The sequence below is a fragment of the Lotus japonicus genome, chromosome 6 (genome assembly GCF_012489685.1).
Source record: "Lotus japonicus ecotype B-129 chromosome 6, LjGifu_v1.2".
Classification (NCBI taxonomy): Eukaryota; Viridiplantae; Streptophyta; class Magnoliopsida; order Fabales; family Fabaceae; genus Lotus; species Lotus japonicus.
The window spans coordinates 36,906,685-36,978,773 of NC_080046.1; the positions used below are offsets into that span (position 1 = coordinate 36,906,685).

The following is a 72,089-nucleotide window of genomic DNA, read 5'->3' on the forward strand; positions in this document are numbered from 1 at the left end:
GCGAGCTCTTCCGAGAGGAGGCCGAAATCACCATGGAGATTGGTGGTTGGGAATGGGAACTGGAGCTCCGAGCAGACGACACAGAGGAGCGTCAGGAAGAGTGCAAGAATGAAATGGCGCAACTGATTCGTCAGAGGCAGCCAATAGATAGGCAACTAGCGGTAATGCTAGAGCGTTACCATGACATGAGGATAAATCCTCCATTCTAGATGTACTCATCCTTGTTTTTAATGAAATAAAAAAATTTATGTTTATATTGTGTGTACGTGTGATGTTAGAATGTGATAACTATCAGAGAATGAAAAATGATAATAGAAAGCAATAAATACAGATAATAAAGATAACACAAAAATAAGCAAGAAAAACTAACAAGATATTTAAAAAAAATAAAAATTTGCCAAATGAAGAGAAATAAAAAGGAATCAGAAGCAGGAAAATAGGAAAAGGAAATCTAGAAGCTTCTTAAGAATGTCAGCGAACATTGTTTCAACACTCTTGTTGAACACAGCTTGTTGATCAAGTTGCCTCTGAACGTTATCGAGCCTTTGCACTATGGCACTTAAGTCAGGTAGAGCAGAAGCAGGCGGATCATCTGGAATTGAGGAAGTATTAGAAGCAGATACAACAACTAAAGCAGAGCTTTCATTCAGATCAGAAGGTGCTTGCGGATCCTCAGCAGATGGGGAAGCAGAAGCAAGAGCAATGGCCTTCAGGGCAGCAACTTCAGCTTCTAACTTGGCAGCTTGATTCAGAGCTTCTAGGCGAGCAGCCACTTTCTGAGCAGCTTCAATTCTGGCAGCTTCAAATCTTGCACCAGTGGCTCTGGCCATATCATCAGCCTTAGCAACAAGCTTTTCCAATTCAGCTTCTTTGGCAGCAGCTTCAGCTCTTTTAGCCTTGGCTTCCTCTGAATGTTCTTCCTGAAGCTTGATATTCTAAATTGTTTCTTTTATCTTGATGAACCTCTAAGACTCTTGATGAACTCTTCTGCGTTCAGTCAGGGATTCGTGCTTTGCCCTTGCAGCCTCAACTTGATCAAACCGCTCTAGATCAGCAAAGGCATGCATATCCTCAATGCATCCTTGCATCCAGCTGCAGAGTCTCTCCCACATATTGTTAACCACATTTGGCTTTTCACTCGTGTCAGCATAAGCATAGAGATTTTTCAGCCTTGTTGATGCCTGATCATTAAAACTGTTGATGTATTCTAGAAGGTTGGTGGGCTCTGGATATGTATAGTGAATGATAGGAAGGTTGGGCTGAGGAGTGGGTTGAGAAGCTACGGCTTGGTTAGAGCTTGTGGCCTCATGAGCAGAGGTTTCTACTTCAGGAGTTGGGGGCAGAGTCTGAGTCACTTGATCAGAAGTAATCTGATCTGGAGTCAAAATGGTTTGTGCTTCTTGATTGGCAAACACAAAGTCTTTTGAAATAACTGGTGAGTAGTTAAACAAAGAGACTTGTGAGGAATCAAGTGAGGAAAAAGGAGGAAACACCATATTCAGAGGTGTGGGATTGTAGAGAGAGGATGGTGGAATTTGGTTGAAAATTTCTTCTGGAGGTACAGAAGTCCTCTTCTCTAAGAGTTGTTGAAATCCCCGTTCAGAGGAGGAGGTGTTGATGAGGTTGGATGGTTGTGGTTATTCTGGATTGTTTGGGAATGGCAAAAGTATGATTGGAGGAGTTGGAGCAGAAGATGCTTGAAGAATTTGAGTTAAAAGATCTGGTTTGGAAGGTGGAGGAATGCTTTGTTCAAGAGTGGTGGCCACTGCTATTGCAGATGTGGAGATGGCAGAGGTTGAGGGAAGAGAAGTTGTGAGAGATTGGTATTTGGGAATAATCGGCTCAGATGAAGAAGGAATTGTTTGGGATGAAGGGAGAGAAGGAATAACATTAATAGTAATAATAGGAGCAGAAGAACGAACAACTTGTGGCTTACTTGTCTCCTTAGCAGAGGATCTGGTGATCCTTTGAACTCTGCTCTGAGTTGGTTGAGGCTTAACAGCCTTTAATTACGTTTTCACCTTCTGGACCTTCTTTTTCTTGTGTTTCTTCTCAGAGTCTGAGTCTGAATCTGACTCCTGAGGCCTTTTCTTAGATGGTTTGGACATATCTGGAGGGCAATCTGGAAGAGAGTTGAAAAAATCGTCAAAGTCTACTTCAACTCCTTCTTCTTTCAGAAGGTTTGACATACTCCTGAATTGCATCTGGAGAGTCCAGCTTTGTCCAAAGAGGAAAGTCATTAGTTGCAAACCTCTTCTGGATTATTTCTTCTTGAGGCTCCTCTGGTGGAGGAATGACAATCTCTTCAATTATGGTCATCCTCTTCAAATTCTTAGCATTGAAGGCGTCTCCGGAAGCTGTGGTCAGATCTTCTGTACAACCCGTAGCAATCAGATCTTCAATCAGCCTACTCTCCACAAAAATGTCAGAGAGGATTTTTCCAAATGGAATGTAGTCTTGACTCCGACAGTGGTTCTTGATTTCTTGATGCACTCCTTGAGGTATGTAAATATGAAGAACGGTAGACACAACTTTGTTTTCCTCTTGATTGAGAAAATCATCAACTTATGTGTGTTGATGTAGTCAGAAGAACTGGACAGAGTCCTAGGGTTGATGGAAGAGAGGATGATTTTGTGCCAAACGCTCAGTTTAGGATGAAGATCAACGGACTTGTAGTCCACTTTATTTGGCTCCCAGTTAGTGAAGAGTTCCTTGTTGATCATTGGCTTCATCTCTGGAATTCCATTGCTTACATTCTGGAACCGCTTGCCATCAGCGAACTTCATGCCAAGAAGTTGAGAAATTGATCTCTCTGTAATGACAATCCTCCTTCCCAGAATGTGTGAAACAACATAGTAGTTGTCACACTCGGCATGTTTCCAGAATTCTTTGACGAGCTTGGGGTAGATAGGCCCACTTAGCCTTTCAAAGTAGTTGCCCCAACCTTGTGCTTCTATCTCCGATCGGATGTCAATGCCATTTCTAGCCATATTCACAATGTTAACCCTAGGTTCTTTGAGAACTTTGAGTTCTTTGACTGAGAAAGTGCAGTGAACAGCAGCAGTTCTATGGGTAATCGAAAGAGCTCTTGCTTGATCTGTCGGATCAGTTTCCCTTTGATGTCGAGGTTCTTCATTTCTGGGTGCGGATTGCCCAGTGGGAAGACCCACAACCATAGTGGGAAAGTTTGATGAACTTTCAGTAGCAGCCTTCTCTGCTTGCTCTTTAGCCATGTGTTCAGTAAAGAAATCGAGGACAGCTTGCTCTTTAGGATCGGAAGAGTTGAGTTGAGACATGATGAGGGCTTGGGTTAAGAAGGATTAAAAAGATAAAAGAGAGAACAAAGAAAATGGAGGTTTGGTGACGGTTTGAAAACACGATAGATGTGTGAAGTGATGGAAACGTGTGTGAGAACGTGGATAGATAGTGAATTTTGAAATTAACCGGTGAGTGGTTGAGAATACGAAAGAGAAAGTGAAAATTAACGGTTAAAATTAATGTGATTAAATATGTAATAAGTACTATTAAGGCTTAATTGCAACTTTTGTCCCTGACGTTTACCAATTCCACGATTTTAGTCCCCCACCTAATTTAATTACACGGATGGTCCCTGACTTTGCTGGTTGTCTGCAACGTTGGTTCTGCCGTTTATTTGTTAACGGAGGAGGCTTAAGTGGATGTCCAATTGGAGAGAGAAAGAAGGACTGGAGAGAGAGGGAAGCATGTGAGTTGCACGTGAGACCTGCAACGGTCATCTTCTACCCTATTCCTCCTTAAAAAAACATAGCATCGTGAGGAAGATATTTCGAAGCTTGAGATTGAGCGAAAAGGGAAGAGATAAAGAACGAACGAGTCCCTGGAGGCGAGGAAGAAGGTTGAATCAATTGCTGCTCTCTTTCTCTCTCCTATTCGACTTCCACATCAGTCAAGTGACCATCCATGTAAACCTCCTCCATTAACAAATAAACGGTAGGACCAACGTTGCAGACGGCCAGCAAAGTCAGGGACCATCCGTGTAATTAAATTAGGTGGGGGACTAAAATTGTGGAATTGGTAAACGTCAGGGATCAAAGTTGTAATTAAGCCTACTATTAATAAGTGGTGGAGAATCAAGTAGATATGCATCATTACAACTGAAATTTCCTATAGGCACAAGAAACAAGATATCAGAGTAAATCTGACACGTGTTTGATGACTTATCATAGAAGTAATACCAATGGGTACTAGCCTATGATTAAGTAACCTTCTGAACTAGACAACTTCTGATAGAGAAGCATCATAGTCAGAGGTTCTGGTCCATCTTCATATAAGACAAACGTCCATATTCAGATTTTTCAGAATAAATTTAAATCTATCCTCTGCTAAGGGCTTTGTGAATATATCTGCCCATTGATGGTCAGTATCCATAAACTTCAGAAGAAGTACGCCCTTCTGAACATAATCTCTAATAAAGTGATATTAGAGAACATTCCTCTCATGTGGAAAAGAAACGAGACAAAACAGTCTACTCCTTCGCTAAGCTATTTTGGTGTTTAAAGCAACTCATGAACGATCCTCATTAAAACCTTCCTAGGAAAAACCCAGTGGGAAAAACCCTAGGGGAGGAAAAAGAGTACTCAAACATGAGCCGACACCAAAAAGATATCTAAGCAGCTCAATAATCTTCCCACTATCATACATTGATCACGTGCAACAACAAAAGAACTAAAGCTTCTAATTGCCAACTCCTACAACTGTGAAATACAAAGACAGCGCCTAGTAGAGTATATATTCCAAATCTGATTTTATCAACCAGTAACATGGCCTTCAAAGATGAGTATTGCAGCTCCCTTCTTGTAGCGCGGGTTCCTTCAACATCTTCAGACCTGCAAAAATGGTTAAACACCAATAACACTGTCAAAATAGTACAAGGGCCTCGGGTTATTTGATCCACGCTTGGCAAGAGCGTCCGCCTCTGAATTAGCTTAACGAAAAATATGCCTTATCTCCAAGCAATTAACTAGAGGAATAAGGATATCAATCTGATTTAGGATTCCTCTCAGTTTCCAGGGCCTATTTCTTCTGCAATTCACCCATCCTACTGCTAAGGATGAGTCACTTTCAATGATGATGTTGTGAATGAGATGTTGTTGACAAAGAGACAAAGCCTCATGAATTGCTACAACTTCAGCTTCGAAAGCAAATCCATGTCCTATATTATTTTAGAAGAATCCCTTGATCTCATTCCTCGCATTTCTCAGTATCCCTCCAATGCCTCGTGTTCCTGGGTTTCCTTTTGCTGCCCTGTCAACATTAACCTTCATAGTTCCATCAGCAGGAAGAGACCAAGACGCATTTCTCATCTTCTTTTTCCGTGGTTGTAATCTGATGTGTGTGAAGTCTCTAGCAAAATGCTCCAGACAATATAAATTTCTCTTATTTAGTGCTTTGATCCACCATCCAATTCTTAGTAAATGCATCTCCCAGAGATATTATCAAGATTGGGATTCTGAGCATCTACAAACCCAGGGGGTTGATGAACATACACTTCTTCAGAAATATAACTGTTGAGGAATGCACTCTTGACATCCATTTGATGAAGAATAATGTTGTGATTCATAGAGAATGAAATCAGCAATCTTATAGCTTCTAACCTTGCTACTGGAGCAAAGGTTTCAGTGTAGTCAATGCCTTCTTGTTGACTATAGCCTTGTGAAGCAAGCCTGGCTTTGTTTCTGACTACTTCTCCCTTCTCGTTGAGTTTGTTTCTGAAAACTCACTTGGTTCCAATGATGTGTGTGTCCTTTGGTGACTTGACAAGATTCCAAACATCATTCTTGGTGAATTGATTCAGTTCTTCTTTCATAGCCAGAACCCAACCTTCATCTTGAAGAGCTTGATCAATTGATGTTGGCTCAATCAAAGAGACTAAGCCCTTTAAACTTAAGAGAGACTCTTCAGAGGGCTTGAAAGCGGATCTGGTTCTGACTGGTTCATCTTTATCCCCCATAATCAATTCTTCAGGATGAGAAGCTATTACTCTGCTCTTCTTCTCACGTGAAGGTTCAGAAGTTGTGGCAGCTTCTTCTGATGCATTTACTTCTGAATTTGTATCCTCTGAATCTTTGTCTTCTTCTGAAATGGTTATGCTCATATCTGCAAACTTTTCAGCTAGCTTTGACTTGTCAGAGTCAAGCTTATCATCAAATCTAACATGTATAGATTCTTCAATAGTTTTAGATTCAATGTTGTAAACTCTAAAACCTTTAGAACGTTCAGAGTATCCTAGCAAATAACATTTCACTGACTTGGAATCAAACTTATGCAATCTATCTTTAGTATTTAACATATAGCACACACAACCGAAAGGATGAAATTAGGAAATGTTGGGCTTTATATTCTTCCACAATTCATAAGGAGTCTTATTCAGAATTGGTCTTATGGAGATCCTGTTCTGAATGTAACACGTAGTGTTTACTGCCTCGGCCCAGAAGTGCTTTGCCATATTGGTTTCTTGCATCATGGTTCTTGCCATCTCTTGGAGAGTTATGTTCTTTCTTTCTACATCACCATTCTGCTGAGGAGTTCAGGGACAAGAGAAATCATGTGATATCCTAATGACCCTATGTTAGTAGTGGTTTTAGGGTCATTTCTTTGAGTGTTTTGAGTCTTTTTCTTTGTCTCATGTAGTGTTTCATGCATTCTCATGCATTTTTGTGTTTATTTGAGTTTGAGTTAAGTTTTGGTAATTTTATGGTTTTATGAGGGTTGTTTTTGCATTTTTATAGAGTTTAGGACTTGCATGAGTTTTGCCATGATTTTGTGAGGACTAAGGTGGTTAAAAGCCCTTTGAATTTCTTGATTTTACACCTTGTCTTGGTCCTTTAGTGCTGCAGCAGGTAACTTATGGAAAAGGAAGGCCAAGATGCAAAGGAATTGAAGAAAGCATTCAAAGGGGGGTTACAAAAAGCTGAAAAGCCACCAAGAGCGTGCAGTTGGCACTCCAGCGCCCTCACCTGGCGCTCCAGCGCCAGCACTCCAGAAGCTGGAGCCTTGCATCTGTAAGGCCCAAGTTTTTCAGTTTATACCAAGTGAATAAATTCTTATTCACCAGTAGGTTTGATGCATGGCGAAGGGAAACCTGAACAAGAGTTTAGTAAATGAAATAAATGTATGAAGGAGAAAGTTCAGGAAAAGTCTAAGGATTGTATCGAAGTCGATTTAAGTTATAGCACGATCGTTATACGCTTAAACCTAGGTCAGAAACCCTAGTATATAGCTGATTTTCACTTTTAGGCACGACGGAAGTTAATTCCAAAAATCTTCAGAGAAATGTTAGAACTTCTCTTTTTCCATATATCACAATCGTTTCGAGGCGAAACTCTAGGATCTACGAACGTCCGATTCCAATCATCGGAAGTTTGCCGAAACCGAATCCCTGGTATTTCAAAACCCTAGAATTTCTCGACAATGAAGACTTTATCTATTCAGAGCTTCAAATGGATATTCTACACGCGTACACCCATTTCTCTTGATGATTTCAATCTTTCTTCAGAAGGAAGTTTTCCATTCCGACATTCGATGCAAAAAGCAACTTATCGGGTAAAATAGTTTTACACCGACTTTGCACCGACTTTGCATTAGTTGCCAAAAATACAAGGAGACATCTTCTTAGCTTAGGAATTCCTTTGCCAAAACCTATCTTAGAATTCATGGAGAATGATGCCGGAAAAATCAGATTCGCGAAACTTTCATTTTCCCGCGAATTACCATTTTCTATATATAGCAAGCAAGTGAGAAGAAATCACAAAACTCCACCATTTCTTCCCAAGGAGGCCGCGAGTTTGCATAGGAGAGGAGGAGGAGAGATTTTCTTCATTTCTTGCTTGATCGTTGATTAATCAGTTGCTGCTTCAAGGTTTCGAGGTATAGTCGCTAATCCTTACCTCTGATCGCTTTTTCCATAGCTTTTCTGTAGAGTTTTCTGAGTGGATAGTTTATGGGTTTTTGCAAAACTATCCTGAATCTTTCATTTCTGATTCTAAACCTCTTCTATATGTGCCCAAGATCACTTCTGCCGGATTAGATTTTCCGTTATGTCGCCGGAATTCCGCCGGAATCGATTTTAGCCTAAAATACCCATTTTGGAGTTTTTGGAGTAAAGCTTCAACCTTTAGGCTGAAAACTATCGCCTTAGCTTAGTGCTAGTAGGATTAGTTGTCATAAACGTCGTTGGTGACGTCCCTGCAAAATTTTATTTTTGGGATTTCAGTTTTGAAAATCCTAAGTTAAAAATCATGACCAAAATACCCCTGCGACAGTTTTCGATCCGATAATTTTTCCGAGTTCAGAATACCCTTAGTTACGGCTTATGAAAGCATAGGAACCAAGTTTGATCGAAGAAAAATCGAGCCCCATAATTAGCCAAAGTGGCCGAGCCCTATTAAGGGGGAGGAAGAAATTTCCTTTTTCCGAAAACTTGTCTTTCGCGCTAGATTATCGTACCTTAGAGTATAGATTACTTCGAGTAACCTTAGTAAGTATCGATAGCTTAGTTTCCGATAGATTCTGATAGTATTTCTGTGATTTTGTTTTAAAGGAACTTTTGAGGAATTTCCTGAGGAACAACACTTTGAGTGCGAGGAAGCACTAGTTGATTATTCTGGAGAACCTACAGGTGAGGGCTTCTCACTGAATCTCTAGTTAATGCTTAGGGTCGATATTTCGACATTGTTTACTGTTTATGCACTGAGATTGTGTGTGATTGAAAATGTTTTCTGAGGCTTCGGCTGACAATGTAGATGATTCATCTACTGAATGTTTTTGAAGATTGACTTACATGCTATGTGCTATGTGGGTAATCTAGGATGTGTGGTGCATGCTTTATATGCTAAGTGCTAAGTGTTAATGTTGAGATTTCTTGATATATGACATGTTGTTGATTGTGATGATTTAAATATGCTTTACACTGGAAATCTGAGATTCTGAACGGTGAGAATAGCGGGCAGGTCATGCCGATTTTATTTTGAGAGTTTTGAGAAAGTTTGATAGGACGAACGAGGTTCGGGCCTTGTATAGGGTTTATGGATCGAGACATTCTCTGGAGTCATTTGGGGATTCGAAGATCCCGAGAACTTATAGGAATTGCGATAAGACTAAAAAGGATATTATTTTGAAAAGAAAATTCATAAGACATTAAACAACCTCTAAATCTTTAAGTAAGGGTAATAATCTCGAAAGGAGGCTTTGGATGAAAATCATAGTTTTGGAAAACGAGAAGTGTCGTCAGATCCAAGTGTTGAGTATGTCGTTGTTGTGCTGTTGGAGCAGCGTTTGATGTCGGGCTGTTGGAGCAGCGTTTGTTGTTGTGCTGTGGGAGCAGCTATGTTGTTGGGCTATCCTGGGGATAAGTCCGGGGAATTGATAGTTCCCGAGTATTTGATACTCTTGTGCTGTTGGAGCAGCTATGTGTTGTTATGAAGTGCCAAGCAGAGTACTTCGGTATAGCAGGAAGTAACGATCAGCCATGCAGAGTTGGATCGGTCCTGACTATACCTGGCACAACAGGAGGTAACGATCATCCATGTAGAGTTGTATCGTGCCTGTTGATGTTCGGCATAGCAAGCAGAAATGGTCAGACCATGTAGAGTTTGTACCGTCTTGACTATAGCCAAAGGTGATAAGTGACGCCCGAGCAGAAATGGTTAAACACGAGGCTAGTGTTACGACCGTCTCGAGGTGCCCAGCCTATAAGTGGCAATACCTTTGGTTTGTCCCGTCGCCAAGCAGAGTGACGTTGTGGTTTTGTCCCGTCGCCAAGCAGAGTGACGTTGTGGTTTTGTTCCGTCGCCAAGCAGAGTGACGTTGTGGTTTTGTTCCGTCGCCAAGCAGAGTGACGTTGTCGGTTTGTTCCGTCGCCAAGCAGAGTGACGTTATTCGGGTTTTATGCTGATCTGACTACATGATGAGTGTGTTTGATACTTGTAGTTCTACTTGATGCATGTTAACTGTGATTTACAGTCGTTATATTCTTTGTGGAAGTATGCAACCCTAGGATGTTATCCCTAGTTATAAGCCTAAGTGGCTATTATCTCATTTATATTTATTGGTGCTATTATTTACATAATTCTTTGGAGTTGACCCTCGCGTCTTCTGTGTGTGCTTTGGCGAACAAACGCCCTTTGTCAGATGTCTTTGGCGGGCTGATCCATGATGGTTCATCCTTCGGGAGGAACTAGGGTTGAGATGCAGAAACTGGAGCGTATCGCGGTAGTGAGAGGAGGACGGATGGTGTACTTAGACTAGGTCGTTCTGAATTCAGATTTGGGCGACGACCACGCTAGCATGTAGGTCTTAGTGCTGGTGTGAGCTCCTCGAGATGGGATTAGTGTAGGAGTAGAGTCTTAGCTCTGAACATCATTTGTTTCTTTTGGGACAGGGTAGTTTCCCACCTATAGCTTTCGTGTGGTTCTTTACGAGAATCACAGAGAGTTGGTTGGACTTAGGAGGTCTTGTTTCAGGCCGATGGGCCAGCTTATTCTCAGTTTTGAGGGATAGTGTTGCGGACACTTAACCTTTTCTTTTGGTTTGTACTTTTGCCTACGGGCGCTACTCTTCTATTACCCGTCACTGGAGGTTCACTCGTGACGAGGTTGCTACTTACAGCGGGGGCTGTTATATATTTTGTATATTAGTTTTATTGCGTTTCGCATTTGGGTTTTATCTATTTCAGTCTTGTCTTAGTTATTATCGAAAAAAAAAAATATTCACGTTTTTCCGCATTAAGTTTACTTTTGGTTACTAAAGTGACGCCACCGAAATCGGGGTGTTACATTGTGGTATCAGAGCACGGTCGAGTCTTTCGGGAGTTGTTGGGGAATAGGTCTTCTGTGCTAGGTTGTGTGACTCTGCAAAGAGTGAAAAATTGATTGTCTGCAAGCGATTTTTTCGCTTAAAAAAATTGATTGAAGTTATTGCTTAATCATATTGTATAGTTATGGAAATGCTATCTTATGATGAGTACTAACTGTTTGTCTACCTAAACAGAGAACATGGTGAACATGAATCAACTCGCTGGGGCAATGACTGCTGTGGCCCAGGCAATGACAAATCAAACAGTGGAGAACGCTCAGTGGCGTGCTGACAAGGCTGAACGTGAACGACATAAGCGTGAGAGGGAGTTAGCCCTAGACCAAAACAGGGGACTGAATGATTTTAGAAGGCAGGATCCACCCAAGTTCTCTGGTGGTACTGACCCAGACAAAGCGGATCTCTGGATTCAGGAAATCGAGAAGATATTCGGCGTACTACAAACTGCTGAGGGTGCCAAAGTGGGCATGGCGACTTATCTGCTACTCGGGGATGCCGAGTACTGGTGGAAGGGCACCAGAGGAATTATGGAAGACAATCACGAGGAGATTAGCTGGAACTCATTCCGGATCGCATTCTTGGAAAAGTACTTTCCAACAAGTGCTCGGGGTGAGCGGGAGTCACAATTTCTGACACTCCGTCAGGGAGGTATGTCAGTACCGGAATTTGCTTCGAAGCTGGAATCTTTGGCGAAGCATTTCCAATTCTTTCATGATCACGTGAACGAGCGCTATATGTGCAAGCGTTTTGTCAATGGACTGAGGGCGGATATTGAGGACTCAGTGAGGCCGCTGGGAATCATGCGATTCCAGTCGTTGGTTGAGAAAGCCACGGAGGTGGAGCTGATGAAAAATAGAAGGATGAATAGAGCAGGAATTGGGGGACCGATGAGGTCGAGCTCCCAAGACAACAAGGGAAAAGGAAAGTTACAGATGAAGAAGCCTTATCAGCGTCCTACGGGGGAAGGGTTTACCCCAGGACCGTTCAGGCCTACGATTGCTGCTGCGGGAGGAGCAGGAAGCCAAGCTGGGAGCCGTGAGATGACATGTTTTAAATGCGGGGAGGTTGGGCACTACTCCACGAAATGCCCGAAGGGGAAGCCGAGGTGTTTCAAGTGTGATCTACCAGGACATCTGGCCAACAACTGCAAGACACCCAAGGTTGAGCCATTTGTCAACACCATAAGGGGAAAGCGCCCTGCTGCTAGAGGAAGAGTTTATATCATGGATGGTGAAGGAGCTGAGGAGTTAACCAGAGGAGAGCGCAAGAACGACGGTAACCTTCTAACTATTCTTTCTCATTCTAGTATAATACGCTTCATTACTCTCGTAGAACGTGCAACACACCTAACTTGCCCTTACTGTCGAGCTTTGACTTTATAGTTATTACGCCTAATAATACTTTATTTGACCGTTGCTCGTGTTTAAACTATAGAAGTTACACGAGGTTTAAGATAACACGTTAAGCCTAGAAAGTAGTCTTGTACCGATGCGTTTGACCAGAAGCTTGAAGCTAAAGAATGAATCACAGAGAGATTTCGTATGGATAGTATACGTATGATGTCGAGAGTGTGTAGTTCCGTAGCGACATTATTGAGGATTTAATATCAAGATATTTGTGACTATTGGATGATAGGAACTCATTGACTGTTCCAGTGGGTTTTTCTAAATTTCACCTTCGATGTGTTAGGCTTGATCAACTTAATATTGAGGGGGTGATATTCGGAATCAGATCTGGCTATGGACTTTGATAGAAGGATTGGTAAGATTGACTTGAGTTGATCGAGGATTAGTCGAGCTGGGAGGAAAAAGTTCGCATTAAGTATAAGTTCTCTTGCGAAGGAGATATAGTTTGAAGAAATGGATATTCATTTAGGAAGCATTGAAGAATTAACGGACATTAGAGGTCCAAACTTGGGGAAGGTTCAGGTTTTAAGTCTATGAACTGTTGTCTTAAGTTTCTAGGACTCGAAGTTGGTTAGAATTTGATAGAGAGATGAAGAAGTTTATCGACAAGATGGTAATCAAGTTGCAAGAAGGAAAGTGTTAGTATTAAGATGAATACTTGAAGTTATCAGAGTTGGACAAGCTACTCAGAGTCTAATGGTGAATGGAACTTTGTTATGGATTTCGGTGATGTATGCTAGAGTTAGCAAGTGAATTTTGATAAGTTGAAGGAGAATCCTATGATTAAGATTGACTTGGGGAGTTGGAAATCGTGTGTGAGTAAGGGATGTAGTGGTGATAACAGTTACGATAGTAGTTAAACCTCAGAAGGTTGGAGGATCGGATGACGAAATGACTAGTTAAGTCCCTTGAGGTATAGTTATGATTTGATCTTCTAGAGGATAAATCTCGATTGATGCGAAGCGTTAGGGATTTCAGCAAGTGTAAACTGGTTGGAGTGAGGAAGGTTTTGAGGACAAAGACGACAATAATGGATTGTTGGATATCAAGAGGATGATTAGCTTATGAGGGGTTGATGAATTTATGATTAAGGAGAATGAGTCTTGTCATGCACAAGGTAGTAAGACTCAAGTTGAGCATTAAATCCGGAACATAGAGATGTACCGAGTTCCTAATCAGTATTTTGGACGAACAAGGGCAGAGGAGCAAGTGGTTAAGGTTGTGCGATTGCACGAATGCCAACAAATATTATTTCCAACGGAGAACCGATTCCAGTGGTCGAACTGGACAACAGAGAGTTAGAGGACGATATGTTTTTTTTGAGACGCCGTCGGTCAGCATTGGGACTAGAAGAGTGAAACAATCGAGGGGAAAGCAGAGTGCTTTAGTGCAAGTTATTTGGAACAAAGACACAGAAGGTGCTATATGGGAGTTAGAGGAAAAGACCAAGGGACAATATTCAGAATTTTTTTTTTACTAACCCTTAAGTTTCGAGGACGAAACTTTCTTTTTGGAGGGTAGTAATGTAAGGCCCAAGTTTTTCAGTTTATACCAAGTGAATAAATTCTTATTCACCAGTAGGTTTGATGCATGGCGAAGGGAAACCTGAACAAGAGTTTAGTAAATGAAATAAATGTATGAAGGAGAAAGTTCAGGAAAAGTCTAAGGATTGTATCGAAGTCGATTTAAGTTATAGCACGATCGTTATACGCTTAAACCTAGGTCAGAAACCCTAGTATATAGCTGATTTTCACTTTTAGGCACGACGGAAGTTAATTCCAAAAATCTTCAGAGAAATGTTAGAACTTCTCTTTTTCCATATATCACAATCGTTTCGAGGCGAAACTCTAGGATCTACGAACGTCCGATTCCAATCATCGGAAGTTTGCCGAAACCGAATCCCTGGTATTTCAAAACCCTAGAATTTCTCGACAATGAAGACTTTATCTATTCAGAGCTTCAAATGGATATTCTACACGCGTACACCCATTTCTCTTGATGATTTCAATCTTTCTTCAGAAGGAAGTTTTCCATTCCGACATTCGATGCAAAAAGCAACTTATCGGGTAAAATAGTTTTACACCGACTTTGCACCGACTTTGCATTAGTTGCCAAAAATACAAGGAGACATCTTCTTAGCTTAGGAATTCCTTTGCCAAAACCTATCTTAGAATTCATGGAGAATGATGCCGGAAAAATCAGATTCGCGAAACTTTCATTTTCCCACGAATTACCATTTTCTATATATAGCAAGCAAGTGAGAAGAAATCACAAAACTCCACCATTTCTTCCCAAGGAGGCCGCGAGTTTGCATAGGAGAGGAGGAGGAGAGATTTTCTTCATTTCTTGCTTGATCGTTGATTAATCAGTTGCTGCTTCAAGGTTTCGAGGTATAGTCGCTAATCCTTACCTCTGATCGCTTTTTCCATAGCTTTTCTGTAGAGTTTTCTGAGTGGATAGTTTATGGGTTTTTGCAAAACTATCCTGAATCTTTCATTTCTGATTCTAAACCTCTTCTATATGTGCCCAAGATCACTTCTGCCGGATTAGATTTTCCGTTATGTCGCCGGAATTCCGCCGGAATCGATTTTAGCCTAAAATACCCATTTTGGAGTTTTTGGAGTAAAGCTTCAACCTTTAGGCTGAAAACTATCGCCTTAGCTTAGTGCTAGTAGGATTAGTTGTCATAAACGTCGTTGGTGACGTCCCTGCAAAATTTTATTTTTGGGATTTCAGTTTTGAAAATCCTAAGTTAAAAATCATGACCAAAATACCCCTGCGACAGTTTTCGATCCGATAATTTTTCCGAGTTCAGAATACCCTTAGTTACGGCTTATGAAAGCATAGGAACCAAGTTTGATCGAAGAAAAATCGAGCCCCATAATTAGCCAAAGTGGCCGAGCCCTATTAAGGGGGAGGAAGAAATTTCCTTTTTCCGAAAACTTGTCTTTCGCGCTAGATTATCGTACCTTAGAGTATAGATTACTTCGAGTAACCTTAGTAAGTATCGATAGCTTAGTTTCCGATAGATTCTGATAGTATTTCTGTGATTTTGTTTTAAAGGAACTTTTGAGGAATTTCCTGAGGAACAACACTTTGAGTGCGAGGAAGCACTAGTTGATTATTCTGGAGAACCTACAGGTGAGGGCTTCTCACTGAATCTCTAGTTAATGCTTAGGGTCGATATTTCGACATTGTTTACTGTTTATGCACTGAGATTGTGTGTGATTGAAAATGTTTTCTGAGGCTTCGGCTGACAATGTAGATGATTCATCTACTGAATGTTTTTGAAGATTGACTTACATGCTATGTGCTATGTGGGTAATCTAGGATGTGTGGTGCATGCTTTATATGCTAAGTGCTAAGTGTTAATGTTGAGATTTCTTGATATATGACATGTTGTTGATTGTGATGATTTAAATATGCTTTACACTGGAAATCTGAGATTCTGAACGGTGAGAATAGCGGGCAGGTCATGCCGATTTTATTTTGAGAGTTTTGAGAAAGTTTGATAGGACGAACGAGGTTCGGGCCTTGTATAGGGTTTATGGATCGAGACATTCTCTGGAGTCATTTGGGGATTCGAAGATCCCGAGAACTTATAGGAATTGCGATAAGACTAAAAAGGATATTATTTTGAAAAGAAAATTCATAAGACATTAAACAACCTCTAAATCTTTAAGTAAGGGTAATAATCTCGAAAGGAGGCTTTGGATGAAAATCATAGTTTTGGAAAACGAGAAGTGTCGTCAGATCCAAGTGTTGAGTATGTCGTTGTTGTGCTGTTGGAGCAGCGTTTGATGTCGGGCTGTTGGAGCAGCGTTTGTTGTTGTGCTGTGGGAGCAGCTATGTTGTTGGGCTATCCTGGGGATAAGTCCGGGGAATTGATAGTTCCCGAGTATTTGATACTCTTGTGCTGTTGGAGCAGCTATGTGTTGTTATGAAGTGCCAAGCAGAGTACTTCGGTATAGCAGGAAGTAACGATCAGCCATGCAGAGTTGGATCGGTCCTGACTATACCTGGCACAACAGGAGGTAACGATCATCCATGTAGAGTTGTATCGTGCCTGTTGATGTTCGGCATAGCAAGCAGAAATGGTCAGACCATGTAGAGTTTGTACCGTCTTGACTATAGCCAAAGGTGATAAGTGACGCCCGAGCAGAAATGGTTAAACACGAGGCTAGTGTTACGACCGTCTCGAGGTGCCCAACCTATAAGTGGCAATACCTTTGGTTTGTCCCGTCGCCAAGCAGAGTGACGTTGTGGTTTTGTCCCGTCGCCAAGCAGAGTGACGTTGTGGTTTTGTTCCGTCGCCAAGCAGAGTGACGTTGTGGTTTTGTTCCGTCGCCAAGCAGAGTGACGTTGTCGGTTTGTTCCGTCGCCAAGCAGAGTGACGTTATTCGGGTTTTATGCTGATCTGACTACATGATGAGTGTGTTTGATACTTGTAGTTCTACTTGATGCATGTTAACTGTGATTTACAGTCGTTATATTCTTTGTGGAAGTATGCAACCCTAGGATGTTATCCCTAGTTATAAGCCTAAGTGGCTATTATCTCATTTATATTTATTGGTGCTATTATTTACATAATTCTTTGGAGTTGACCCTCGCGTCTTCTGTGTGTGCTTTGGCGAACAAACGCCCTTTGTCAGATGTCTTTGGCGGGCTGATCCATGATGGTTCATCCTTCGGGAGGAACTAGGGTTGAGATGCAGAAACTGGAGCGTATCGCGGTAGTGAGAGGAGGACGGATGGTGTACTTAGACTAGGTCGTTCTGAATTCAGATTTGGGCGACGACCACGCTAGCATGTAGGTCTTAGTGCTGGTGTGAGCTCCTCGAGATGGGATTAGTGTAGGAGTAGAGTCTTAGCTCTGAACATCATTTGTTTCTTTTGGGACAGGGTAGTTTCCCACCTATAGCATTCGTGTGGTTCTTTACGAGAATCACAGAGAGTTGGTTGGACTTAGGAGGTCTTGTTTCAGGCCGATGGGCCAGCTTATTCTCAGTTTTGAGGGATAGTGTTGCGGACACTTAACCTTTTCTTTTGGTTTGTACTTTTGCCTACGGGCGCTACTCTTCTATTACCCGTCACTGGAGGTTCACTCGTGACGAGGTTGCTACTTACAGCGGGGGCTGTTATATATTTTGTATATTAGTTTTATTGCGTTTCGCATTTGGGTTTTATCTATTTCAGTCTTGTCTTAGTTATTATCGAAAAAAAAAAATATTCACGTTTTTCCGCATTAAGTTTACTTTTGGTTACTAAAGTGACGCCACCGAAATCGGGGTGTTACAGCATCTGCCACATGGGCGCTCAAGCGCCCCAGGGCAGCAGCGCTTGAGCGCCCCAGCTCGACTTTTTTGCCTATAAATAAGGCTTTAGGCCATTTTGTTCAGAACTTCTGATTTTTACTTAGATTTTTACCAAGTATTGAAGCTTAGGAAGTGCTTTTGGGGCTTGTGAGAGGCTTCCACCTTGTATTTTACAGGTTTTCTTTACAATTTTGTATGGATTCACTAGCCATGAGTGGCTAGTACTCTCTTTTGCTTTGGGTTCAATGTGAGTTCATGAATTTCTAGTCTTAATTCCTACCCCTATGCTCTTGTTCTTGAATCTACCTTATATTTCAATTCTTTTATGCATGATAAGCTTGGGTGCACCTTTGATTAAGGCTAAATTGCAATCATATTGGAAGATTGTTGTAATTTGGGGACTTGGATTGAAATTGACCTCTCTTTGCTTGCTTCTAGGAATAAAGTGAGGGATTGGTTTTGTTGGCCTGAAAATTGCATGCTTATAAACCTCATATGAATGACTAGGTACACAAGGAATTGGCTTAGCTTTTAGTATGGGAGAATTGCTCATGTGAGGAATCAATGGGTGAATATCTAGGCTATAACAATAAGGGAATGATTCAAGGTTTCAATTGCATAGGGTAGGTTGTCTAGGAAGGATTGGACGAACATTAACCCAGAGCATTTTCATCAATTGATATTTTCATTCTCTTTACCATTGCTAATTTTGCAAATTCTTGTTACAAACAAACAAATCCAAAATCTGAATTTTATTTGCTTTCAAGTTCACAAGCTTTGAGCTTAAACCACAATTCTCACTCACAGTCCCTGTGGATTCGATATTAAAACCCGGAGATATCTGTGCACTTGCAGATTGAACCAACATATCCCATAGGTGTCAAAGATTTTCTCAAACTCCTCATTCTCAAACTCTCCACCATGATCACTTCGCACATAGACAATCCTACTAGATTTCTGATTCTGCACTTGGGAAACAAAGGTAGCAAACACAGAATGCGACTCATTCTTGCGTCTTAAGAATTTTAGCCATGTCTAGCGGCTGTAATCGTCAACAATGACCATCCCATATTTCTTGCCACCTATAGACTTAGTTTTCACTGGTCCAAATAGGTCAATATGCAGAAGTTCTAACGGCCTTGTGGTGGAAACAACATTCTTTGCCTTGAAAGAACCTTTTGTAAATTTGCCTTTCTGACATGCTTCACAAAGAGCATATGAAGAGTACTTCAGAGTGGGTAAGCCCCTGACAAGGTCAAGCTTACTTAGCTGATAGATCTTTCTCATACGAGCATGCCCTAACCGTCTATGCCATACCCACTGCTCTTCATTAACAGAAAGAAGGCACTTTACTTTCTGAGTTTCCAACTCAGATAGTTTGATCTTATAAATGTTGTTCCGCCTCTTGCTGTTAAACAGAACAGAGCCATCAATCTGACTTACAGCTCCGCAAGACTTTTGATTGAAAATAATGTCATAACCCTTGTCAGCTAATTGACTTATAGACAACAAGTTATGCATTAAACCGTCCACTAATAAAACATTATCAATGCATGGACCCTTACCGATACCTATGGTCCCAGAACCAACAATCTTACCCTTCTCGTTGCCTCTAAAACCAACTTCACCTCCAGGTCTAAGTTTCAGGTCTTGGAACATAAGCTTTTCTCCTGTCATGTGACGCGAGCATCCACTGTCCAGATACCATGATTGGAGTCTCAGTGGATCTATCAAGGATATCTGCAACATATACGATCTTTTCCTTAGGTACCCACTTTCTGGATCCTTTCTTGTTAGTTACCCCAGAAGTTCTGACAACTTTGGGTCTTTCAACAGGATAATGCAAAGGAATTTGAGCATGATATCTTGACATAGAGAATGATCCTTTCTTAATAGGTAAAGCAGTTTTAGAAGGTACAGGTTCAGGTATAATGGTGCCAGAGGGAACAAAATGTTCATAAAGAGATTTGGGTTTAGGCATAGGAGGCTCATTTCTACTAGGTCTAGAATAGCCAATACCATTCATTCTATTTCTGCTAACGTCATAGATCATTGATGCCATTAAACTTCTATCTACGCTTTTAGCTAGGAACCTCTGAAAAGATTTTTCACATTTGATTTCATTTTTATCATCAGAAGTACTGGATAGAATAACTTCTTCCAACTTGGAAATTTCATTTTTGAGGACAGAGTTGGAATTAACTAAAGAGAAATTATTTTCTTTTAACTCAGAAATTGTTTTCACATGTTTAGCAGATATATCAGAAGCATCAAGAAAATCATTTTTCAGCCTTTTATGCTTAGTCATAAGTAAATCATGTTTGTTCATAATTTCAGCTAAGGCAGATTTTAGTTCAGACAATGAGAAAGATGCGAATACCTCACTTTCATCTCCAGAGTCTGACTCAACCTCTAATGTTGGATCTGACTCAGCCTTTGATTCTGCTTCTTTGTCTTTGACAATAGCCATGAGTCCTTCAACGACTTCGCCATCAGAGTCCACTCCTTCTGACTCTGAATCATCAAGAGTTACCATATGACTTTTCTTGGCCTTGACATACTTCTTAGGCTTCTTGTCTTTCTTCAGCTTAGTACAATCACTCTTGTAATGTCCTGGCTCCTTGCATTCAAAGCATGTAACTTCTTTTGATGATGACTTGCGTTGACCAGATGAAGACTCTTGCTTTCCTTTAGCTCTGGATGAACTTTTGTATTTGTTTTGCCTGTGCTTCCAAAGGTGATTGATTCTCTTTGAAAGAAGTGAGAGCTCATCTTCATCAGAGTCCTCAGACGATTCTTCTGACACTTGTTCAACTTGAAGCGCCTTGGTCTTCTCAGACTTCACCTTCAAAGCTATGGACTTTTGCTTCCTCTGAGCAACATGATCAGCACGATCTATCTCATGACTTCTCAGGATACCAATGAGTTCTTCTAAGCTCATCTTTTTGATGTCTTTAGACAACTTCAAGGAAGTCATCAAAGGCATCCACTTCTCAGGAAGACCTCTGAGAATTCTCTTCACATGGTCAGCATTGGTGTAGCCTTTGTCAAGTATTCTGATTCCAGAAATGATCATCTGAAATCTGGAGAACATAACATCAACTGTTTCATCAGGTTCCATCATGAAGGCTTCATACTTTTTGATCAGGGACAATGCCTTTGTCTCCTTGACCTCTTCATTTCCTTCATGAGACATCTTCAAGGAATCGAAGATCGCCTTGGCAGAATCACAGTCTGTGATCTTCTCATATTCTTCATATGGGATAACACTCAGCAAGATAGTTCTTGCTCTGTGATGATCTTTGTACATTTTCTTTTGAGCTTCAGTCATCTTGTCTCTTGGGATCTTCACTCCATCTTCATCAATAGGGCGAGTGTAGCCATCAGTAATGTGATCCCAGAGATCAGCATCGAATCCAAGAAAGAAACTTTCGATTCTATCTTTCCAGTATTCAAACTTTTCTCCATCAAACATAGGTGGTTTAGCACTGCAGTGCTCTCTTTGAGCATCGCTGGTGGTGGCAGCCATTTGAGTTTTTCACACCGGTCCGGATCTTTGAACATTGTTAAGTGTGGTCATCAGAACTGATGACCCTAGTTTAGTAGTGTTTTTAGGGACATTTTGTAGTTTGTTTTGAGTCTTTTTATTGAGTCTCATGTAGTGTTTCATGCATTATCATGCATTTTTATCTTTCTTTGAGTTTTTACTTTGTTTTGGTAATTTTATAGTTTTATAGGGACCTTTCTTGCATTTTAAGTAAGTTTATGACTTGCATATCTTTTCTACTTGAATTGAGGGTCTTTTAAGCTAATAAACTCTTGGAAATCCTAGATATTTTCCTTGCTTTGTGTAACACCCCGATTTCGGTGGCGTCACTTTAGTAACCAAAAAGAAAACAAAATGGAAAAACGTGAATATTTTTTTTTCGATATTTGTTTTAAGTAAATAAAAGACTTGTCGAATTAAAGACGTATCGACGAATAATAAACATGACTAATATACAGATATATATACAACCCCCACAGTAAGTAGCATGCTACGTCACGAGTAATCCTCCAGTGACGGAAAGTAGTGCCTGTCGGCAAATATGTACAGAACAAAATATAAGGTCAGTATTCTGAATACAGTCCTCCAACGAAAGTAGGTCAGCCCAAAAACAGCCCGAAGACCTCCTAGTCCGACCAACTCCCTGTGACTCCCGTAAAGAGAACCACACAAAAAGCTAAAGGTCGGGGACCTACCCTGCCCCAAAATGAGAGAACTGAAGATCAGAGCCACGACGCTACTCCTACCCTAATCCTGACTAGAGGAGCACAACACACCACTCCCAGCTACGCATCACCAAGATCGTCGTCTGAATCTCAATCCAAGACGATCAGGTCTATGACTGCATCGGTCCTCACAGCTGGTCCGGCGGGTACTGTACCCGATCCCAAATCAACAGCAGCCGCGACGGTGGGTGAGCTAGAGTCAGATGAAGTCCCTCCTACAGGAAACTCCTCCGAAGGGTCCTCCTCGTCCTCAGGCGACGGTGGTGGTGGTACTACAACTTCAGGGCCACAGTGCGCGCCCGGTGGTAGGTTGAAGCTGACGGTGTAGCGTCTCAAGACTCCATGCGTCAAGTTTCCCATTCTGTCGACGCGGTCCTCCATTATTCGACCACCCATGAGCCCGGGGTATCCTGGTCCAACATCTCGAACCTAGTCCCCCCCGAAGGGACGACCATCTCGAACCAATCTGCCATCGACATCTGACAAAAAGGGCATACATAGCCCCCCATACACAGGTAGCACGCGCAAGGGTCAACTCAAAGAATTACATAATAGTACATCCAATAGGTAAAGTTTAAGCATTAGCTACATAGGCTTAAATATGAATGACAACATTATAAATTGTATATCCTGTCAACGAAAATAAATAACATTTGCTGGCAATTAACATATCTCAAACAATGTTAACAAATATCAAATACACTCGACAACTAAATCAGCATGAATGGTGCATGTAATGCAAAGCTAAGGAACAAGATGCAATCCGGAGGGATGGGCACCAACGAGTCAGCCCTAACACCAGCCACGGTGGGACCATTTCCGCTCGGGCGTCTCTTATACCAAACAAAATGTAGTCAGATCAGCAGTGAACCCGTAGGTCTGCCATTTTCGTCTGCTACTAAGAATCAGCGCAGTGTTCTTATGTGGAAATCCGGGTCTTATGACCATTTTGGAATCCACCGAGGTCCGGCATCCCACCGTGTATTAACCTCAAAATGAGTGCATGAATGCAAAGTGATTAGCCAAACAACGTCTCCGACCTCACTCGTCACGCCGTCACGTGTTCTAGCTAACTTATTGTCTCTAAAAAGAATACCCTAAGGTAAATGTCGATTCTGTGACAAAAGACAATTAATTATAAAAAGTATCTCATGATGATTTCTGTGAGACCCAAAGTTTTTAAGTTTGGAATAAACCGAATAAAATTCCTTTTCAAGATTAATTTGATGTAACGTGAAGGAAAACCTGAACAAGTGTTTATTGAACGGAATAAATTTGTGAAGGAGGAAGTTCAGGAAAAAGCTAAGGAATGTATCAAAGTCGATAGAGGTTATAGCACGATTAGTATTCGCTTAAACCTAGGTCAAAAACGCTAGAAAATAGCTAATTTAGATTTGAAGACACGATGGAAACTAATTCCAAAAATCTTCAGAGAAATGTTAGAACTTTTCTTATTCGTCTATAAACAAGCGTTTCGATACGAAACCCTGGAATGTACGAGCGTCAAATTCCAATACTCGGAAGTTTGCCGAAACCGAAACCCTGATAGTTCAGAAACCCTAAAATCAACGGACGATGAAGACCTTTTCTATTCGGAGCTTCAAACGAAGATTCCACACGCGTACGCCTATTTCTCTCGATGATTCTAATCTTTCTTCAGAACGAAGTTTTCTCATCCGACATCAACTGCAAAAAGTAGTTTTTCGGGTAAAACCGATTTAAACCGACTTTTGATCGTTTGATTAAATTCCAAGAAACCTGTTTTGAGTTCTGGAATTCTGTCGCCAGAACCAATCTTAGAATTCTCCGAGGATTACGCAGGAAAAATCGGAATCGCGAAATTTTCATTTTTCCAAATTTTCCAAAACCTATAAATAGCGAGAAAATGAAAAAATTTTCAAAAACTTGCCATTTTCTTTCCTTGAACCCGCGAGCATAGGAGAAGGAGGGGGAGAAAGTGATTTTCGCCTATTCTTGCCCGATCGCTGCACCGTTCGTTGCTAATCGAAGACTTCGAGGTATAGATACCATATCTCACTTCTGATCGTCAATTCTGTCGTCTTTCTCTATGTCTTTCTGTGCTCAAAGTTTTGAGCTTTTTGTAAAACTGTCCAAATAAGCTGATTTTAATGTCTAAACTTATTCCCTGCATTCTTCTGAGCGTGTTTAGCGGATTACATTTTGCCGAATGTCGCCGAAATGCCGCCGGAATTCATTTCTGTTGGAAAAACCCATTTCTGAACAAAGTTTCGTTCTTTACGCTGAAAATTCACGACTTAGCTTAGCGCTAGTAGGATTAGTCGTCATAAACGTCGTTGGTGATGTCCCCATCCAATTTGTTTTTCGAAAATCCAGTTTTGAAATTCTGAGCTGAAAATAATGACCAAAATACCCTTGCGACAGTTTTTGATCCGAAAATTTTTCTGAGCTTAGATTCGTCTTAGTTACGGCTAATGATAACCTAGGAACCAAGTTTGATCGAAGAAAAATCGGCCCACCTAATTATGAAAAGTGGCCGAGAGCTCCTCATCAAGGGGGGGGGGGGAATTTCGTTTTTCGAAAACTTGTCTTAACGCGTTAGATTGTCGTACTTCGGAGTTTGTAATATTTTGTGTAACCCTAGTACGTATTGTTTGCTGAGTTTCTGACTCATTGTGATTGATTTCTGTGAATTTGTCCTAAGGTTCGTTTGGGGAACTTTGTGGATTCGAAGAGGAAGTTTGTGAAGGAAAACTTGGAGAACGAGCTGGAGAACCTACAGGTGAGGGCTACTCACTGAATACTAGATAATGAATTAGGTGTCGACGATTTCGACTTGATTTACTGTTTATGCACTTGATTTTGTTTGACTGGGAAAAACGTTTTCTGAGGCTACGGCTGACAATTGATAATCTTTTATTGCTTGATTGTTGTTGAGGTTGATTCACATGCTACGTGCTACCTGGTTATTCTAGGATGTGTGATATTTGCACTATATGCTATGTGCTAAATGGTTATTCCTCAATGTGTTGATATATGTGCCGTGACTGTTGGATTGTACTGTTTTGAATATGCAAATACACATATATCTGTTGTTCGTCAGAGTGAGGATAACGGGCAGTTATGCCAGATTTATCGTGAGATTTTGAGAAAGTTTGACGGGACGAACAGAGATTCAGGCCTTGTTGTTGTTTTGATGGATCGAGACCTTCTCTGGGAATTACTTGGGATTATGGGATCTTTTGAACTTATAAGATTTGAGATAAAACTAAATGGGAACTATTTTACAAGGAAAATTCATAAGACATTAAACAACCTCTGAATCTTTAAATAATGATCACAATCGCAAATAAGAGCTTAGGACTTGAACATTAGTTTTGGAAAAGTGAGAATGTCGCCGAGTCCAAGTTTTGGGGAAGCTAGTGAGTTTCCGAGTATGTTGATACTCTTAGCTCGATGAGCAGTTTTGTTGTTTGACTATCTAAAAGATAAGTCGGGAAAATTGATAAGTTTCCGAGTATGTTGATACTCTTTCGCTCGATGAGCTGATTTGTTGTTGGGCTATCTGAAAGATAAGCCGGGAAACGGGTAGTTTCCAAGTACATTGGTACTTTTTGTTCGCTGAGTAGTTTTTGACCATCGGATGGAGATGAGTCGGATGATTCGAGAAATCATCATGAGTTACTTTTATAATTAATTGTCTTTTGTCGCAGAATCGACATTTACCTTAGGTTATTCTTTTTAGAGACAATAAATTAGCTAGAACACGTGACGACGTGACGAGTGAGGTCGGAGACGTTGTTTGGCTAATCACGTTGCATTCATGTACTCATTTTGAGGTTAATACACGGTGGGATGCCGGACCTCGGTGGATTCTAAAATGGTCATAAGACCCGGATTTCCACATAAGAACACTGCGGTGATTCTTAGTAGCAGACGGAAATGGCAGGCCTGCGGGTTTACTGCTGATCTGACTACACTTTGTTTGGTATAAGAGACGCCCGAGCAGAAATGGTCCCACCGTGGCTGGTGTTAGGGCTGACTCGTTGGTGCCCATCCCTCCGGAATGCATCTTGTTCCTTTGCATTTGCATTTCATGCACCATTCATACTGATTTAGTTGCTGATTGTATTTGTTACCTGTTAACATTGTTTGAGATATGCTAATTGTCAGCAAATGCTATCTATTCTTATTTGACAGGATATGAAATTTATAATGTTGTCATTCATAACTAAGCCTATGTGGCTACTACTTATACTTTGCCTATTGGATGTACTATTATGTAATTCTTTGAGTTGACCCTTGCGCGTGCTACCTGTGTATGGGGGGCTATGTATGCCCTTTTTGTCAGATGTCGATGGCCGAGTGGTTCGAGATGGTCGTCCCTTCGGGGGGGACCAGGTTTGAGTTGTTGGATACTGACACCCCGGGCTCTTGGGTGGTCGACCCCGCCGGTCACCGAGCCATTTACACGGGGCGAATAATGGAGGACCACGTCGACTGAATGGGAAACCTGACTCATGGAGTCTTGAGACGCCACACGGTTAGCTTCAACCTACCACCGGGCGTGCACTGTGGCCCTGGAGTTGTGGTACCGCCACCATCACCTGAGGACGAGGAGGACCCTTTGGAGGAGTTGCCTATAGGAGGGGCTTCATCGGAGTCTAGCTCACCCACCGTCGCGGCTGCTGCTGTTTTGGGATCGGGTACAATACCCGTAGGACCCGCTGTGAGGACCGATAAACAAAGCCAGAGTCAGTGTCGGTCAATACAACACGACTCGGAGTTAGTGTCGGTCAATACAACACAACTCCCTCCACAAAAACCCACAAAAAAAGCCCAGAGTCTGTGCCGGTCAATACAGCACGACTCGAACAACACTCCCAAGAGTACTAGAGTACTCGGTGACTTTCAATCATAACTCTCCAAACCCACAACAAAGTCGACTTTTCCCTGTCTTTCGCAATCATTTTCTCCTTTAGGTTCCCTATAATTATTCATTTAGTAAAAACGTTTCGAATTGGATTAGTCAGGTTATGAGTTTATTTCTCAAAGTCTAAGTCTCCCAAAGTCTCTAGTTTTCGAAATTCTAATCATTCTAAGTTTTCCAAAAACCCTCCAAAAGAAGTTTCCCGGGGAAAGTCTAAGTATTCAAACGAATCCCAACAAATGGCTAAGTCTCAAACCCCACATTTGAACTTGCCTAGGGTTGTTCATCCAACCCGAAATATCAAAGATCACCAGATCAATGAATCTCCACTCCGAAATTGCGTCAGAACGCACAATCCAACATCAGATAACATCACAACCTCACAAGTTATGGAAAAGCATCATAACATCAACTCATCATCATAAACAACATCAGATAAAGCATAAGTCGAATTTATTGATGCCTATCATGCAATCATAGCTAATATAGTAAGTTGCCCTAACCTCGAGCTGATCCAGCTTCGAAATCACAAGCTCCTTCACTCAAGTGCTCTGAACCTTCCAAAGTTCCTTCAACTGAACCTCGGAGAAAACAAAGCAGAATCCACACAAAATCGATTAGTTCGATCGCAATACAACACATAAACGATAGACAAAGCATTAAAGCTTCAGAATACGACCATCGGGTACGAAAAGACAAGTTTTCGAAAACGAAAAACTCCCCCCCTAAAGGAATAGCCCACGGCCCTTAAGGAGGCTCTTTTTCTTCGATAAAATCTGTTTACAAGGTAGTTTTAGGGTAAAACTAAGGCAAAGAAACCGTCAGAACAATTTTCCGACAATCGGGTCGAAATACGGCTATCCAGGGGCATTTTGGTCCAAAATAAAGGCTCAAAACCTCAAAGTTATCAGTTCGGAAAACAAATTTGACAGCATTGATCCTTATGACATCCGTGACAACAAATCCTAAAGGCACGACGTCAGATTACAGCTTTTTGACAATAAAGTTTCGAAATGTGAGACAAAAAGGGTTTTGAATCAGTTTTTCAGATCCTTGACAACTGGATCACAATCAGCGATTACTGACAGAGGTTTTAGGCTCTTGGGAACTTAGGGAACAAACCCCAACCAAGAAATCAGAGAAATCAGACAATTTTACAAAAAGCTCAAAACTGTGAGCACAGAAACGACTTCAGAAACGCAACAGAAACAATAATCAGAGGTAGGAATCATGCTAGTTACTTCAATACCTAGAAGTAGGGACGAACTGCACGAAGATTGGTCAAGTTTTCGCGAAAATCTCTTCTCCTCTCCTCTCCTTGAAACTCACGGCTCTAATGGGTGCAAATGGGGGATATTTTTGATTTTTTGACTATTTATAGGCAGGTGAAATCGCGGGAAAATGAAAATTTCGCGATTCCGATTTTTGCAGCACGTTCACCGAGGAATTCTAAGAGAGATTCTGGCGTCAGAATTCCAGAACTCAAAACAAATACCTAAGATTTGGGAAAAACGATATTTAAAATCCCAAAAGCGGTGTAAGTTAATCTGTCCCGAAAAACTACTTTTTGCTGTGATGCTCAAACGACAAAACTTTGTACTGGAAAAAGATTGGAAATGTCGAAACAAATCCGGCATAACAGACGGAAACTTCGTTAGAAGTCTCGAATAGAAAAAGTCTTCATCCCTCGCTCGAATCTAGGGTTTCAAAGCAAAGAAATCAGCGTCGGCGAGCTTCCGAAAAGTGAATACTATCGTGCGTACAGTCCAGAGTTCCGAAATGAAACGCTGGTCGAAGGAAAAATAAAGAGAATCTTTAAATTTTCCAAGGATTCGAAATCTCACTGAAAACGTTGCTCTAAAGCGAAATTAGCCTATTCTGGACACGCTCGCCATAAGGCAGGTGTACAAACGACTCGCACTAATTCCTACAGCGACTACGCAACATTCCTCAAGCAATTCCTGAACTTTCTTCTTCATTACTCTTTCTCAAACAACAAACTCCTGTCACGCTTACACTGATTCTACGCGTGAGTCGGAAATTAACTTGTTCTGTAAATCCAAGTCTTACAATAGGCATGTGACGCCCTGAGCTGAGAAGGGCGAGGATTGATCGCCTTCTATGTGGAGGGATGTACCACACCCGAACAAGAGGTATTTCGAGACTGTGTAGGGATGGACTATACAATTGATGAAGGCATATATGATTTGATTGTACTACCCATAACAACAAGTTGCAACTTCTTTTCGGGAGCCCAACTCATAAGAACTCCATGGTTAAGTGTGCTAGCCTTGGAGCAATATTATGATGGGTGACCTCCTGGGAAGTTTTCCCGGGAAGCGCGCGAGTGAGGACAAAGCGCGCTGAAAAGACTCGTGTTGTTACCATGAGGCCAGTCGTCAAGTCAGGATGTTACAGAACTCTTCAAGAATCTACCAGAGTGATGTTGCATGCAAGGAAGATTCCCAAGAGATTCTGGGCAGAAGCAATGAGTATTGCGTGCTATGTCCACAACAGAGTAACTATTAGAGAAGGAACCTCATCTACTCAGTATGAAATCTGGAAAGGAAGGAAGCCTACTGTGAAACACTTTCACATCTTTGGGAGTAAATGTTATATTCTGGCTGATCGTGAACCTAGAAGGAAGCTTGATCCCATGAGTGATGAAGGAATCTTTAACGAATACTCAACAAACAGTATGGCTTATAGAGTGTATAACTCTCTACAAAGGTTATGATGGAATCTGTCAATGTGATTATAGATGATGTACCAAGCAAAATGTCTGAGGCAAGTGCAAGTGAAGATGATGATGTCCCAGCTGATTTCCCAACAATTGACCTCGATAATGAGTCTGTAACTAGTGCAGATGAACAAGAAGGGAAAATGTTTCAGTATAATAAAGCCCCATCCATCAGAATTCAAAAGAATCACCCTCCATAAAACATTATTGGTGACCCTAAGGAAAGAGTAACTACCAGATCAAAGAGTTTCATTGCTCATGGCTGTTTTATCTCTAAAATAGAACCGAAGAATGTCAAGGAAGCACTGACTGATGAATACTGGATAAATGCAATGTAGGAAGAGCTTGATCAGTTTAGAAGGAATGAAGTTTGGGATCTCATCTCACGCCCAGAAGGAGTGAACATCACTGGTACTAAATGGATTTTCAAGAATAAGTCAGATGAGAATGGAGTGGTCACCCGAAACAAAGCGAGATTGGTTGCTCAAGGCTACACTCAAATAGAAGGAGTTGATTTTGATGAAACCTTTGCACCAGTGGCTAGATTGGAATCTATAAGGCTTTTACTGGGAGTTGCTTGTCTGTTAAAGTTTAGACTCTATCAAATGGATGTAAAGAGTGCTTTTCTGAATGGGTACTTGAGTGAAGAAGTGTATGTTGAACAACCCAAAGGATTCATAGATCCTCATCATCCAGATTATGTGTACAAGCTAAAGAAGGCTCTGTATGGATTAAAACAGGCTCCAAGAGCTTGGTATGAAAGACTCACTGAATTTCTTGTCAGCAATGGCTATTGCAAAGGAGGTATAGACAAGACCCTGTTTGTAAAGAACGACAAAGGCAAGCTCATGATTGCACAGATTTATGTGGATGATATAGTGTTTGGTGGAATGTCGAACACGATAGTGGAGCATTTTGTTCAACAAATGAAATCTGAATTTGAAATGAGTTTGGTTGGTGAGTTGAATTATTTCTTGGGTCTTCAAGTCAAGCAAATGGAAGACTCTCTGTTCATTTCACAAAGCAAGTATGCTAGGGGTATTGTCAAGAAGTTTGGACTAGAAAAGGCTGGTCACAAAAGAACTCCTGCTGCTACACATATCAAGTTATCTAAGGATGAACAAGGAGAAGATGTTGATCCAAGCTTATATAGGAGTATGATTGGTAGCCTTCTGTATCTTACTGCTAGCAGGCCAGACATCACCTTTGCTGTAGGTGCTTGTGCTAGATATCAAGCTGCTCCAAAGATCAGTCATCTCTTGCAAGTGAAGAGAATAATCAAATACGTTAATGGTACATGTGATTATGGTATTCTCTATACACATGACACGAATTCTACACTTGTTGGTTATTGTGATGTAGATTGGGCAGGAAGTGCTAATGATAGGAAAAGCACATCTGGAGGTTGTTTTCACTTGGGGAATAACTTGATTTCTTGGTTCAGCAAGAAACAAAATTGTGTCTCTTTGTCAACTGCTGAAGCTGAATACATTGCTGCTGGGAGCAGTTGCACACAACTCATGTGGATGAAATAGATGCTGAAGGAGTATGAAGTCGAGCAGGATGTCATGACATTGTATTGTGACAATCTTAGTGCTATCAATATTTCCAAAAATCCTATTCAACATAGCACGACCAAGCACATTGATATCAGACATCACTTCATTAGAGACTTGGTTGAAGATAAAATTGTCACTTTAGAGCATGTGCCTACTGAGAAGCAATTGGCGGACATATTTACCAAACCACTTGATGCTATCACTTTTGAGAAATTAAGAGGAAATCTTGGGATTTGCCTCTTTGCAGAAGCATAGCAATTATCGCATCACTTTGCTCTAACGGCTAGTTTTCTCGTAACTACCATTAACTGCCGTTATGACATCATCATCATCATGATCGCCTCTCATCCACTCAACCGCTATATAATCATCACCAACGACCACTTTTCTTTCCTACAACTGATTGAGTTTTCTACTTCTACAATTCTGATTTGTGTTCTGCATTTTCTCATCCATTCACATACTCTGTCATATTTTACAATGTCTCAAGTCTCAGGAAAGCAAGATTCCGTCAAAGGCAAGATTAAGAAGACGTCTTCAGGAGTCAAGGTTATGAGGTTGAATGCACATGCCTCCGCTCAACCTAAGAAGGGTTCTGCAAGAAAGGATTCAAGAACCCCTGCCAGAAAGCGCTACATGTCAAGTGCGAGACCTCAAAGCACTCATACCTCACCAGTGTTTGAGGATGTTTCTCATGAAATTTCCGCTGCAGATGATGAGCCCAATGTTGAAGCATCTGCATCACAACCTGAATTTCTCGTGCCCAATGCGTCTGATAAGGACAAGTCACCATCAACATCCAAGAACTCAGAACAAGAGAATGAAGGCCACTAGGAGGTTGCTTCTGAGGAGTCCACCAAATCTCCTCCATCTGTTCATACAATTTCAGATGATGGAGACTCAAATGATGTTCCTCTGGAAAGCGTTGCTGCTAGGATGAAGAAGCGAAGAAGGGTTTCTATTGAAGGCACCCCCTCTGGTTCACCAATGAAGGTCAAATCCACTATGGATGCTAAGAGCAAAGGTAAAAACCAGGCTGTGGATTCCTCTCACAAGAAGGTAAAGTAAACTGCTGAGAAGAAGAAAATTCCAAGGATTGATCTAGCATCTGAGTCGGATGTTGAAGCGGATGTCCAGGACATTCAGACTTCTGAGAAGAAGAAATTCTCTGGTAAGCGAATTGATGACCCGGGTTTATATGATGTTTTTAGGGTTTTTACTTGTAGGTTTTGAGTCTTTTTCTTGTGTCTCATGTAGTGTTTCATGCATTCTCATGCATTTTTACTTTTATTTGTGCATTTGCATTAGTTTAGTAATTTTGTAGTTTTATAAGGGTTTTAGTAGCATTTTATTAGAGTTTAGGAGTCTTAGGCAATTTCCACTTGTTTTGGAGCCTTTGTGCAAAACTGACCTTTAACTTTCAAGATATTTTCCAAGCTTGTTCATCAAGGTTTCAGGTTGAATCAGCTGAAGAGGGAAGGTCTAGAGGCTTGGAGAATTGAATGGAGGCTTAAAGAGGAGTAAAGAGGAGTTAAAATGAAGATAAAAAGGCTTTCCAGCGAGTTAAGAGCGCCTAGGCGTGCTCCATTGGCGCCTAGGCGCCAATTGCTTTTTCCAGGGTTCTGGAATTGGCGCCTAGGCATGCTTTCCAGAGGCCATATTTCAGAATGGAATTGGCGCTCAGGCGCTCTGAATTGGCGCCTGAGCGCCCAGAACAGCCCAGACTCGGGAATTTTGCCTATAAATAGCATTTTAGTCATTTTCTTTTGGAATCTTTTCATACTTTGTAAAATTCAGAGGTAGAGGATCATCTAGGAGAGTGAGAGAAGGCTCCCAAGCTTGTAATTCAGGTTCTTAGCCAAGCATGGCTATTGGCTAATCTCTCTTCTTATGCTTTGGTTTTCATGTAAGACTTTTCATGTTTAAGTTATAATCTTAAGTTCTTTCCCACATGTTCTTCTTCTTTCCTTGAATCCCATTTTCTGAATATCAATCTAAGCTTGTATGCATGCTTGCTTTTTGCTTTTCTATAATCAGAACGGAAGTTTGTTATAGATTAGGGAACCGATTTGGGATTACCCCTTCTATGCTTGCTACTAGGAATAGAGGAAGGGTTGGGGTTTGATGGCCTGAATTTGCATGATCTAAAACCTCATATAAATGACTAAGTACACAAGGAATTGGGCTTAGCTTTTAGTGTGGGAGAATTGCTTATGTGAGGAATCAATAAGTGAGTATCTAGGCTATATCATCAAGGAGAGATTCATGAGTTCATGTGCTTAGAATGATGTGCTTAATTTGACTAGTTGAACAAGAACCCAAAGCATTTTATTTTCTGAATTGTCTTTTTATTTTTCTTTTTCCTTAGTACTACTTCAACATATCTCTTATTCAATAAAACCAACCTTCAAACTCAAAGCTTAAACTGAATTTAGTCACTCACAGTCCCTGTGGTTCGATATTTAAAACCGGGTGGATTCGTACACTTGCGGATTTACCAACACGAATTCCTTCTGATATTCCTTCTTTCCCTATTGATAATGTTTCCTTTCATGCTGCTGAGAATGTTCTCAAGTGGAAGTATGTTTGCAACCGTCGGATTGCAAAAGAAAGGGAGATTGGTAAGGATGTCCTTGAATGTAGGATGATTGTTGCACTCATTGACCGGGCTGGATTAAGGAAGACAGTCATGGATATTGGGAAATGCTATGAGAAGCTTGTGAAAGAGTTCCTAGTTAATTTGACAAAAGATGTTGGCATTCCTGGAAGTGCTGAATTCAGGAAAGTCTATGTGCGAGGGAGGTGTGTCACCTTTTCCCCTGCTGTGATCAATCAAGCCCTTGGAAGAAGTGCTGTGGAATTTGTTGAAGAAGAGCTGTCTTTGGACAGGGTTGCCAAGGAACTCACTGCTGGACAAGTGAAGAAGTGGCCTGCTAAGAAGCTTTTATCTACAGGGTTGTTGAGTGTGAAGTATGCTATTCTAAACATGATAGGAGTGGTGAATTGGATTCCTTCTCATCATACCTCTGCTGTCTCTGCAATGTTAGCCAAACTAATCTACAGAATTGGAACTGAGATTCCCTATGATTTTGGCTCTTTGGTGTTTGCTCAAACTTTAAAGCATGCTGAAACTTCACTTCACTCTTGACTGCTATCATTCTGAAGCAGCATCCTGATATTCTCAGAATGGATGATGTGGCTTTTCCTAAGTGTACCCCCATCACATTGGATCATCGTTTGTTCCTGGAGCCACATGTCCTGGACATTGATATGCCATCTCGCAGGACATCAACTCCTGTTTCAATGTCTGTTTCTGGCACTCAAAGTGTGATTGCTGAATTGGAAGATCTCTCTAAGGAGCTGCAAGTTTCTATCAAGGTTGCTACTGAGAGGAAATTGAAAGTGGATGCCTTGATTCTCAAGCTTAAAGCGGAGGCTGCTCTTGAGCAAGTTGCTGAGGAGGAAGGCTCTGAAGACCTTGCAGAAGAGACTTCATCTTCTGACATTTAATACTGGTCTTTTGTTTTTTTTGTTGATTTGGCTCATTTTATTCTTTTCATTTTTTGCCAAATTTATGCTAAAAAGGGGGAGTAGTTACCAGCAGTTTAAATTTGTGAAGTTGTTGCTTTGAAGACTGAGTATTTGTTTTCTGTTTCTGGTTTGTAATAGTTAGAAGCTTTATTTCAAGACAGTGTGACAGTGCGATGTTGGTTAAGTGTTTAATGGTGTACTGTTATGGTTATGGTTTATGTGCTTCAAGCAGTTCTTTGTGTTCTTTGTGTTGTTGGTTGCTTCATTTGAGGGGGAGTTCCTCTTTGTCTGCATATGAAGAAGCATTTTTTTGAGGGGGAGTGTTGTTCAGCAGCTGATTCTGACTGTTTTTACCCTCTCTGGTTATGAAGTTGTTTTTAGGCAAAATTTGACAAAGGGGGAGATTGTTGTTACTTATGTTGTCATGCATTTTGCTAAAAACAATCAGATGTCGAAGCAGATGTCGTGACATCTGCTTCTGTGTAGCCAGGACATCTGTTCACTGGCTGGCGCACGTTGTGGGTCCCTTCTGTATCTGGTTCTGATTTGTTTGTTTGTTACTTGAGGTTCAAGTAACTGATTAAAGGGAGTTTGTTGAGGGTTGTTTATTGTTGAGATAAATCTATGATTGAAGATTTATTTCTATCTTGATATTTGGTTGTTACGCAAATCATATCTTGGAAGATTGCGTTTGGATTTGAGGAAATCAATCTGTTCTTCAGCCTAGCTAGCCCTAGTGTCGCCTCTGCTGAAGTATAAATAGAACAAAGACCTAAAATGTGAAGACTACCGAAGCTAAGATTGAAGATCAAGTGTTTTAGGATTGTGAGTTGTACTTTGTTCTTGTTAGTTGTGAACAGATCTTGCTTCCTGATTCTATAAAGCAAGATTCAGTTTTGTGTTGTGTTTGAGTGTCAAACAAACTTTGAGTTATTGTTGTTACCAATCACTGAGGCAGCGATTGAGGAAAAGTGAGAGGGGTTCTCATACTTAGGCTGTGGTTCTAAGTAGAAGACCACTGGGTAGATTAGGTTAAGAACAATGAACTTGATGTGTTCATGTGTGTCTGTAACACCTAGATCTTGATATAGTGGAATTCCTTTTCTTTGGGCGAAAGCTAACCAGACGTAGGTGAAGTTTCACCGAACTGGGTTAACAACTCTTGTGTCTTGTTACTTTTGTGTTAAGCTTAACTGATTCTGTGTGATTGTTGTTATACTCGATTGTCCTGACATCGCGTACGGCATTGTTCTAAGGGAACTAGAATTTCAGATGTGTTAAATTTATATTTTTAATTTTTGGAGAATTTAAGTGATCAATCATTATAACTATAGATCTTTCATAAGGCTCAAGAAATACATTCACTTCTGTTGAAGTGACCATATACTCTGATTCATATGTTTTAATAGCTTAATAGTTTTGATACATATATTATCACTCTGATCACTTTATTAATTCAAGCTTAAAATCTAGACTACTCTAACGTTTTCATTAAGTCATAGATTCAGAGGGAGCTTAGCTCAGAATCAAGCTCATTACTTGGATTCAGAAGGAGCTAAATAAACTATACACATCAGGATAAGTTTAACTCTGATACCTTAAACTCTGAGTGTATTCAGTTTATTGTTTAAGAATTGTTCATCAAAATACTTGGTTTTGTCATCATCAAAAAGGGGGAGATTGTAAGACCAAGATTTGGTCAAGTGGTACAACTCTATGTTTTGATGATAACAAGTTTATTATTATGTATGAACAATTGTGGTACTCTAACGTTTGTCTTTTTAAGTTGTGACAAACAGGCTCTGACTTAGATTCAAGGACGATATACTATTCAGAAGTTGAAGACCAAGAGTAACCAACACAACGCTTCTGCATTTAACTACTATCTTCTGAACGGTAGAAAACGCTTCAGATGCTCTGAAGATTAAAGCTTTGATGTGGACTCTGAAAGATCCAAGCTCTGAAGTTCTGAAGACCAGAAGCACTTCATGCTCTGAAGGCCAGAAGTTCTGATGAATGGTCCAGAAACAGAAGTTCTGATGATCTGAAGATCCAAGCTTCGCTCTGACTCTGATCACACAAGCTTCACAAGTTCCAACATGAAGCGACGCCCAAGATCAAGAGTCAACTAGGCTAAGGCAATGTCATTGTCATTCGTACAAAAGCAGATGTACTATTCTGACTGCCTTACCTAAGACATTCAGCCACAGCAGGCTCTGGAAATTCCAGAACTGCCCTCCAACGGACATATTCATCCAACAGATACACACTCTAAACCTTGGAGTATTTAAAGGCTGAAGATAGAAGAAATCAGCTAAGAAACTTTGTGCATACACGTGAAATACCTTCAGCGAATACCTTAGCAGTATTTCTTCATTGTTCTTATTGTGTTTACGTCTGCTTGCTTAGAAGCATCTCTTTGTAAACCAAACTCTTTCACAAACTTTCTTTGTAGTTCCTTGAGAGACCAGTGAGGTCAGTATTCTTGAGAAGACTAAGGCAAGGTTGTCTTAGTGCTGCTAGTTCATTGTATTGTTAGTCACTGAGCCAGGTTGCTAGTGCAGTTGTAACAATCATTGAATAGTGAATTGCCTTCATTCTAAGAAGGAAGAAATCACCTTAACGGGTGGACTAGAGTAGCTTGAGTGATTTATCAAGTGAACTAGGATAAAATCATTGTGTGCTTTTCCCTTTCCCTTATCTGTTACACTTTGTGATCCTTAGTCCGAAAAGATTATCCTTAATCTTAGAGGGAAATTTCTGAAAGCTAAAAACCCTATTCAACCCCCCCCCTCTAGTGTTTTTCATACCTTCAATTGTTGGTTCTGTTAGTGTCTTAGCTTAACATGCTCGGTAATTACTTTATCTGTCTCGACTGGTAATCTCCATTGGGTTTGCTCTGGCGTGTATGCAAGCCTCATTCCCGTTAATAGACAATTTTTGTGGAACCATCTTCGTGGGTAGTCGGCTCCAATCTCTAGCCCATGGATCTTAGTAGGTGACTTTAATGATACTTTGGCTGCCACTGAACAGAGGGGTGGTGTTTTCTCTCCTTCTCGAGCGCAGACTTTCCTGGACAATATGAACTCGTGTAACTTGATGGACATTGGTGCAAATGGTATGGCTTTCACTTGGTTCTGCAATTGTCGGGGGTAGCTCCCGGTTCATAAGCGCCTTGACCGTGCCTTAGCTTCTCTCCGGTGGTGGGTTGACTTTCCCGAGGGGGGTGTTGAGGTTCTCCCTAGGCTTCAGTCAGACCACAGTCCTTTATTGTTGCGGTGTGGGAAGAAGATTGAGAGCATGGGGAGAAGACCTTTCAGATTTGAGGCATCTTGGGCCTTGCATCCTTTGTATGGAGATGTTGTTCTACAGGCTTGGCGGAAGGGAGAGCCTAGTGTCCTTGCGGCTCTTCATGAAGTGAGAGTAGATTCTACAGACTTTAATAAAAAGACCTTCGGTAATATTTTCCGGCTAAAGAGACATGTTGAGAACTGCATCGCTTCCACTCAGTTGAGGCCCGAATCAGTGGATTCAGTGGCTTTATTTCATAAACTAGAACACCTCAAGGAGAAATATAATGACATCTTGGCTCAAGAAGAGATGTTGTGGTTCCAGAAGTCTAGGGAAAAATGGGTAAAGTATAGAGATAGGAACACAACTTTCTTTCACGCTCAAGCTATTATCCGCAGGAAGAGGAACCGTATTTTGGGTCTTAATCTTCCGGATGGAACTTCGTGTGATGACACTGAAACTCTCTAAAGGGGTGCCATTGATTATTTCAAATCTTTGTTCGCTGAGACAGTGGAGGTTGATACTTCTTGCTTGCCAACCCCAGGATTGCCCACCATTCCAGTTCACTTTATTCCGGAGCTTGAGCGAGAAGTCACAAAGGAGGAAGTCTATTTGGCTCTTCAGCACACGGGGTCTTTCAAAGCTCCAGGGTCTGATGGTTTTCATGCTTTCTTTTATAAGACCTATTGGGATGTGGGAGGTGATACATTTTATCAGTGTGTTAAAAATGCTTTCTAGACTAAACAGTTTGATCTTGCTCTACAGGAAACTCTCATAGCTCTCATCCCCTAAGTTGATTTCCTGCTCTCTTTCAAGGATTTCAGGCCTATCAGTTTATGCAACGTCATCTATAAGTTGATCACTAAAATTCTTATTAATAGGATACGACTTATTCTGAATGAGATTATTAGTCCTATGCAGAGTAGTTTCATTTCAGGAAGGAGCACTAGTAATAATGCTATAGCCCTCCAGGAGATATTTTACCACCAACAGTAGGCTCGCGGGAAAGGCGGAAACTTGGTATTTAAACTGGTTCCAGAAAAAGCTTATGATCGGGTTGACTGGCGATTCTTGAAGGAAACTCTGGAGGCTTTTGGTTTCCGCCAGTCTTGTGTCAGTTTGATCATGTATTGCATGACTGCTTCTCATTTAGCTCTCTTGTGGAATGGTGAGAGCTTACATCCTTTTGCAGCCAAGCGGGGATTACGGCAAGGTGTCATTCTCTCCTTATCTTTTTGTGCTTTGCATGGAAAGGTTTAGTTCTGCTATTTCTACTGCAGTTCAAGAGGGGAGATGGGAACCCATTTGTATGGTGCGGAATGGGCCTGGTTTGTCCCATCTTTTCTTTGCATATGATGTCCTTTTATTTGTGAAAGCAAAGCATAGTCAAGTGGCTTGCTTAAAGGAGATGCTTGATAATTTTTGTAAAGCCTCGGGCTTGAAAGTTAATAAGGCTAAGTCTAAAGTCTTGGGGTTCGCAGGGATGAGTACACAATAGAAGGCTAGGATTGTTAATATTGCGGGTATTCATTTCACTTCTGATATTGGCAGATATTTGGGCTTCCTTATCTTCCTAAGATGTGTTAATCAGCAGGATTTCAATTTTATTTTTGATAGAATTAATTCTCGCTTGGCGGATTGGAAATGCAAACTTCTGAATAGAGCTGGGAGAGTCGCTCTTGCTCAGTATGTTTGGTCTGCTATGCTAGCTGTGAGACCCAAGTTTTAAGCTCAGAATAAATTAACTAAATTCATATTCACGATTAGGTTTCGATGTAACGTGAAGGAAGAAAAAAAAACTGAACAAGTGTTCATTAGATGGAATAAATTATGAAGGAGATAATTCAGGAAAAGACTAAGGATAATATTCGAATCGACGAAACTTATAGCGTGAGTCTTATTCGCTTACGCCTAGGACAAGAACCTTAGGAAAACAATTAATTTAACCCTTGGAACACTATAGGAATAAATTCCAAAAATCTTCAAGAGGAATATAAGAATTTCTCTTATTCCTTTTCATGACAAGCGTTTCGACACGAAACCCTGGGTTGTACAAACGTCAAATTCTAATTTTCGGAAGTTTGCCGAAACTAAACCCCTGATAGTTCAAGAACCCTCAAATCAACCATTGATGAAGACTTTTTCTATTCAGAGCTTCAAACGAAGATTCCACACGCATACACCCATTTCTCTTGAAGTTTCTAATCTTTCTTCAGAATGAAGTTTTCTCATCCGACACCCACTGCAAAAAGTAGTTTTTCGGGTAAAATAGATTTACACCGACTTTGGATCGTTTGCTTTAATTCCAAGAAACCTCTTTTGAGTTTTGGAATTTAGTCGCCATAACCTATCTTAGAATTCACGGAGGAATGCGCAGGAAAAATCAGAATCGCGAAATTTTCATTTTTCCGCATTTTCCATAAACTATAAATAGCTTGAAAAGGAAAAAAAATCAAAAAAACCCAAAACACCATAGCCACCAAACCCGCGAGCAAGAGGAGAAGGAGGGGAGAAAAGATTTTCCTTGTTTCTTGCCGATCGCTGCACCGTTCGTTGCTAATCGAAGACATCGAGGTATAGATGCTATCTCTCACTTCTGATCGTCAATTCTGTCGCTTTTCTCTATGTCTTTCTGTGCTCAAAGTTTTGAGCTTTTTGTAAAACTGTCCAAATAACTTGATTTCAATGTCTAAACTTCTTCCCTGCATGCCCAAGAACATGTTTAGCGGATTACATTTTGCCGAATATCGCCGAAATGCCGCCGAATTTCAATTCTGCTTGAAAAACCCATTTTGAGCCAAAGTTTCATCCATTAGGCTGAAAACTCTCGACTTAGCTTAGCACTAGTAGGATTAGTTGTTATAAACGTCGTTGGTAACGTCCCCATCCAATTTGTTTTTCGAAATTCCAATTTTGAAATTCTGAGCTAAAAATATTGACCAAAATACCCCTGCGACAGTTTTCGACCCGATAATTTTTCTGAGAGTTTCCCTGGCCTAGATATCGCCTAAGAATACCTAGGAATTAAATTAGATCAAAGAAAAAGTTCGGGAAGCCTTATTTTGATAGTGGCCGAAACTTATATGCCCTGGTACCGTGTCCAAAAATAATTTTTGGGTCTGTATGACCTGAGTTATAGCGTAGCTCTCTCCGTTGTCGAAATTTTGGCTTTGGTTTCGTGTCATTCCGAGTTCTGTAGCTCGAGTTATGCACCTTTTAGCGAATAAAGTGTTTTTGTACAAAACTTGAATCGAGTCAAAACTCATCCATTCGGGGGAAGCCCTTCCATTCGTGCCTAAGTGTTGTACTCTGAAGCTTCTTGAGCTTTGTCGGACATTAGTTAGGATTGTTTCGACTGTATCGACTTGTGTTGATTCAATATTGCTTTGTTTGCTCAAAGGTTCAATTGTGGAAACTTTGGGGTTGACTGAACAAGCTTGTGAGGGAGACCTACACCGCGAGACTGGAACAACTCGAGGTTAGGGCAACTTACTTACTAGCTATTTGTGTTGTAGGCGTCGATAACTTCGACTTGAATATTGCTTGATATTGAATATTGCTTGGATATTGTTTATCGCTTTGAATTGGGAAATGTTTTCTGGAGGCTACGGCCGAGTGAACTTATATGAGATGTGTGTCTCCGTTTTCTGAGAGGCTTCGGCCGTTTACTGGTTTCTGTCTTATGATTCCCGCACCATATTCTTATTGCATCGCTCTTTAGAGCTGAATATTGTTGAATTGATATCGAATTGTGCGTGTTGACGCGATTGCGGAGCGTAGGACATTTGAGTTGATGTTGTTGATCTTTCGGGTTGAGAGGAAACCCTAGGCAGGTCCTGACCTGAGGTCTGAGATCTAGCTGTAAGACCCAAGTTTTTAAGTTTAGGATAAGTGAATAAAATTCTTATTCACGATTAGGTTTGATGTATCGTGAAGGGAAACCTGAACAAGAGTTTATTGAATGGAATAAATTTATGAAGGAGAAAGTTCAGGAAAAGCCTAAGTATTGTATCAAAATCGATAGAAGTTATAGCACGACTAATATTCGCTTAAACCTAGGACAAGAACGCTAGTAAATAGCTAATTTACACTTTAAGACACGATGGAAACTAATTCCAAAAATCTTCAGAGAAATGTTAGAACTTCTCTTATTCGTCTATAAACAAGCGTTTCGATACGAAACCCTGGAATGTACGAACGTCAAATTCCAATACTCGGAAGTTTACCGAAAACAAAACCCTGATAGTTCAAGAAACCTAAAATCAACCGACGATGAAGACTTTTTCTATTCGGAGCTTCAAATGAAGATTCCACACCCGTACACCCATTTCTCTTGATGTTTTCAATCTTTCTTCAAAAGGAAGTTTTCTCTTCCGACATTCACTGCAAAAAGTAGTTTTTCGGGTAAAATAGATTTACACCGACTTTGAATCGTTTACCTTAATTCCAAGAAACCTCTTTTGAGTTTTGGAATTCTGTCGCCAAAACCTATCTTAGAATTCACGGAGAATGAAGCCGGAAAAATCGGAATCGCGAAATTTTCATTTTTCCGCATTTTCCAAAACCTATAAATAGCAAGAAAATGAGAAATTTTCACAAAACTTACCCATTTTCTCTCTTGAACCCGCGAGCTTGGAAGATCCATGCTGTTCACGAGGTCTCACGCCTCAGTGAAGATCCATGCTTTTCAGGAGGTCTCACGCCTCATCCCTTGGATGGCTAAACAAACTGCTCAAAGAGCGAAGGAGTATCAACATACTCAGAACTTACAATTTCCCTAAAACTTGGATTCTACGGCACTTCTCATTTTCCAAATCTAATATTTCAGTCCTAAGCTTGCATCCGAGATTGTTATCATTATTTAAAGGTTTAGAGGTTGTTTAATATCTTATGAATTTTCCTTGTAAAAATAGTTTCCATTTAGTCTTATCGTATTTCCTATGAGTTTCAAAGATCCCATAATCCCAAGTAATTCCCAGAGAATGTCTCGGTCCACTAAAACATAACCAGGCCCGAACTCCGTTCGTCCCGTCAAACTTTCTCAAAATGTCATAAAAATTTGGCATGACTTGCCCGTTATCCTCACTCTCCAGCACCACAGATATATGTGTAATAGCATAGTTAAATTAGCACAATCCAACAACACATAGCTCATGTATCATCACATCCTAAGTTAACCACGTAGCACTTAGCATATAGAGCAGATATCACACATCCTAGATTAACCATTTAGCACATAGCATGTGATTCAAACTCAAAAACAGTCAATAGATGAATAATCATCATTGTCAGCCGAAGCCTCAGAAAACATTTTCCCAGTCAAACACAAACAATTGCATAAACAGTAAATCAAGTCGAATGCGTCGACACCTAAAGCATTAGCTAATAGTTCAGTGAGTAGCCCTCACCTGTAGCTCCTCCAGGGTTCTCCTCAAACGCTCCTTCACAATCCACGCCTTGTTCTTCGGGAATTTCCTCAAAAGAACCTTAAAGCAAAAACCACAGAATTCCATCATAATCAGTCAGAAACACAGCAATCAATACTCACTAAGGTTACACGAAGTAGCATATACTCCGAGGTACGATAATCTAACGAAATCGGACAAGTTTTCGAAAAAGAAATTTTCCTCCTCCCCTAGGGTAGCTCACGGCCACACACAACAATTGTGTGCGCCGACTTTTCTTCGATCAAACTTGGTTCCTAGGTTATTATTAGTCGTAACTAAGGTGAATCTAAACTCGGAAAAATTATCGGATCGAAAACTGTCGCAGGGGTATTTTGGTCAATATTTTTAGCTCAGAATTTCAAAATTGAAATTTCGAAAAACAAATTGGATGGGGACGTCAACAACGACGTTTATGACGACTAATCCTACTAACACTAAGCTAAGTCGATAGTTTTCAGCTTAAAGGATGAATCTTTGCCCAAAAATGGGTATTTCCGATAGAAATGAATTCCGGCGGCATTTCGGCGACATTCGGCAAAATGTGATCCGCTAGAAGTACTCTTGGGCACGTAGGGAAGATGATTAGACACTAAAATCAAGCTATTTGGACAGTTTTACAAAAAGCTCCAAACTTTGAGCACAGAAAGACATAGAAGAAGACGACAGAATTGACGATCAGAAGTGAAGGATAGTATCTATACCTCGTAGTCTTCAAGTAGCAACGAACTGTGCAGCAATCGGGCAAGAAACGGCGAAAATCTTCTTCTCCTCCTCCTTCCTCCAAGCTCGCGGGTTCAAGAGAGAAAATGGGTAAGTTTTGTGAAAATTTCTCATTTTCTTGCTATTTATAGGTTTTGGAAAATGCGGAAAAATGAAAATTTCACGATTCCGATTTTTCCGGCTTCATTCTCCGTGAATTCTAAGATAGGTTTTGGCGACAGAATTCCAAAACTCAAAAGAGGTTTCTTGGAATTAAGGTAAACGATTCAAAGTCGGTGTAAATCTATTTTACCCGAAAAACTACTTTTTGCAGTGAATGTCGGAAGAGAAAACTTCCTTCTGAAGAAAGATTGGAAACATCAAGAGAAATGGGTGTACGCGGGTGGAATCTTCATTTGAAGCTCCGAATAGAAAAAGTCTTCATCGTCGGTTGATTTTAGGTTTCTTGAACTATCAGGTTTTGTTTTCAGCAAACTTCCGAGTATTGGAATTTGACGTTCGTACATTCCAGGGTTTCGTATCGAAACGCTTGTTTATAGACGAATAAGAGAAGTTCGAACATTTCTCTGAAGATTTTTGGAATTAGTTTCCATCGTGTCTTAAAGTGTAAATTAGCTATTTACTAGCGTTCTTGTCCTAGGTTTAAGCGAATATTAGTCGTGCTATAACTTCTATCGATTTTGATACAATACTTAGGCTTTTCCTGAACTTTCTCCTTCATAAATTTATTCCATTCAATAAACTCTTGTTCAGGTTTCCCTTCACGATACATCAAACCTAATCGTGAATAAATATTTTATTCACTTATCCTAAACTTAAAAACTTGGGTCTTACATTACTACCCTCCAAAAAGAAAGTTTCGCCTCGAAACTTAGGGTTGAGTAAATAGTTCTGGATACTGTTCCTTGATCTTTTCCTTCAGCTCCCAAGTCGCATCACCGGTGTCTTTGTTCCATATGACCTTCACTAACTCGATCTCTTTTCCTCTCAACTGTTTTATCCTTGTGTCACCAATGCTAATTGGCGGTGTCTCGAAAGACAGGTCATCCTTCAACTCAATGTCATCCAGCTCGATAACATGTGTCGGATCAGCAATATACTTCCTCAGTTGTGACACATGGAATACATCGTGAATGTTTGATAGAAATGGTGGTAGTGCCATCTGATAAGCTACCGGTCCTACACGACGTGTAATCTGATAAGGTCCAATGAACTTTGGCGTAAGCTTTGTTGACTTGATTGCTCGACCAACTCCTGTAGTCTGGGTAACTCAAAGAAACACATGGTCTCCTTCTTCGAATTCTAGAGTTCTGCGCCTTTGATCTGCATAAGTCTTCTGTCTACTTTGAGAAGTCTTCATTTTCTCTATAATCTGCTTGAACTTCTCGGTTGTCTGTTGCAGAAGTTCTGGTCCTACAAACAGATTCTCTCCATTTTGATACCAACATAAAGGTTGTAACACCCCGATTTCGGTGGCGTCACTTTAGTAACTCAAGGATAAAATAAAGCGGAAAAACAGGTTTTTTTTTTTTTGATTTGTTTAAATAAAAACACTTGTCGAAATAAAGACTCAACCCAATCGCGATTAACAGCGATTAATATACAATACAAGCACAACCCTCGCTGCATGTAAGGCCCAAGTTTTTAAGTTTATGCTAAGTGAATAAATTTCTTATTCACGATTAGGGTTGATGTATTGTGAAAGGAAACCTGAACAAGAGTTTGTCAAATGAAATATATTTATGAAGGAGAAAGTTCAGGAAAAGTTCAAGGATTGCATTATGATCGATAAAAGTTATAGCACGATCGTTACACGCTTTAACCTAGGTCAGAAACCCTAGTATATAGCTAATTTTCACTTTTACGCACGATGGAAGTTAATTCCAAAAAAATCTTCAGAGAAATGTTAGAACTTCTCTTTTTCCATATATCAAAATCGTTTCGAGGCGAAACTCTAGGATCTACGAACGTCCGATTCCAATCATCGGAAGTTTGCCGAAACCGAATCCCTGGTATATCAAAACCCTAGAATTTCTCGACAATGAAGACTTTATCTATTCAGAGCTTCAAATGAATATTCTACACGCGTACACCCATTTCTCTTGATGATTTCAATCTTTCTTCCGAAGGAAGTTTTCTATTCCGACATTCGATGCAAAAAGCAACTTATCGGGTAAAATAGTTTTATACCGACTATGCATTAGTTGCCAAAAATACAAGGAGACCTCTTTATAGTTTGGGAATTCTTTTGCCAAAACATATCTATTAATTCATGGAGAATGAAGTCGGAAAAATCAGATTCGCGAAACTTTCATTTTCCCGCGAATTTCCAACCTTTATATATAGCAAAGAAAGGAAGAAAAACACAAATTCTCCTCCATTTTCTCTCCCAAAACCGCGGCCAAGAACAAGGAAGAAGGAAGAAGAGTTTTTCTTCATCGTTTGCTTGATCGTCGATCAATCAGTTGCTACTTCAAGGCTTCGAGGTATAGTCGCTAATCCTTACCTCTGATCGCTTTTTCCATAGCTTTTCTGTAGAGTTTTCTGAGCGGATAGTTTATGGGTTTTTGCAAAACTATCCTGAATCTTTCATTTCTGATTCTAAACCTCTTCCTTATGCGCCCAAGATCACTTCTGCCGTGTTAGATTTTCCGTTATGTCGCCGGAATTCCGCCGGAATCAATTTGAACCTAAAATACCCATTTTTGGAGTTTTTGGTGTAAAGCTTCAACCTTTAGGCTGAAAACTATCGCCTTAGCTTAGTGCTAGTAGGATTAGTTGTCATAAACGTCGTTGGTGACGTCCCTGCAAAATTTTATTTTTGGGATTTCAGTTTTGAAATTTCTAAGTTAAAAATCATGACCAAAATACCCCTGCGACAGTTTTTTATCCGATAATTTTTCCGAGTTCAGAATACCCTTAGTTACGGCTTATGAAAGCATAGGAACCAAGTTTGATCGAAGAAAAATCGAGTCTCCTAATTACCTAAAGTGGCCGAGCCTATAGGGGGAGGAGGAGGAAAATTTCCTTTTCCGAAAACTTGTCTTTCGCGCTAGATTATCGTACCTTAGAGTATAGATTACTTCGTGTAACCTTAGTGATGTATTGATAGCTTAGTTTCCGATAGATTCTGATAGTATTTATGTGGTTTTGCTCTAAAGGTGATTTTGAGGAATTTCCAGCGGAGCAAGGCTTTGATTGTGAAGGAACTTTAGGAGATAACTCTGGAGAACCTACAGGTGAGGGCTTCTCACTGAATCTCTAGTTAATGCTTAGGGTCGATGTTTCGACATTGTTTACTGTTTATGCACTGGAATTGTGTGTGATTGGAAAATGTTTTCTGAGGCTTCGGCTGACAATGTAGATGATTCATCTACTGAATGTTTTTGAGATTGTCTTACATGCTATGTGCTATGTGGGTAATCTAGGATGTGTGGTGCATGCTTTATATGCTAAGTGCTAAGTGTTTATGATGCGATTTATTGATATATGACATGTTGTTGATTGTGATGATTTAAATATGCTCTGTACTGGAATTTGAGATTCTGAATGGTGAGAATAGCGGGCAGGTCATGCCGATTTTATTTTGAGAGTTTTGAGAAAGTTTGATAGGACGAACGAGGTTCGGGCCTTAATTTTGTTTAGTGGATCGAGACATCCTCTGGAAGCGACTTGGGATTGGGAGATCCTGGAAATGTATTAGACTTGCGATAAGACAAAATGGAATCTATTTTATAAAGAAAATTCATAAGACCTTAAATAACCTCAAAATCTTTAAGTAATGATAACAACCTCGAAGGAAGGCATTGGAAGTCAAATCATAGTTTTGGAAAAACGAGGAGTGTCGTCGGATCCAAGTGTTGAGGAGTTTGGTAAGTTCTGAGTATGTTGGTACTCCTTCGCTCGTTGAGCAGTTTGTTAGCCATCCAAGGGATGAGCCGAGAAGCTTCACTGAGGCGTGAGACCTTGTGAATGCGGGATACTCCACTGAGGCGTGAGACCTTGTGGAAATCATGGAACTCCACTGAGGCGTGAGACCTTGTGAGAGCATGAAACTTCACTGAAGCGTGAGACTTCGTGAGAGCATTGATGACCCGAAGAGTCGTCGTGAGTGGTTGCACTCATTTTATGATTATTGTATTTTGTCGCAGAATCAACTTTACCTTAGGGTAAGCTTTTAGAGACATTAATTTAGCTAGAACACGTGGCGACGTGTCGAGTGAGGTCGGAGACGTTGTTTGGCTAATCACTGCATTGCATGCACTCATTAAGTGGTTTAAACACGGCGAGATACCGGACCACGGCGGATTCCAAAATTGGTTATAAGACCAGGATTTCCGCGTAAGAGCGCTGCTAGGTGACTCTTAGTAGCAGACCGAAATGGCAGGCCTTCGGGTTTTATGCTGATCTGACTACATGATGATGTTGGAGTAAGAGGCATCACGGGCCGAAATGGTCCCACCGTGGCTGGTGTTAGGGCTGATCAGATGATGTCCATCCGTTCCGGAATGCATATTGGTTGACTGGGTTAACCTGCATTGCATATCATGCAACATACATACTAATTTAGTTGTCGAGTGTGATTGTTATTTGTCAATCCTATTTGGAACATGCTATTTGTTATTGTTGTCATTTACGTTCGATATGGAACATGCAACCCTAGGAATGACATCTCTAGTTATAAGCCTAAGTGGTTATTTATTATTTGTACCTATTGGGTTTATTATCTACATAGTTCTTTAGAGTTGACCCTCGCGTCTTCTGTGTGTGTTTTGGCGGACAACGCCTTTTGTCAGATGAATATTGCGGATTGGTTCACCATGGTCCACCCTTCGGGGGGGATTAGGTATGAGATGATCGATCAGGACGACCCCGGGTCGTGGGTGGTTGACCCCGCGAGCCATCGAGCGACGTATTCGGGGCGCATCATGGAGGATCACGTGGATAGCGGAGGACTTCTGAGGTCAGGAGTGTTGAGGCGATGCTCTATCAACTTCAACTTGCCACCGGGCGTTCACTGTGGACCAGGACTTGGAGGACCACCACCACCATTGTCTTCAGACGAGGAGGATCCCTCAGAGGAGATTCTAGTGGGAGTGCCTTCGGCAGGGTCTAGTGCACCCACCGTTGCGATCATCGATGATCAGGGTTCGGGCCCTAAGCCCGTGAGTCCAGCATCGGAGCGCACTGCGGTTGCGAGGGGAGGACGGATAGGGTTAGTAGACTTGGTCGTTCTGGATTCTGATTCAGACGACGATCATGCTAGCACATAGTTTTGAGTGTTGGTATGAGCTCCTCGAGTTAGGATTAGTGTAGGAGTAGAGTTTTAGCTCTGACAGTCTTGCTTCATTTGTTACTTAGGGGACAGGGTAGATCCGCCTATAGCTTTTTGTGTGGTTTCCTTACGGGAATCACAGAGAGTTGGTTGGACTTAGGAGGTCTTATTTTCAGTCCATTGGGTCAGCTGATTCTCAGTTTTGAGGGATAGTGTTGCGGGCACTTCACCTTTTCATTTGGTTTGTATATATTGCCTACGGGCGTTGCACTTTTCTTTCCGTCACTGGAGGTTACTCGTGACGAGGTTGCTACTACAGCGGGGGCTGTTTATATATTGTATATTAGTTCTGATTTTTGTTATTGTTGGGTTTTATTTAATTCAGTCTTGTCTTAGTTATTATCGAAAAAAAAAATATTCACGTTTTTCCGCATTAAGTTTATTTTGGTTACTAAAGTGACGCCACCGAAATCGGGGTGTTACACTGCAACTAAAAACATCGTCACGAGTGTCCTCAAGTGACGGAAAGTATCTTCTAGTAACTAAAGGTATTGCCCAACGGCAAACAAGTGTGACTCATAAATGGAGTCATAAGTTTTATAAATACAGTCCTCCGAAAAGTAAGTCAGCCCAAAACGGCTTCCAAAAAGACTTCTTACGCCCGACTACTCGATGCGATTCCCATCTACGGAGAACCACACCGAAAAGCAATCTGTCGGAAACTACCCTGTCCCAAAAGTACAAATGAAAATCAGAGCTATGACATTAACACCCAACCTTAGTAGGCTCTAAAACGCCCATACTCTATACTTCCATCATTAACCCTCATCTGATCATGCATTCGATCCGGGTCCTCGTCGAAACTTCAGTATTGGTCATTACGCTCCTGGTCCTCCTCGAGTGACGAATCATCACTAATCGTCTGACGGACGCCTGGCAGCAGGCCGACCGCCCAAACACAAACATACAAACAAAGCCAAGGCGCTAGGGTCAACTCACAGAATATAATAAATAGTACAAGCAACATGTGAAGAATAAGGGGGTATATATATATATATATATGTTGTATATATACTAATATGTTCTGTATTGCCTACCCTAAGGTATATACATGGCCTGTTATCAATGCTTCAATAAACAATTCAATATCTACTATCTCCACAGTTCAATAAGCAATATCTCAACAATTCAATAAGCAATATCTCAACAATTCAATAAGCAATATCTCAAATATTCCAAATTGGGGCGCATGTATTTATGCAATATCAATTCAAACGACAACCCCAATAAATATGCATGTCGAGTCAATCTAACCCATTGGGTTGAACATAAGGACTCGCACACGCAGCAAATGACAGTGCCAAGTCGGTTCGCTCAATGGAGTCGAACATACGGACGTTGCGCGCGTCTAACGACTATCGCCGAATCGATCCAATCCATTGGATTGAATATAAGGATCCGCGCGTGTCGAAAGATTATCGCTGAATCGGTCCAATCCATCGGATTAAACTTGCAGACTCACGCGAGTTTATATGGCGATCGCTGAAACGATCCAATCCATTGGATTGAATATAAGGATTCACGCGTGCCCGAGTGACTACCGCCGAATCGATCCAATCCATCGGATTGAATATAAGGATTCACGCGTGTCAAACGATTATTGCCGAATCGGTCCAACCCGTCGGGTTGAACATAAGGATTCGCGCCTGCTATGCTGAAGATACACTCTTGGTGTTCTTCATGAAGGCCAGTATATCGACCGTCCCAACCCCGAGTATATGCATGACGCAATATGTTTAGCTAAACATCAAATCGTCCTCAAACGTACTAGTTTAACCACTAATATCAATTTAAAAGGACCCGAAGGTCAAAGTCGTCTTGTGACTAGGCTGTGAAAAGCCGGAGTACATATTGCACTCAGTGACATTTCCATGGTCACTACGGTTCATCCCCGTGACGACCATCAAATCATCTCAAGTTCAAAGCTTTTCAACTATTTCCCGTTTTTCACAATCATTTCCAACTCTTTAATTTTCCTAAAGGTCTCGTTAATTAATCAAAGCATTTCAAGTTGAGTTAATCAAGTTATGAGGTTTATTGTCGAAATCCAAGTTCCATAAGTTCCCAAGTTCCAGATTCTTACTATTCAAAGTTTCCCCAAATCCCCCAAATATAATCCCCGGGAAAAGTCTAAGTATTTCAAAGAGGGCTAGATCTCAGACCTCAGGTCAGGACCTGCCTAGGGTTTCCTCTTAACCCGAAAGATCAACAACATCAACTCAAATGTCCTACGCTCCGCAATCGCGTCAACACGCACAATTCGATATCAATTCAACAATATTCAGCTCTAAAGAGCGATACAGCAATAATACGGTGCGGAAATCATAAGACAGAAACCAGTAAACGGCCGAAGCCTCTCAGAAAACGGAGACACACGTCTCATATAAGTTCACTCGGCCGAAGCCTCCAGAAAACATTTTCCCGTTCAAGGCGATAAACAATATCCGATCAATATTCAATATCAAGCAATATTCAAGTCGAATTTATCGACGCCTACAATATAATAGCTAGTAAGTAAGTTGCCCTAACCTCGAGTTGTTCTAGTCTCGCGGTGCAGGTCTCCCTCACAAGCTTGTTCAGTCAATCCCAAGGTTTCCACAATTGAACCTTTGAGCAAACAAAGCAATAATGAATCAACACAAGTCGATACAGTCGAAACAATCCTAACTAATGTTCGACAAAGCTCGAGAAGCTTCAGAGTACAGCATTTAGGCACGAATGGAAGGGCTTCCCCCGAATGGATGAGTTTTGACTCGATTCAAGTTTTGTACAAAAACACTTTATTCGCTAAAACGTGCATAACTCGAGCTACAGAACTCGGAATGACACGAAACCGGCGTCAAAATTTCGAAAATTGAAAGAGCTACGCAATGGCTCAGGTCATAGAGACCCAAAAATTATTTTTGGACACGGTACCCAAGCAAATAGGTTTCGGCCACTATGGAAAATAGGGTTTTGGAACTTTTTCTTCGATCTAAATCAATTCCTAGGTATTCTTAGGCGATATCTTGGCCAGGGAAACTCTCGGAAAAATTATCGGGTCGAAAACTGTCGCAGGGGTATTTTGGTCAATATTTTTAGCTCGGAAACTCAAAATCAGAATTTCGAAAAACAAATTAGATGGGGTTGATCCTAACGACATTTATAACAACTAATCCTTCCAAAGCTAAGCTCAATCGTGAATTTTCAGCTTAAAGAACGGAACTTTACCCAGAAATGGGTTTTTTCCAACAGAAATTGATCCCGGCGACATTCAGCAGAAAACAACCGCATATTCACGCTCTAGAGCACGTAGGCAATAAGTTTAGACACCAAAATCAGCTTATTTGGACAGTTTTACAAGAAACTCAAAACTTTGAGCACAGAAAGACATAGAGAAAAGCGACAGAATTTACGATCAGAGATAGGGAAAAGTATCAGTACCTCGAGGTCTACGCGTAGCAACGAACGGAACGACAATCGGTCAAGAATTGGAAAAATCACTTTTCTCCTCCTTCCTCCTTGCACTCCTCGGCCGTGTGTGTGTGTTTGTGACTTTTTTTTTGTTTTTTTTTTCATCATTCATACTATATATAGGAAATGGAAAATGCGGAAAAATGAGAATTTCGCGATTCCGATTTTTCCTACTAATTCCAACGTATTTTAGACACGATATTCTTCCCGCTGAATCTTCTAATTCTTCAAAGAAATATCAGTATGATTTTTGGTTTTCGAGGCTTGTTTTTTAATGTGTACCGGCTTAAAATGCACTTTATGCACTTTATGATTTTGACCTCGGATGCAGAAACTTCCTTCTGAAGAAAGATTTGGAACGTTGATTAGAGTGGGCGTACGCGAATGAAATCTTTATTTGAAGCTCCGAACAGAAAAAGTCTTCATCGTCCGTTGATTTTAGGGTTTCTAAACAATCAGGGTTTCGGTTTCGGCAAACTTCCGAGTATTGGAATCGGACGTTCGTACATCCTAGAGTTTCGCCTTGACACGCTTGTTATGGAAAGGAATAAGAGAAAGTCTTATATTCCTCTTGAAGATTTTTGGAATTTTTCCCATAGTGTTCCAAGGGTGGAAGTTTTTTTGGAAATTCTATTCCTATAGTGTTCCAAGGGTGGAACTTAGTCTTTTCCTAAGGTTCTGGTCCTAGGTTTAAGCGAATCGATCGTGCTATACCTTTTATCGATTTGATGCAATCCTTAGACTTTTCCTGAACTTTCCCCTTCATAAATTTATTTCATTTGGTAAACTCTTGTTCAGGTTTTCCTTCACGTTACATCAAACTAATCGTGAATAAGGAATTTTACTAATTTATTCCAAGCTTAAAAACTTGGGTCTCACATTACTACCCTCCAAAAAGAAAGTTTCGTCCTCGAAACTTAGGGTTCAGCAGAAACCCCGAATATTATTCCTTGGTCTCTTCATCTAACTCCCATATAGCACCATGAAATCAATCTTCTACTTAGTCACCCTTCAAATTAAACCTCGATTTGAGCCTTAATACCTAGTGCATCACTAGACTCATTCCCTTAAACATCAACTTATCAACAACTTATAAGCTAATCTTCATCTTAATATCTAACAACCCATTATTGACATCTCTTTCTTCAAAACATTCCTTACTCAAACCAATATACACTTATTGAAATCCCTAACGCTTCACACAAATAAGGACTCATCCCCTAGAAGATCAACTTATAACTATACCTCAAGGGACTTAACTAGTCATTTTATCATCCGATCCTTCAACCTTCCGAGTTTTAACCGTTTTCGTAACCGCTAACACCACTAAATTCCTTTCTGTAACTCGATCACCATCTTGTCAATCAACTTCTTAATCTCTCAATCAAATTCTGACAAACTTTGAGTCCTACGTACCTTAGACAGAGATTCATAGATTTAAAACCTAAACCTTCTCCAAGTTTGGTCCTCTAATGGCCTTTAATCCTTCAATACTTCTTAAATGAATATCCATTTCTTAAAACTATAACTCCTTCGCTTACATAAATGACCTGATAAGTGTCGTCATGCTTTCACACTCACAACTTGATCCTGATATCCATAATCATAACTTATTATGCTAACATCATTCAAATCTCATCACATGGTTCATTATGTCCGCAACCTCATAATCAACATCGATCAATCACCAACTTATAACCAACCTTAACACTCTACACAACTCAGAATTCCTTTACTTCAAGATCTCTCTTATACTATACCTTAATGGTCTTAACCCGAAACTCATCTTCAGATCTCCAATCTCCTAAGATTCAAATCCTATTATCACACCTACAGCCATATGATCTCCTACTCGTACGTGATTCTCAACTCTCAAGGTCAATCTTAACCCTAAGATTTCAATCCAACTTAGTAAATCTCACTTAGTAATCTCAGCATGTTTCTCTGAAATCCATATCAACAATCTCAAGTATTCAACTTATGCTAAAACTTTCTTTTTCTAACTTAATCATTAATTCAACACTTTTCAAGTGAAAATTCATCTCTTAAGACTATAATGTCTCCACATATTAATCAAACGCTTAGCAAAACTTATTCCTCGAACTCGACTATAACAATCTAGTTCAGCGTTAATTCTTCTCAATCTTGCTACCATCAAGCTATCAACTAAAACCTGATATTAAATCCAACCTATTTAGTCTCTAACAATTCCACTCAGAAATCACATAACCTATGACTTCATAACTTCCGAGAAAATACTTGAGATTTTTCCAACATTAAATCTCTTGGCTTGGTCTACCTCTACTTGGAGTAGTCACACGAACTAACCAATTAATGTCTATATGACAATCATCAATTTCCAAAGATTTAAATCTTAATCTTTTACAATCAAGTGCTTAACACGAACTTTCCTCCAAAATCCGACTAAACCTCGATTAATTCAAATTCATCTTACACACCCTCCTATCAAAGTCCATTACCAGCTGTGATTCCGAATATCACCCCCTCAATATTAAGTTGATCAGGCCTAATACATCGAAGGTGGAAATTTAGAAAAAACCCACTGGAACAGTCAATGAGTTCCTACCATCCAGTAGTCACAATTATCCCGACATCCAATCCTTAACGGTCCCGCTACGGAACTACGCACCCTCAACATCATACGCATACTATCTATACGGAATCTCTCGGAGATTCATTCTTCAGCTTCTAGCTTCTTTGTTAAACACATCGGTGCAAGACTACTTTTCTAGGCTTAACGCGTTATTCTAAACCTCATGTAACTTCTATAGTTTAAACACGAGCAACGGTCAAATAAAGTATTATTAGTCGTAAAAACTATAAAGTCAAAGCTCGACAGTAAATGCAAGTTAGGTGTGTTGCACGTTCTACGAGAGTAATAAAGCATGTTATCCTAGAATGAGAATGAATAGTTAGAAGGTTACCATCGTTCGTGCGCTCTCCTCTGCCTAGTCTACCAGCTCCCTCGCCGCACGAGACATAGACTCCTCCCCGTGCAGCAGGATGTCTTCCTCTCATCGTAGGCACAGATGGCTCAACCTTGGTTACATTGCAATCCTTGGTTTGGTGCCCTGGGCGGTTGCATTTGAAACATAGAGGTCCCCCGTCTGGACACTTGTTAGAGTAGTGCCCCACCTTCTTGCACCTGTAACACGTTACTCCTTGGCCCGAAGTCTTGTTTCCTGTTCCTCCGGTAGAATCTATGGGCTTATACTGCCCCGAGGTAAAACCTTCCCTCAAAGGACGTTGATACGGCTTCTTCTGTTGGAATCTCTCTTTCCCTTGATTATTCTGAAAGTTCGACCTCATTGGTCCACCAGTGCCTATTCTATTCATCCTCTTGTTCTTCATAAGCTCAACTTCAGTTGCCTTCTCAACCAAAGGTTGAAATCGTACAATCTCTAATGGTCTCACGGAATCCTCAATGTCAGCCCGTAGCCCGTTCATAAACCTCTTGCACATATAGCGCTCGTCCACATGGTCGTTGAAAAATTGGAAGTGCTTTGCCAATGATTCCAGTTTAGAAGCATACTCAGGTATGGTCATGGTCCCTTGACAAAGAGTAAGAAATTGCGCTTCCCTCTCATCTCGGGCACTAGTCGGAGAGTACTTGTCTAGGAACGCAATTCGAAACGAGTTCCAGTTCACTTCCTCGTGATTGGCCTCCATCATCCCTCTGGCGCCCCTCCACCAGTACTCAACATCTCCTAGTAGTAGGTAAGATGCCAGGCCCACCTTAGCCCCTTCGGCGGTATGCAGTACCCCAAAAATCTTTTCAATCTCTTGGATCCATAGGTCCGCTCTGTCTGGGTCAGTCCCACCCGTGAACTTGGGCGGATCCTGTCGCCTGAAATCAGTCAGCCCCCTATTCTGGTCTAGGGCTACCTCCCTCTCACGCTTATGTCGCTCACGTTCAGCCTTGTCAGCACGCCACTGAGCGTTCTCCGCAGTTTGATTTGTCATTGCCTGGGCCATAGCAGTCATTGCCCCAGCGAGTTGGTTCATGTTCACCATGTTCTGTTTAGTTAAACAAACAGTTAGTACTAACCATAAGATAGCATCTAGCATAACTATACAATATGATTAAGTACTAACTTCAATCAATTCTAAGCGAAAAATTCGCTTGGCAGACAATCAATTTTTACTCTTTGCAGAGTCACACAACCTAGCACAGAAGACCTATTCCCCAAAGACTCCCGAAAGACTCGACAAGCTCTGATACCACAATGTAACACCCCGATTTCGGTGGCGTCACTTTAGTAACTCAAGGATAAAATAAAGCGGAAAAACAGGTATTTTTTTTTTTGATTTGTTTAAATAAAAACACTTGTCGAAATAAAGACTCAACCCAATCGCGATTAACAGTGATTAATATACAATACAAGCACAACCCTCGCTGCAACTAAAAACATCGTCACGAGTGACCTCAAGTGTAAGGCCCGAGTTTTTAAGTTCATGCTAAGTGAATAAACTTCTTATTCACGATTAGGGTTGATGTAATGTGAAGGGAAACCTGAACGAAAGTTTATTAAATGAAATATATTTATGAAGGAGAAAGTTCAGGAAAAGTTCAAGGATTGCATTATGATCGATAAAAGTTATAGCACGAACGTTTTACGCTTAAACCTAGGTCAGAAACCCTAGTATATAGCTAATTTTCACTTTTAGGCACGATGGCAGTTAATTCCAAAAATCTTCAGAGAAATGTTAGAACTTCTCTTTTTCCATATATCACAATCGTTTCGAGGCGAAACTCTAGGATCTACGAACGTCCGATTCCAATCATCGGAAGTTTGCCGAAACCGAATCCCTGGTATTTCAAAACCCTAGAATCACCCGACTATGGGGACTTTATCTATTCAGAGCTTCAAATGAATATTCTACACGCGTACACCCATTTCTCTTGATGATTTCAATCTTTCTTCCGAAGGAAGTTTTCTATTCCGACATTCGATGCAAAAAGCAACTTATCGGGTAAAATAGTTTTATACCGACTATGCATTAGTTGCCAAAAATACAAGGAGACCTCTTTATAGTTTTGGAATTCTTTTGCCAAAACATATCTAATAATTCATGGAGAATGATGCCGGAAAAATCAGATTCGCGAAACTTTCATTTTCCCGCGAATTTCCACCTTCTATATATAGCAAAGAAAGGAAGAAAAAACCAAAAAAAAACTACCCATTTCCCCACCCAAACCCGCGGCCACAAAGAGGAAGAAGGAGGAGAAGATTTTCTTCATCGTTTGCTTGATCGTCGATCAATCAGTTGCTGCTTCAAGGCTTCGAGGTATAGTCGCTAATCCTTACCTCTGATCGCTTTTTCCATAGCTTTTCTGTAGAGTTTTCTGAGCTGATAGTTTATGGGTTTTTGCAAAACTATCCTGAATCTTTCATTTCTGATTCTAAACCTCTTCTATATGTGCCCAAGATCACTTCTGCCGGGTTAGATTTTCCGTTGTGTCGCCGGAATTCCGCCGGAATCAATTTGAACCTAAAATACCCATTTTTGGAGTTTTTGGTGTAAAGCTTCAACCTTTAGGCTGAAAACTATCGCCTTAGCTTAGTGTTAGTAGGATTAGTTGTCATAAACGTTGTTAGTAACGTCCCTGCAAAATTTGGTTTTTGGGATTTCAGTTTTGAAAATCCTAAGTTAAAAATCATGACCAAAATACCCCTGCGACAGTTTTTGATCCGATAATTTTTCCGAGTTCAGAATACCCTTAGTTACGGCTAATGAAAGCATAGGAACCAAGTTTGATCGAAGAAAAATCGAGCCCCACAATTGTGAAAAGTGGCCGAGCCTATTAGAGGGGGAGGAGAAAATTTCCTTTTCCGAAAACTTGTCTTTCGCGCTAGATTATCGTACCTCGGAGTATGTATTGCTTCGTGTAACCTTAGTAAGTATTGATAGTTTAGTTTCCGATAGATTCTGATAGTATTTCTGTGGTTTTGCTCTAAAGGTGATTTTGAGGAATTCCCTAAGGAACAAGGCTTTGTTGGTGAGGAAGCGTTAGACGATCAATCTGGAAAACCTTCAGGTGAGGGCTTCTCACTGAATCTCTAGTTAATGCTTAGGGTCGATGTTTTGACATTGTTTACTGTTTATGCACTGGAATTGTGTGTGATTGGAAAATGTTTTCTGAGGCTTCGGCTGACAATGTAGATGATGCATCTACTGAATGTTTTTGATGAGTGAATGACATGCTAAGTGCTAATTGGGTAATTTAGGATGTGTGGTGCATGCCTTATAGGCTAAGTGCTATGTGGTTATTGTTTAATATATTGATATATGACATGTTGATTGGTTGTGCTGGGTTATTTATACTTATGCAATGAGATCTGAGATTCTGAATGGTGAGAATAGCGGACAGGTCATGCCGATTTTATTTTGAGAGTCTTGAGAAAGTTTGATAGGACGAATGAGATTCGGGCCTTGTATAGGGTTTATGGATCGAGACATTCTCTGGAGTCATTTGGGGATTCGAAGATCCCGAGAACTTATAGGATTCGCGATAAGACTAAAGGGATAATTATTTTGTAAAGAAAACTCATAAGACATTAAACAACCTCTAAATCTTTAAGTAATGGTATAAATCTCGAAAGGAGGCTTTGGATGCAAATCATAGTTTTGGAAAACGAGAAGTGTCGTCGGATCCAAGTGTTGAGTCTGTTGTTGATGTGCTGTTGGAGCAGCGTTTGTTGTTGTGCTGTTGGAGCAGCGTTGGTTGTTGTGCTGTTGGAGCAGCGATGTTGTTGGGCTATCCTGGGGATAAGTCCGGGAAACCGTTAGTTTCCGAGAGTATGATACTCTGTGCTCGCTGAGCAGTTGTGACCATCGGATTGAGATGAGTCGGATGATTTGGAGATCATCGTGGGTTATGTGTTGGCGTGAAGGGTGTCTTTTGTCGCAGAATCGACTTTACCTTAGGGTAAGCTTTTAGAAACTTTAATTTACCTAGAACACGTGGCGACGTGTCGAGTGAGATCGGAGACGTTGGTTGACTAATCATCCTGCATTCATGCAACATTAATGGGGTATTAACACAGGACGTACTCTGGACCTCGTCGGATTCCAAAATGGTCATAAGACCCGGATTTCCGTGATAGAGCGTCTGTAGACGTCTCTTGTAGCAGACCGAAATGGCAGACCTACGGGTTACGGCTGATCTGACTACCGTTGTTGTTGGAGTAAGAGGCACGCGGGCCGAAATGGCACCACCGTGGCTGGTGAAGGGCTGATCCGTTGATGTCCATCCGTTCCGGATTGCATATTGGTTGACTGGGTTAACCTGCATACATATCATGCAACATGCATACTAATTTAGTTGTTGAGTGTGATTGGTAATTGTTAAACCTATTTGGAACATGCTAATTGCTATTATTGCGCTTATGTTATTGTGGAACATGCAACCCTAGGAATGACATCTCTAGCTATAAGCCTAAGTGGCTATTTATTATTTGTACCTATTGGGTTTATTATCTACATAGTTCTTTAGAGTTGACCCTCGCGTCTTCTGTGTGTGTTTTGGCGGACAACGCCTTTTGTCAGATGAATATTGCGGATTGGTTCACCATGGTCCACCCTTCGGGGGGGATTAGGTATGAGATGATCGATTAGGACGACCCCGGGTCGTGGGTGGTTGACCCTGCGAGCCATCGAGCGACGTATTCGGGGCGCATCATGGAGGACCACGTGGATAGTGGAGGACTCTTGAGGTCAGGAGTGTTGAGGCGATGCTCTATCAGCTTCAACTTGCCACCGGGCGTTCACTGCGGACCAGGATTCGGAGGAGCACCGCCGCCACCGTCATCTTCAGAGGCGGAGGATCCCTCAGAGGAGATTCCAGTGGGAGTGCCTTCGGCAGGGTCTAGTGCATCCTCTGTTGCGATCATTGATGATCAGGGTTCGGGCCCTAAGCCCGTGAGTCCAGCATCGGAGCGCACTGCGGTTGCGAGGGGAGGACGGATAGGGTTGGTATACTTGGTCGTTCTGGATTCTGATTCAGACGACGATCATGCTAGCACATAGTTTTGAGTGTTGGTATGAGCTCCTCGAGTTAGGATTAGTGTAGGAGTAGAGTTTTAGCTCTGACATTTTTGCTTCATTTGTTACTTAGGGGACAGGGTAGATCCGCCTATAGCTTTTTGTGTGGTTTCCTTACGGGAATCACAGAGAGTTGGTTGGACTTAGGAGGTCTTATTTTCAGGCCATTGGGTCAGCTGATTCTCAGTTTTGAGGGATGGTGTGGCGGGCACTTCACCCTTTTCATTTGGTTTGTATATATTGCCTACGGGCGTTGCACTTTTCTTTCCATCACTGGAGGTTACTCGTGACGAGGTTGCTACTACAGTGGGGGCTGTTTATATATTGTATATTAGTTCTATTGCTTTTCGCTTTTGGGTTTTATTTAATTCAGTCTTGTCTTAGTTATTATCAAAAAAAAAATATTTCACGTTTTTCCGCATTAAGTTTACTTTTGGTTACTAAAGTGACGCCACCGAAATCGGGGTGTTACATCAAGTGACGGAAAGTATCTTCTAGTAACTAAATGTATTGCCCAACGGCAAACAAGTGCGACTCATAAATGGAGTCATAAGTTTTATAAATACAGTCCTCCGAAAAGTAAGTCAGCCCAAAACGGCTTCCAAAAAGACTTCTTACGCCCGACTACTCCATGCGATTCCCATCTACGGAGAACCACACCGAAAAGCAATCTGTCGGAAACTACCCTGTCCCAAAAGTACAAATGAAAATCAGAGCTATGACATTAACACCCAACCTTAGTAGGCTCTAAAACGCCCATACTCTATACTTCCATCATCAACCCTCATCTGATCATGCATTCGATCCGGGTCCTCGTCGAAACTTCAGTAATGGTCATTACGCTCCTGGTCCTCCTCGAGTGACGAATCATCACTAATCGTCTGACGGACGCCTGGCAGCATGCCGACCGCCCAAACACAAACATACAAACAAAGCCAAGGCGCTAGGGTCAACTCACAGAATATAATAAATAGTACAAGCAACATGTGAAGAATAAGGGGGTATATATATATGTTGTATATATACTTATATGTTCTGTATGGCCTACCCTAAGGTATATACATGGCCTGTTATCAATGCTCCAATAAACAATTCAATATCTACTATCTCCACAGTTCAATAAGCAATATCTCAACAATTCAATAAGCAATATCTCAACAATTCAATAAGCAATATCTCAACGATTCCAAATTGGGGCGCATGTATGCATGCAATATCAATTCAAACGACGACCCCAATAAATATGCATGTCGAGTCGATCTAACCCATTGGGTTGAACATAAGGACTCGCACATGCAGCAAATGACAATGCCAAGTCGGTTCGCTCAATGGAGTCGAACATACGGACGTTGCGCGCGTCTAACGACTATCGCCGAATCGATCCAATCCATTGGATTGAATATAAGGATCCGCGCGTGTCGAAAGATTATCGCTGAATCGGTCCAATCCATCGGATTGAACTTGCGGACTCACGCGAGTTTATATGGCGATCGCTGAAACGATCCAATCCATTGGATTGAATATAAGGATTCACGCGTGCCCGAGTGACTACCGCCGAATCGATCCAATCCATCGGATTGAATATAAGGATTCACGCGTGTCAAACGATTATTGCCGAATCGGTCCAACCCGTCGGGTTGAACATAAGGATTCGCGCCTGCTATGCCGAAGATACACTCTTGGTGTTCTTCATGAAGGCCAGTATATCGACCGTCCCAACCCCGAGTATATGCATGACGCAATATGTTTAGCTAAACATCGAATCGTCCTCACACGTACGAGTTTAACCACAAATCTCAATTTAAAAGGACCCGAAGGTCAAAGTCGTCTTGCGACTAGGCTGTGAAAAGTCGGAGTACATATTGTACTCAGTGACATTTCCATGGTCACTATGGTTCATCCCCGTGACGACCATCAAATCATCTCAAGTTCAAAGCTTTTCGACTATTTCCCGTTTTTCACAATCATTTCCAACTCTTTAATTTTCCTAAAGGTCTCGTTAATTAATCAAAGCATTTCAAGTTGAGTTAATCAAGTTATGAGGTTTATTGTCGAAATCCAAGTTCCATAAGTTCCCAAGTTCCAGATTCTTACTGTTCAAAGTTTCCCCAAATCCCCCAAATATAATCCCCGGGAAAAGTCTAAGTATTTCAAAGAGGGCTAGATCTCAGACCTCAGGTCAGGACCTGCCTAGGGTTTCCTCTTAACCCGAAAGATCAACAACATCAACTCAAATGTCCTACGCTCCGCAATCGCGTCAACACGCACAATTCGATATCAATTCAACAATATTCAGCTCTAAAGAGCGATACAACAATAATACGGTGCGGAAATCATAAGACAGAAACCAGTAAACGGCCGAAGCCTCTCAGAAAACGGAGACACACGTCTCATATAAGTTCACTCGGCCGAAGCCTCCAGAAAACATTTTCCCGTTCAAGGCGATAAACAATATCCGATCAATATTCAATATCAAGCAATATTCAAGTCGAATTTATCGACGCCTACAATATAATAGCTAGTAAGTAAGTTGCCCTAACCTTGAGTTGTTCTAGTCTCGCGGTGCAGGTCTCCCTCACAAGCTTGTTCAGTCAATCCCAAGGTTTCCACAATTGAACCTTTGAGCAAACAAAGCAATAATGAATCAACACAAGTCGATACAGTCGAAACAATCCTAACTAATGTTCGACAAAGCTCGAGAAGCTTTAGAGTACAACATTTAGGCACGAATGGAAGGGCTTCCCCCGAATGGATGAGTTTTGACTCGATTCAAGTTTTGTACAAAAACACTTTATTCGCTAAAACGTGCATAACTCGAGCTACAGAACTCGGAATGACACGAAACCGGCATCAAAATTTCGACAATTGAAAGAGCTACGCAATGGCTCAGGTCATAGAGACCCAAAAATTATTTTTGGACACGGTACCCAAGCAAATAGGTTTCGGCCACTATGGAAAATAGGGTTTTGGAACTTTTTCTTCGATCTAAATCAATTCCTAGGTATTCTTAGGCGATATCTAGGCCAGGGAAACTCTCGGAAAAATTATCGGGTCGAAAACTATCGCAGGGGTATTTTGGTCAATATTTTTAGCTCGGAAACTCAAAATCAGAATTTCGAAAAACAAATTAGATGGGGTTGATCCTAACGACATTTATAACAACTAATCCTTCTGAAGCTAAGCTTAATCGTGAATTTTCAGCTTAAAGAACAGAACTTTACCCAGAAATGGGTTTTTCCAACAGAAATTGATCCCGGCGGCATTTCGGCGACATTCAGCAGAAAACAACCGGATATTCACGCTCTAGAGCACGTAGGCAACAAGTTTAGACACCAAAATCAGCTTATTTGGACAGTTTTACAAGAAACTCAAAACTTTGAGTACAGAAAGACATAGAGAAAAGCGACAGAATTTACGATCAGAGATAGGGAAAAGTATCAGTACCTCGAGGTCTACGCGTAGCAACGAACGGAACGACGATCGGTCAAGAATTGGAAAAATCACTTTTCTCCTCCTTCCTCCTTGCACTCCTCGGCCGTGTGTGTGTGTTTGTGACTTTTTTTTTGTTTTTTTTTTCATCTTTCATACTATATATAGGAAATGGAAAATGCGGAAAAATGAGAATTTCGCGATTCCGATTTTTCCTACTGATTCCAACGTATTTTAGACACGATATTCTTCCCGCTGAATCTTCTAATTCTTCAAAGAAATATCATTATGATTTTTGGTTTTCGAGGCTTGTTTTTTAATGTGTACCGGCTTAAAATGCACTTTATGCACTTTATGATTTTGACCTCGGATGCAGAAACTTCCTTCTGATGGATTAGTCAGAGGAGAGCGCAAGAACGATGGTAACTTTCTAACCAATCTTTCTCATTCTAATATAGTATACCCTTCGTTACCCCCGTAGCGTGTGCAACACGCCTGAACTTGCTTTTACCGCTAAGCTTTGACCTTATAGTTATTACACCTACTAAGAATATATTTGACTGCTGCTCGTGTTTTAACTATAGAAGTTACACGAGGTTTGGAATAACACGCTAAGCTTAGTGAGTTGTTTTATATCGATGCGTTTAGGTGGGAGCTAGAACTAAAGAGTGAATCTTGTATAGAATCCTTATGGGTTATGCCAAGAGCGTGTAGTTCCGTAGCGGAATCTTTCAGGAGTTAATATCAGGATAATTGTGACTACTGGACGATAGGAACACATTGACTGTTTCAGTGGGTTTTTCTAAATTTTCACCTTCGATGTATTAGGCCTGATCAACTTAATATTGAGGGGGGTGATATTCGGAATCACAGCTGGTAATGTACTTTGATAGAAGGATGTGTAAGATGAAGTTGAATTGATCGAGGATTAGTCGGATTTGGGCCGAAAGTTCGTGTTAAGCACTTGATTGTAAAAGATTGAGATTTAAATTTTTGAAGTTGATGATTGTTGTATAGACATTAATTGGCTAGTTCGTGTGATTACTCTAAGTAGAGGTAGACTAAGTCATGAGATTTTATGTTGGAAAAATATTAAGTATTTTCTCGGAAGTTATGAAGTCATAGGTTATGTGATTACTGAGTAGAATTGTTTGAGACTAAATAGGTTGGATTTAATCAGGTTATAGATGATAGCTTGATGATAACAAGATTGAGAAGAATTAACTGTGAACTAGATTGTTGTTAGTCGAGTTCGAGGAATAAGTTTTGCTAAGCACTTGATTTATTTGTGGAGACATTATAGTCTTAAGAGATGAATTTTCACTTGAAAAGTGTTGAAGTGTTAAAGGACATTACCGATGCAAACTAGGTAAAAGTTTAGATTTTAAGCCCATGAATTTTAACTTGAATGTGTAAGACTTAGAGAATTGTCAGGTGTTTGCTTGAGTGACTAAGCGTTGAATTAATGATTAAGTTAGAAAAAGGAAGTTTTAGCATAAGTTGAATACTTGAGATTGTTGATATGGAATTCAGAGAAACATGCTAAGATTACTAAGTGAGATTTACTAAGTTGGATTGAAATCTTAGGGTTAAGATTGACCTTGAGAGTTGAGAATCACGTACGAGTAGGAGATCTTATGGTTGTAGGTGTGACAGTAGAAGTTGAATCTTAGAACATTGAAGACCTGAAGATGAGTTTCGGGTTAAATCCATTGAGGTTGCTGACATGATGAGCCATGTGATAAGATTTGAATGATGTTAGCATAATAAGTTATGATTGTGAATATCAGGATCAAGTCGTGAATGTGAAAGCATGACGACACTAGTCAGGTCGTTTGTGTAAGCAAAGGAGTTATAGTTTTAAGAAATGGATATTCATTTAAGAAGTATTGAAGAATTAAAGGCCATAAGAGGTCCAAACTTGGTGAAGGTTTAGGTTTTAAGTCTATGAATTCTTGTCTAAAGTGCGTAGGACTCGAAGTTTGTCAGAATTTGATTGGGAGATTAAGAAGTTGATTGACGAGATGGTGATCAAGTTACAGAAAGGAAAGTATTAGTATTAAGATGAAAACTTGAGATATCATATTTGGACAAGTTCTTAGAGTCTAAGAGTGAATGTAACTTCGTTATGTATCTTGATGATGCATACTAGGGTTAACAAATGAATTTTACTAAGTTGAATGAGAATCCTAGGGCTAAGGTTGACCTAGTGAGCTGAGATTCACGTACACTTTAGAGATTTAGTGGTTACAATAACAGTTAAATCTCGGGAGGTTGAAGGATCGGATGATAAAATAACTAGTTAAGCTCCTTGAGGTATAGTTATAAGTTGATCTTCTAGAGGATAAGTCTTGATTTGTGTGAAGTATTAAGGATTTCGGTAAGTGTGAATTGGCTTGGGTGAGGAAAGTTTTAAGGAAGGAAATGACAATAATGGATTGTTAGATATTAAGATGATGATATGTCTGCTGAGACGCCGTCCGTCAGCATTGGGGCTAGAAGAGTAAAACAATCGAGGAGAAAGCAGAGTGCGTTAGTGAAAGTTATTTGGAAAAAAGACACAGATAGTGCTATATGGGAGTTAGAGGAAAAGATCAAGGAATAATATCTGGAGCTTTTTACTGGACCCTAAGTTTCGAGGATGAAACTTTCTTTTTGGAGGGTAGTAATGTGAGACCCAAGTTTTAAGCTCAGAATAAATTAATTAAATTCATATTCACGATTAGGTTTCGATGTAACGTGAAGGAAGAAAAAAAACTGAGCAAGTGTTCATTAGATGGAATAAATTATGAAGGAGATAATTCAGGAAAAGACTATGGATAATATTCGAATCGACGAAACTTATAGCGTGAGTCTTATTCGCTTACACCTAGGACAAGAACCTTAGGAAAACGATTAATTTAACCCTTGGAACACTATAGGAATAAATTCCAAAAATCTTCAAGAGGAATATAAGAATTTCTCTTATTCCTTTTCATGACAAGCGTTTCGACACAAAACCCTGGGTTGTACAAACGTCAAATTCTAATTTTCGGAAGTTTGCCGAAACTAAACCCTTGATAGTTCAAGAACCCTCAAATCAACCGACGATGAAGACTTTTTCTATTCAGAGCTTCAAACGAAGATTCCACATGCGTATACCCATTTCTCTTGATGTTTCCAATCTTTCTTCAGAAGGAAGTTTTCTCATCCGACACCCACTGCAAAAAGTAGTTTTTCGGGTAAAATAGATTTACACCGACTTTGGATCGTTTGCTTTAATTCCAAGAAACCTCTTTTGAGTTTTGGAATTCTGTCGCCATAACCTATCTTAGAATTCAAGGAGGAATGCGTAGGAAAAATCGGAATCGCAAAATTTTCATTTTTCCGCATTTTCCATAAACTATAAATAGCTTGAAAAGGAAAAAAATCAAAAAAACCCACAACACCATAGCCACCAAACCCGCGAGCAAGAGGAGAAGGAGGGGAGAAAAGATTTTCGCCGTTTCTTGCCCGATCGCTGCACCGTTCGTTGCTAATCGAAGACTTCGAGGTATAGATGCTATCTCTCACTTCTGATCGTCAATTTTGTCGCTTTTCTCTATGTCTTTCTATGCTCAAAGTTTTGAGCTTTTTGTAAAACTGTCTAAATAACTTGTTTTCAGTGTCTAAACTTATTCCCTGCATACCCAAGAGCATGTTTAGCGGATTACATTTTGCCGAATATCGCTGAAATGCCGCCGAATTTCAATTCTGCTTTAAAAACCCATTTTGAGCCAAAGTTTCATCCTTTAGGCTGAAAACCCTCGACTTAGCTTAGCGCTAGTAGGATTAGTTGTTATAAACGTCGTTGGTAACGTCCCCATCCAATTTGTTTTTCGAAATTCCAATTTTGAAATTTTGAGCTAAAAATATTGACCAAAATACCCCTGCGACAGTTTTCGACCCGATAATTTTTCTGAGAGTTTCCCTGGCCTAGATATCGCCTAAGAATACCTAGGAATTAAATTAGATCGAAGAAAAAGTTCGGGAAGCCCTATTTTGATAGTGGCCGAAACTTATATGCCATGGTACCGTGTCCAAAAATAATTTTTGGGTCTGTATGACCTGAGTTATAGCTTAGGTCTCTCCATTGTCGAAATTTTGGCTTTGCTTTCGTGTCATTCCAAGTTCTGTAGCTCGAGTTATGCACGTTTTAGCGAATAAAGTGTTTGTGTACAAAACTTAAATCGAGTCAAAACTCATCCATTCGGGGGAAGCCCTTCCATTCGTGCCTAAGTGTTGTACTCTGAAGCTTCTTGAGCTTTGTCAGACATTAGTTAGGATTGTTTCGACTGTATCGACTTGTGTTGATTCAATATTGCTTTGTTTGCTCAAAGGTTCAATTGTGGAAACTTTGGGGTTGACTGAACAAGCTTGTGAGGGAGACCTACACCGCGAGACTGGAACAACTCGAGGTTAGGGCAACTTACTTACTAGCTATTTGTGTTGTAGGCGTCGATAACTTCGACTTGAATATTGCTTGATATTGAATATTGCTTGGATATTGTTTATCGCTTTGAATTGGAAAATGTTTTCTGGAGGCTTCGGCCGAGTGAACTTATATGAGACGTGTATCTCCATTTTCTGAGAGGCTTCGGCCGTTTATTGGTTTCTGTCTTATGATTCCCGCACCATATTCTTATTGCATCGCTCTTTAGAGCTAAATATTGTTGAATTGATATCGAATTGTGCGTGTTGACGCGATTGCGGAGCGTAGGACATTTGAGTTGATGTTGTTGATCTTTCGAGTTGAGAGGAAACCCTAGGCAGGTCCTGACCTGAGGTCTGAGATCTAGCCCTCTTGGAAATAATTAGACTTTTCCCGGGGATTATATTTGGGAGATTTGGGAAACTTTGAATAGTTGGACTTTGGAACTTGAGAACTTATGGAACTTGGATTTCGATAATAAACCTCATAACTTGATTAACTCAACTTGAAATGCTTTGATTAATTAATGAGACCTTTAGGAAAATTTAAGAGTTGGAAATGATTGTGAAAAACGGGAAATAGTCGAAAATCCTTGAACTTGTGGTGATTTGATTGTCGTCACGGGGATGATCCATAGTGACCATGGAAATGTCACTGAGTGCCATATGTACTTCGGCTTTTCACAGCCTAGTCGCAAAGACGACTTTGACCTTCAGGTCCTTTTAAATTTTGATTTGTGGTTAAACTCGTACATGTGAGGACGATTCGATGTTTGGTTAACCACATGGCATTATGCATACGTTTGGGACGGTCAAAAGACTAGGTCTTCACGAAGAACACCAAGAGTGTATCTTCGACTTTGCGGTGCGAATCCGTATGTCCAAACCCGACGGCTTGGACCGATTCCGCAATAATTGTTTGACACGCCCGAGTCCGTATATTCAATCCGATGGATTGGATCGATTCGGCGGTAGTCACTCAGGCACGCGTGAGTCCGTACATTCAATCCGATGGATTGCATCGATTCAGCGATAGCCATTTTAACTCGCGTGAATACGTATGTTCAATCCGATGGATTGGATCGATTCAGCGATAACTCTTCGACACGCGCGGATCCGTATGTTCAATCCAGTGGATTGGATCGATTCGGCGATAGTCATTGGACACGCGCAATGTCTGTATGTTCGACTCTATTGAGTGAACCGACTTGGCGTTGTCATTAGTTGCGTGTGCGAGTCTGTATGTTCAACCCGATGGGTTGGATCGACTTGACATGTCTATTTGTTGGGATCATCTTTTGAGTTGACATTGCATGCATACATGCACCCTTATTGAATTGTTGAGTAATTGTTTATTGAGCTGTTGAGATAGCAGATATCGAATTGTTTATTAGAGCCTTGATTGTAAGATCAAGTTTTGATCTAATAGTACAACTCTATGTTTTGATGATTACAAGTTAACCTTTTGATATGAACAATTGTGGTACTCTAACGTGTTTTTCTGAGTGTGCTATTTACAGGCTCTGACCTCAACTCAATCTCACACAAATCAGAAGCACTGTGTATAAAGAGCGACCCAAGCAACGCTTTCGCATTCACCATGTTCAGTATGAACAGTGGAAAAGCTTCAGAAGTTCTGAAGTTATACAAACTCTGATGTGGACTCAGTCACTAGAAGCTCTGAAGATCCAGAAAGTCTGATAACCAAGAAACACTGAAGGCTCAGATATTCTGATGGTGTAGAAGACTCTGAAGATCCAGAAGCTGATTAGTGAAATTCTGTTGTCCAGAAGCAAGATACTCTGAAGACCATGTTCTTCCCTCTGAGTTCAGAATCAGAAGAAACAATGGTCAGAGGATCTGGGCTTTCCCTCTGACTCTGATCAACCGGCTTCACAAGTTCCAATATGAAGTATTCCCCTGATCAGAAGTCTCCTAGGTTTAAAGGTCAAGTCGCTATCCAAGTACAAAAGCAACTGTACCTTCCTGACGACCTACCTAACAGTCTCAGACACAGCAGAAGCTGGATTTTCCAGAACTGCCCTCCAACGGTAGCATTTCCCATGCAACGCTCAACCCTAATTCTTGGAGTATATAAAGAGGCTGAAGACTGAAAGAAGCGGCTAGAAGCATTCACATACGCGCAAGACAAACTTAAATTCTTCTAAGCTTTCTTTCATCTGAAATTCATTGAGTTTACTATTAGCTTTTTAGAAGCAAATCTCTTGTAAACAATTCTTTGATAAACAGTTTGTTTAGTTCCTTTAGGAGATCAAGGCTGATCGGATCCTAGAGAAGACTAAGAGAGTGAATCTTAGTGTGAGCTAAGTCAGTGTAATTGTTAGTCACTTGTAGGTTTCAAGTGCAGTTGTAACTCTTACCTGATTAGTGGATTGCCTTCATTCTAAGAAGGAAGAAATCACCTTAACGGGTGGACTGGAGTAGCTTGAGTGATTTATCAAGTTAACCAGGATAAAATCCTTGTGTGCTTTTCTATCTCTTATCTTTAGCACTTAAGTTCTCGAAAGATTTGTCAAAATCTTTAAGGTGGAAGTTTTATACTGAAAACGTTATTCAAACCCCCCCCTTTCTACCGTTTTTCATACCTTCATTGATAACATGCTAAGTATATACCTTAAGATAGGCAACTGAGAACCTATATAAGTATATACCCCCTTTATCACATGTTGTTTGTATATCTATTGTATTCCGTGAGTTGACCCTAGCGCCTTGGCTTTGTGTTCATGTTTGTGTTTGGGCGGTCGGCCTGCTGCCAGACGTTCAACAGTTGATTCGTGATGGTTCATCGTTCCGGGAGGACCCGGAGCGAAATGACTACTACTGAGCCATCGACGTGGACCCGGACTGAATGCATGACCAGATGAGGGTCGATGACGGAAGTATAAGGTATGGGTGTTTAGAGCCTACTAAGGTTGGGTGTTAGTGTCATAGCTTTGTTTTTCATTTCTTAATTTGGGGCAGGGTAGGTCCCCGACTATTAGCTGTTTGTGTGGTTCCCTTCCATGAGGATCACAGGGAGTTTGTCGGACGTAGGAGGTCTTTTGGAAGCCATTATGGGCTAACTTACTTTTCGGAGGACTGTATTTATAAAACTTATGACTCTATCTATGAGTTGCACTTGTTTGCCGTTGGGCAATACCTTTAGTTACTTTCCGTCACTTGAGGACACTCGTGACGATGTTTTTAGTTGCAGCGAGGGCTGTACTTATATTGTATGTTAGTCGCTGTTAATCGCGATTGGGTTGAGTCTTTAATTTCGACAAGTCTTTTTATTTAAAAAGAAAACGAAAAAAAAAT

The 72,089-nt window shown here is 40.7% G+C and overlaps 2 protein-coding genes across 2 annotated transcripts; one reads left to right on the forward strand and one right to left on the reverse strand.

Annotated features, from left to right (window-relative positions):
* Positions 1-4,672: 4,672 nt before the first annotated feature.
* Positions 4,673-21,098, reverse strand: LOC130725251 (uncharacterized). Its single transcript, XM_057576496.1, has 5 exons — positions 20,764-21,098; positions 20,231-20,652; positions 19,589-20,083; positions 5,760-6,114; positions 4,673-4,865 (listed from the first exon to the last, which is right to left on the reverse strand). The coding sequence occupies exons 1-5, from the start codon at positions 21,096-21,098 to the stop codon at positions 4,673-4,675; spliced, it is 1,800 nt and encodes a 599-aa protein (XP_057432479.1).
* Positions 21,099-31,529: 10,431 nt separating this feature from the next.
* Positions 31,530-34,197, forward strand: LOC130725252 (uncharacterized). Its single transcript, XM_057576497.1, has 4 exons — positions 31,530-31,875; positions 31,939-32,108; positions 33,625-33,851; positions 33,939-34,197. The coding sequence occupies exons 1-4, from the start codon at positions 31,530-31,532 to the stop codon at positions 34,195-34,197; spliced, it is 1,002 nt and encodes a 333-aa protein (XP_057432480.1).
* Positions 34,198-72,089: the final 37,892 nt, after the last annotated feature.

Excerpts from the sequence above, each read along its gene's own strand:
- LOC130725252 (XM_057576497.1), top strand. The coding sequence starts at position 31,530 with ATGTCTCAAGTCTCAGGAAAGCAAGATTCCGTCAAAGGCAAGATTAAG. Across the intron at positions 31,876-31,938 it reads CTCAGAACAAGAGAATGAAG|ATGATGGAGACTCAAATGAT; the intron begins GCCACTAGGAGG and ends ATACAATTTCAG. Across the intron at positions 33,852-33,938 it reads AAAGTCTATGTGCGAGGGAG|GGTTGCCAAGGAACTCACTG; the intron begins GTGTGTCACCTT and ends GTCTTTGGACAG.
- LOC130725251 (XM_057576496.1), bottom strand. The coding sequence starts at position 21,098 with ATGGCTGCCACCACCAGCGATGCTCAAAGAGAGCACTGCAGTGCTAAA. Across the intron at positions 6,115-19,588 it reads TAGCAGAAATAGAATGAATG|AAGAAGACAAAGATTCAGAG; the intron begins GTATTGGCTATT and ends TAACCATTTCAG. Across the intron at positions 4,866-5,759 it reads ACACACATCATTGGAACCAA|GTCTGAAGATGTTGAAGGAA; the intron begins GTGAGTTTTCAG and ends CCATTTTTGCAG.